Source organism: Lygodium microphyllum, chromosome 3 (assembly GCF_053477565.2).
Source record: "Lygodium microphyllum isolate KBCC chromosome 3, Lygodium_microphyllum_v1.1.10, whole genome shotgun sequence".
Taxonomy (NCBI): Eukaryota; Viridiplantae; Streptophyta; class Polypodiopsida; order Schizaeales; family Lygodiaceae; genus Lygodium; species Lygodium microphyllum.
The window spans coordinates 16,744,197-16,816,285 of record NC_141137.1 but is presented as its reverse complement, the minus strand read 5'-3'; the positions used below and the strand labels follow the sequence as shown (position 1 = coordinate 16,816,285).

The 72,089-nt window shown below is 40.7% G+C and overlaps 3 protein-coding genes across 3 annotated transcripts; 2 read left to right on the top strand and 1 right to left on the bottom strand.

The window, feature by feature from the left end:
- The first annotated feature begins 27,589 nt into the window (after positions 1–27,589).
- LOC148038093 (pentatricopeptide repeat-containing protein At5g27110-like) lies at positions 27,590–32,370 on the top strand. The gene is made up of 4 exons (XM_087668841.1): positions 27,590–28,255; positions 31,011–31,117; positions 31,653–31,727; positions 31,809–32,370. The coding sequence occupies exons 1-4, from the start codon at positions 27,868–27,870 to the stop codon at positions 31,962–31,964; spliced, it is 726 nt and encodes a 241-aa protein (XP_087524967.1). The 5' UTR covers positions 27,590–27,867; the 3' UTR covers positions 31,965–32,370.
- A 1,929-nt stretch (positions 32,371–34,299) lies between these two features.
- On the bottom strand, positions 34,300–36,479 carry LOC148038092 (uncharacterized). Its single transcript, XM_087675366.1, has 3 exons — positions 36,433–36,479; positions 35,731–35,803; positions 34,300–35,443 (listed from the first exon to the last, which is right to left on the bottom strand). The coding sequence occupies exon 3, from the start codon at positions 35,431–35,433 to the stop codon at positions 34,357–34,359; it is 1,077 nt and encodes a 358-aa protein (XP_087531492.1). The 5' UTR covers positions 35,434–35,443; positions 35,731–35,803; positions 36,433–36,479; the 3' UTR covers positions 34,300–34,356.
- A 534-nt stretch (positions 36,480–37,013) lies between these two features.
- LOC148038091 (U-box domain-containing protein 38-like) lies at positions 37,014–40,094 on the top strand. Its single transcript, XM_087668827.1, has one exon. The coding sequence runs from the start codon at positions 37,670–37,672 to the stop codon at positions 39,380–39,382; it is 1,713 nt and encodes a 570-aa protein (XP_087524953.1). The 5' UTR covers positions 37,014–37,669; the 3' UTR covers positions 39,383–40,094.
- Positions 40,095–72,089: the final 31,995 nt, after the last annotated feature.

Here is a 72,089-nt window from a genome sequence, read left to right as displayed (position 1 = left end):
AAGAAGTTTCAATAATTCAGCCTTCACCAAAGCAGAATAATTAGGATTCATATGCCTTTGTCTTTGCCTTACAGGTTTGGCATCAAGCTCTAGGTCAATGTGATGTTGGCATACTGTGGGATCAATCCCCTTTAGATCTTTGTACGACCAAGCAAACACGTCTAAGTTCTTATATAATAGATCTCGTAGGACCACTAGTTCTTCTGGAAGATTGAGACCCACTTTTAGGTGACATTCAGTACCGTCAGTATCCAGGAACGCTACTTGCCTTTCACCTTCCACTTTGCGGATAAATGTCCCACGGATTGCTTCTGGATAAAGGTCTGACTCTTTCAAGGAAGTAGTGTCCTCATCTGATGTTCCACTAGAACCAGTGTCCTCCTTCTGGACAGATGACTCATTTGTCATTTGAGATTTTGCTGGAAGGATATCAGAGCTTTGTTTGCTTCTATGTGAGTGGTGATTTCTTCTAAACTTAGGGATTCATCTTCAGAGGATGCGTCTAGGAATGTCACATAGCACGGACCTTCTATGAGTCGTGGCTCTGATGGCTCTAGCTTCTGTTGACAAGGGGCATCATTATCATCTTTTCTCCAAAATGAATGGTCAAGGCGACAGGAACCACTGATGAACTTAATTTTTATACCTTTGATCCATTGCTTATGTAGAGTTTGCATACTTTTCCATTGGTCAACCCAAATGGAACCATGGTCATTCCATCTAATACCCTGAGATCTTCGGGCTCTGAGGTCTCTATAGGGACATCAACAAGATCATCCACTATCAGAGGATCTTCTTCAACCGCACTTTCATAACCTGCTTCGTTTTCTTCCTCATCATGTCCATCCTCTTCCTCTGGAGGCTCTGTCTCTGCTTCTGTAGAGGCTCTGTAGGAGAAGAACAGATCTTCTGCCTCTGTGTCTGCTTCTGCTTCTGCCTCTGTCTCTGGCTCTGTCTCTGTTACTGTCCGGCGACTGCTATGTAACAGGGAGAAAGTACATCCATGCTTCTATTTCACTGTCAGAGGTGATTCCAAAAGTCAATTCTAGTTGAGGCATGAGGTATTCTCCCATAGACAAAGACTTTTCTTCCTTTGGTAGTTCGCTTACAGTGCCCACTGTTAGGGAATGTGCCTTTGTTTTCTTGGGAAAGATCTGTTTAATAGCCTCTTCATCTCGTGATGTACCATCTATTACCTTATTGGAGGAGTCAGTTATAACTTCGATGGATGTGGATCCATTGCCTTTTTGCAATCCATACAATTTCAACACCACTTTGTTGGGTCCTCTGCCTAGGGTTAGGGTTCCTTTGAACCAGTCCGTCCTGGCTCTCTTAAAAAAGCCAAGGTCTTCCCAACAGCAGAGGGTATGAGGTTCCATAAGAATTTGGTTTGACCACCAAATATGTTAGCCAAGGTCTTCCCAACAGCAGAGGGTATGAGGTCCCATAAGAATTTGTTTTGACCACCAAATATGTTAGCCAATAGTCTCTTCCTGGAAGGCTTGTTTCTACGTATGGGAGGATGCCCAATGGTTTAATTCTGCTTTGGTTTGCCAATCTGATAAGCCACTGTGTAGGTTGAATTCCTTGTAAGCCTAAGTCCTTCATTGTCACATCCGTCATTATGTTTACTGATGAACCTCCATCAACCAATCCATCTGAAATAAATCATCCTTCTATCCATACACTAATCTTTGGGGTTCCAGGATCTAGAAAGGCGTTAGCCACATCTACTTCCTTTACATGCTTTAGGGCCTTATTGGTCTTAATCGCTGTTGAAGGAGCAATCCTTAGTCCACGTCTTCTTGTCAAGATGCATTTGAATATCTTTTGATAGCTGGGAGACAGGATCAGCAACTGTCGGAATGTTAAGTTTGGTTTAAAAGTGTCTAGGTCTTTGACCAAGTCATAATCTTTGATAGGATCCACAGGCTTCTCCAGCTTGCTGGGGAATGGGGCTACACCCATTTTCATCTTTTCTTTTTCTTCTAGCAATGGGGCAGCATTGGCACTTCCTCTGTTTTCGGAGGTGCTTCTGTATCGTCTATCTCTTAGACCTCTGGTCATATTTTTGGGACTGTCTCTATGACTTCCTGTGGCACTACAGTGCTCTGTACTGCACAGTTCTATCCTGTGCTACTCTGTCCCTCTGTTGGAATGTTTAACTTCATAGTCTTGGCAGGGGAATTGTTTTCATTTTGAACAACTAGTTCCTTCTTCTTGGTGCGCGTAATAGAGAGGCAACTTCCAACTCTACCAAATTGGAAGCAGGCTTTTGTGCCTTCTGTTGCCTATTAGTGGCATTGGCCTTGACAAGGGCTAGACTTGGATAGTCCTTTGCAGTGTGGCCTTCTTCTTTGCATCGACTGCATAAGGGCTTGTAATCCACAGATCGTCTAGGGTTTGGACAATTCAGGGAGATATGACCATTTTCTCCACACATGTAGCATTCCACTTCTGATCTCAGACCATCGCCAGACTGTCGTTCTCTGTAACTTTGAGAGGGAAACCTCCTTGGACCAAAATTAGGAGCAAAATCCCTAGGCTTTGGTCCAATATCTTGTGTTGTCATTTTGGATTCTAGCAAGTTGAATCTTGCATTTTCATCCTTCTGTCTTCGCTCGTGCATCTCTTTCAGAGAGCAAATATCCTCTGTATGGTTCTTCCTCAAACAATAGGAACAAAAGGCTCTGATAATAGTTGGTTTTCGGGTACATTCAGTGGCTAAATGTCCCGCTTGATGATACTTTTCGCACCATGTATTAGAACACATCACATCTCTTCCAGCTCCCGCAGGAGTGGATATATTGGCGGTATTCACCTTCAACGTCTGTAGCTACTCTCTAATCACATCCATAAGCTCTTTCTTGATATTTGCAACTGAGTTGGATAAGTATTCCTTCAGATTTTCACCTCCTGAAGTACTTGAAGTAGGGTTTCGTGAAGCTTCCGTAATTACTGCATACACTGGTTGGGTCGATCCAGAGGGTCCTCTGTTCTGGATCTGATTCAGAGCTCCTGTTGAGACTTGGGGTTATTGACTCCAATTGGTAGGGTTCCACTATTGTTGAGTTGCTATTGGAGGAATTGTTTGAGGCCACTGTTGTCGTGGTTGAACCATCATTTGAGGCATTGTCATCTGTGGTGACCACAGTGGATTAGGTACATTATACTGCGGCACTGCTTACATCTAGGGATAGGAGTAGGGAACTGTCCCTGGGATTGCATTTGGTGGGTATACCATTCCTGGCATGGGAGGAGGTAAGACTCCTCTTCCTGGAGTCATTGACAACCTTGCTTCAACTTTGTCATATAATCTTGCACATTCCACTGCAGCTTGTAGATTGACTCGTCTTCTCAATTCCACGAACTTGCAAACTTCTGATTGTAGGCCTCTAAGGAACACTCCTTTCTGAATGCCTTTGTCCAAATGATGGTTAGTCTATCTCTTCAGGATGGATTCCATTCAATAGACATAAGCTTCTACTCTTTCTCCAGAGGACTGACTTAGGTTCATGAACTCCTCTCGCATCCGCTCTTTAAAACCTTTACACCTGAATTTAGTGAGGAATGCCAATTTCAGGTCGTCCCATGTGCCAAAAGTTCTTGTTGCTTGTCTCTTATACCACTGAAACGCCGTGCCCTTGAAAGTGGCAGGGAATATTGCTAACCAATGCTTAGGGGTTTTGGCATTGATAGCCACACATGCTACCATAAACTCTGCTTACATGAAGATTAGGGTCTTCATTGTACTCTCCCTTAAAAATTGGCAATGGGACTACATTTGCTAGCCCGTCATTAATATTTCCAGGATGAATCTGACTAGGAAGGGGACCTTGAGTCACCATGGGAACTTCTGTAAAGAGTGCTTTTAGGGCGTCAAAGGAGGCTTCTGCTGCGAGCTCATTCTCAGCCTTGATTCTTGCCTTCTCTCTTCTCACGTACCTCTGGACTCGTTCTAATGCTTGCCTCTTGATTGTGTCATTCATCAGGGGCTTGGCTTCAACCAATTGTTCAGGTTTCAACAGAAAAGAATTAGAGAGGGCTTCAATCTCTGGAGGATTCTCTAGCCAACATTTCCTCTACTTCCTTCTTTTCAACATCTTTGAATTCAGCTTTCAAACCACTACAGAGGGGGAGATATTCCGTTCTGAAAGTATCAATACTCATTCTTCTTAGGATCATTGTTGTGCCATGATTATAATAATGCCAGCTTCTGATGGTTTCAACAGTGTATGTTATGAAAAACACTCTATCTACCAACTTTCAGTGGGTTGCTAATTGGACAAATAGAAGATTGTCAGAACACCAAGCATCCCACGTGTCTTGCTGTTGAGCATCCATGAACAACTTCCAACTCTTTTCCTTCTTATTTTCGTGAACCTCCACAGATCATGACTCCTGAAGCTTCTTCACAATCTCCCACTTGATGATGTCTAGAAACTTCTCAATGAAAATCAAATCTTCCATGGATAGTCATTCTCTCTGCTTATGCTCTTTAGTTTATTTCCACCAAACAATTTGCCACCAAGATGCAAGTTTTTGTTGCTTCAACAAGAAGAGGAAACAATCCATCGCATAGAGCTTGCATCATGATGGTAATATGTTTCCGCCAATGTGGGATGAACTTCTTGTGGAAAGTGGCTTTGATAATAACAATCTCCAACTCTTCAGTGGAAGAAGGAACTTTGCAAACATCCATTGAATTCTTCTCTTCTTAGCAATGCCATTTCCTTCATTTTCAGCCTCTTCTGATGCTTGTTGATGGCAAGTTTCCCTGGCTGCGTACCAAAAACATGGAGCCCCAAGAGAAACACCAAGGAAAAGGGGATTCTACTATAAGAAAATCTATCTTGTAACATCAACAAGCTTTTATTTCATTCTTTTGATGACCAAAATAAAGAAAACAACAAATCTTCATGTAGCATCATAGTAGATATCTCCCACGGATTTGATAGAATCAACCATAATCTTCAACATCTTCATAGAATCCAACAATAGAACAAAGAATATAAAAGAATACACCATTTTTGAATGGAAATCAATTACATAGTATTCATCTTCAATGTCTTCATAGTTTTCTCTCTCAATCTCTCATAGAAAGATACACCGTTTTCATAGGATTGGCTATCTCTGGCTCTTCGCAACACTTTATCTTTGCCTTTCTTGTAGTAGCAAGGTGGAGGTTGATTCTAACAGAAGCTTCTTCTTCTCACAGCTTGAGATGCCAAGAGGATATTGCTGAGTTGCTAGGAGGTTTGCTATGTCTGCATACTAGGGAGTAACTGTTTTGATTAGAAATAAGGAAGCATCATGAAGGTCTGGATCATCCTGTTCCTCTTCTGTAGTTTGAGGGATCCATGACAGATGATCGGCTAAGACATGGGAACGGCTAGGCTTAGTGATCACTTCAAAATCGAACTCATGGAACATGAGCAACCATCTCATCAGTCGTCCTTTAACATGTGCTTTATTCATCAGGATGGATATGGCTTCATGATCCACGTAGAACTTGAAATGCATTGACAATAGATAGTATCGAAACTTCTCTAGTGCAAACACCATTGCTAAGCACTCAAGCTCTGTCACTGTGTAGTTCCGCTCTCAGTCAGTTACTTTTTGACTTGCATAATAGATTGGTTGATCTAATTTAGAGGGGCCCTTTTCACATAGGACAACACCTAGCCCTTCTATTGATGCATCTGTGTGCACATGAAACTCCTTCGTCCAGTCAGGAGGCTGTAAGATAGGTGCTTGGATGAGGCACTTTTTTAGGGTATTAAAGGCTTCTTTGCAATCATCAATCCAAAGGAAATCCACATCTTTCCTTAGGAGCTTGTGTAGAGGGGCTACCTTGGTTGCAAAATGTGCAATAAATCTTTTTTTAGTAGCCCACATGGCCAAGAAATCCTCTCAATTTCTTGAGGTTTATTGGTGCTGTCAAGGCGGCAATCTTCTCAATCCTCACCAAGTCTGTTGCAATCCCTTTTGCAGAGACAATATGGCCCAGAAGCACTCCGGCTGAGACAAAGACACATTTGTCAGGGTTGAGAGAAATCCCATACTCTCGGCATCTGTCAAAACATTGCTCTAGGTGTCCCCAATGCTCAGGATTAAGCTATAGACACAGAAGTCATCGAGATACACCTCAATGAAATCATGCAGATGATTCTAGAAGGCAGCCATCATTAGTCGTTAGAAGGTGGCAGAAGCATTACAGAGCCCAAACGACATCACTCTATAGGCATAGGTTCCCCATTCTGTTGTGAGGGTTGTTTTGGATTGGTCCTCTTCTGCGATTTGGACTTGATTATATCCGCTGAATCCATCCAAGAGGGAATAGAGCTCATGACCTACCACTGTGTCCAACGGTTGGTCTATGAAAGGGATAGGGAAATGATCAGTCTTCATCTTTGAGTTTAGCTTACGAAAATCCACACATATTCGAAGTTTTCCATTCTTCTTGGGTACAACCACAATGGGCGAAACCCATTCACTGTTAGCCACAGGATAAATGAACTCTGCTTCAAAGAGCTTCAATAATTCGACCTTCACCAAAGTAGAATAATTGGGATTTATATGCCTTTTTCTTTGCCTTACAGGTTTGGAATTAGGCTCTAGGTCAATGTGATGTTGACATACTGTAGGGTCAATCCCCTTTAGATCTTTGTACGACCAAGCAAACACGTCTACATTCTCTTTAGTAGGTCTCGAAGGACCACTAGTTCTTCTTCTGGAAGATTTAGGCCCACTTTCAGGTGACGTTCAGTACCGTCAGTATCCAAGAACGTCACTTGGCTTTCACCTTCCACTTTGTGGATAAATGTTCCACGGATTGCTTCTGGATAGAGGTCTGACTCCTTCAAGGGAGTAGTGTCATCATCTGATGTTCCATTAGAACTAGTGTCTTCCTTCTGAATAGATGATTCATTTGTCTGTTGAGACTGCTGGAAGGGTATTGCTTCTATGTGAGTGGTGATTTCTTCTAGACTTAGGGATTCATCTTCAGAGGATGCATCCAGGAATTTCACATTAGCACGTACCTTCTATGAGCTATGGCTTTGATGGCTCTGGCTTTTGTTGACAAGGGGCATCATTATCATCTTTTCTCCAAAATGAATGGTCAAGGCGACAGGAACCACTGGTGAACTTAATTTTTATACCTTTGATCAATTGCTTATGTAGAGTTTGCATACTTTTCCATTGGTTAACCCAAATGGAACCATGGTCATTCCATCCAATACCCTGAGATCTTTGGCCTCTAAGGTCACTATAGGGACATCAACAAGATCATTCGCAATCAGAAAAACTTCTTTATCTGCACTTTCATAACCTGCTTCATTTTCTTCCTCATCATGTCCATCCTCTTCCTCTAGAGGCTCTATCTCTGCTTCTGTAGAGGCTATGTAGGAGAAGAACAGGTCCTTTGCCTCTGTGCCTACTTCTGCTTCTACCTCTGTCTCTGGCTCTGTCTTTGCTTCTGTCTCTGCTTCTGACTCTGCGACTGCCATGTAACAGGGAGAACAATACATCCATGCTTCTATCTTGCTATCAAAGGTGATTTCAGAAGTCAATTTGGGTTGAGGCAGGAGGTATTCTCCCATGGACAAAGAATTTGCTTCCTTCGGTAGTTGGCTTACAGTGCCCACTGTTAGGGACTATGCCTTTGTTTTCTTGGAAAAGATATGTTTAACAGCCTCTTCGTCTCCTGATGTACCATCTGTTACTTCATTGGAGGAGTCTGTTATGACTTCGATGGATGTGGATCTATTGCCTTTTTGCGATCCATACAATTTCAACACCACTTTATTGGGTTCTCTTTCAAGGGTTAGGGTTCCTTTGAACTAGTCCGTCTTGGCTCTTACTTTGAAAAGCCAAGGTCTTCCCAAGAACAGAGGGTATGAGGTCCCATAAGAATTTGGTTTGACCACTGAATATGTCAGCCAATAGTCTCTTCCTTCAAGGGTTGTTTTTACATATGGGAGGATGTCCAACGGTTTAATTTTGCTTTGGTCTGCCAATCTGATAAGCCACTAGTTAGGTTGCATTTCTTGCAAACCTAGATCCTTCATTGTCTCATCCGTCATTATGTTTACTGATGAGCCTCCATCAATCAATGCATCTGAAACAAAGCATCCTTCTATCCATACACTAATCTCTAGAGTTCCAAGATCTAGGAAGGCGTTAGCCACATCTACTTCCTTCGCAAGATTTGAGGCTTTGTTGGACTTTGTTGTTGTTGGGGGAGCAATCCTTAGACCATGTCTTCTTGTCAAGATGCTTCTGAATCTTTTTCGGCAACTGGGAGATAGCATCATCAACTGTCGAAAGGTTAGGTTTGATTTAAAGGTGTCTAGGTCTTTGACCAAATCATACTCTTTGATAGGATCCACAGGCTTTTCCAATTGACTGGGAAATGGGGCCACACCCACTTTTATCTTCCCTTTTTCTTCTAGGAGTGGCAACATATGCACTTCTCTTCATAAGGAGGGACTTTCACGTTCTCTATTTCCTGGACCCTTGGTCCTGTCTCTGCTTTTGTCTCTGTAACTCTCTGTGGCACTATAGTGTTCTGTATTCATTTTGGATTGCATTGTCCTGTTTTTCCCAAGGGAGGTTGAACTTCATAGTCTTGGCAGAATGAATGTTCTCTTTTGGAACTACGGGTTCTCCTTTCTTTGCTTGTGTTATTGCAGCCACTTCCAATTCCACCAAATTGGAAGCAGGTTATTTGGTCTTCTGTTGGGTATCATAAGTAGATTTCACAGGGGATTGGACTTGGATAATCTTTTGCATTATGGCCTTCTCCTTGGTCTTCTGTTGGGTATCAGAAGTAGATTTCACAGGGGATTGGACTTGGATAATCTTTTGCATTATGGCCTTCTCCTTTGCATCGATTGTGTAAGGGATTGTAATCCACAGATCTTCTAGGGTTTGGACAATTTGGGGAGATATGACCCTTTTCTCCACATCTATAACATTCCACCTCAGATCTCTGACCATTGCCAGACTGTCGGCCTCTGTAACTTTGAGAGGAGAACCTCCTTGGATTGAAATTAGGACCAAACTCCCTGGGCTTTGGTTCAATGCCTTGTGTTGTCATTTTGGATTCTAGCAAGTTGAATATTACGTTTTTATCTTTCTGTCTTTGTTCTGCATCTCTTTCAGAGAGTAGATATCCTCTGTATGGTTCTTTCTCAAATAGTATGAACAGAAGGCTCCATGAATGGTTGGTTTTCAGGTATATTCAATGGCTAAATGTCCCACTTGATGGCACTTTCCACACCATGTATTAGAGCGTATCACATCTCTCCCACCTCCCATAGGAGTGGATATATTGGTGGTATTCACCTTCAGCGTCTATAGCTACTCTGTAATCACATCCATAAGCTCTTTCTTGATACTTGCGACTGAGTTGAATAAGTAGTCCTTCAGATTTTCACTTCCAGGAGTACTTGTAGTAGGGTTTTGGGAAGCTTCTATAATTTCTCCATATACAGGATTGATCTAGAGGGTTCTCTGTTCTGGTTCTGATTCAGAGCTCCTGTTGAGACTTGGGGTTGTTGATTCCAGTTGTTAGGGTTCCACTGTTGTTGAGTCACCATTGGAGGAACTGTTTGAGGCCCATGTTGTTGTGGTTGTACCATTATTTGAGGCATTGTTATTTGCGGCCACTGTGGATTAGGTGCATTGTACTGCGGCACAGTTTGCATCTAGGAATAGGGGTACAGAACTGTCCCTGGGATTGCATTTGGGGGGTATGCCATTCCTGGCATGAGATGAGGTAAGACTCCTCTTCCTGGAGTCCTTGATAGCCTTGCTTCAACTTCATCATACAATCTTGCACCTTCCACTGCAGCTTGCAAATTGACTGGTCTTCTCAATTCCATGAACTTATAAACTTTTGGTTGTAGGCCTCTGAGGAACACTCCTTTCTGGATGCCTTCATCCAAATGATGGTTAGTCAATCTCTTCAGGATGGATTCCATTCGTGAGACATAAGCTTCTACTCTTTCTCTAGAGGACTGACTTAGGTTCATGAACTCCTCTCGTACCCGCTCTTCAAAACCTTCACACCTGAATTTAGTGAGGAAGGCCAACTTCAGGTCGTCCCATGTGCCAAAAGTTCATGCTGCCTGTCTTTCATACCATTGAAACGCCGCGCCTTTGAAAGTGGCACGGAAGATTGCTAACCAATGCTCAGGGGTTCTGGCATTGTTAGCCACACATGTTACCATAAACTCTACTACATGAAGATCGGGGTCTTCATTGTACTCTCCCTTAAAAATTGGCAATGGGACTACATTTGCTGGCATGTCATCAATATTTCCAGGACGAATTTGACTAGGAAGGAGACCTTGAGTCACCATGGGGACTTCTATAAAGAGTGCTTTTAAGGCATCAAAGGAGGCTTCTACTGCAAGCTCATTCTCAGCCTTGATTCTTGCCTTCTCTCTTTTCACGTAGCTCTGGAATTGTTCTAGCGCTTGCCTCTTGATTGCATCATTCATCACGGGGTTGGCTCCAACCAATTGGTATGTACTCAACAAAATAGAGTCAGAGAGGGACTTCAGTCTCTGGAGGATTCTCTTGCTAACATCTCTTCTACTTCCTTCTTTTCAACATCTCTAAATTCAGCTTTCAAACCACTACAGAGAGGGAGATATTTTGTTCTAAAAGTATCAAAACTCATTCTTCTTTAGATTATTGTTGTGCCATCATCATAATAATGCCAGCTTCTGAGTGTTTCAACAGTGTATGTTGTGAAAAACACTCTGTCTACCAACTTCCAGTGGGTTGCTAATTGGACAAATAGAAGATTGTCAGAACACCAAGCATCTCACATATCTTGCTGTTGAGCATCCACGAACAAATTCGAACTCTTTTCTTTCTTGTTTTTGTGAACCTCCACAGACCACGACTCCTGAAGCTTCTTCACGATCTCCCACTTGATGATGTCTGGAAACTTCTCAATGAATGCCAAATCTTCCATGGATGGTCATTCTCTCTATTTTTGCTCTTCAATTTGTTTCCAAACAATTTGCCACCAAGATGCACGTCTTTGTTGCTTCAACAGGAAGAGGAAATAGTCCACCACATAGATCTTGCATCATGATGGTAATATGTTTTCGCCATTGTGGGATGAACTTCTTGTAGAAAGTGACTTTGACAATAAGAATCTCTAACTCTTCAGTGGAAGAAGGAAATTTGCAAGCATCCATTGAATTTTCCTCTTCTTGGCAATGCCATTTCCTTCATTTTCAGCCTCTTCTGATGCTTGTTGATGGGAAGTTTCCCTGGCTATGCACCAAAACATGGAGCCCCAAGAGGAAAACCAAGGAAAATGGGTTTCTAATGCAAGAAAATCTATCTTATAACATCAACAAGCTTTTGTTTCATTCTTTAGAGAACCATTACAAGGAAAATAACAAATCTTCACACAGTATCATAGTAGATATCTCCCATGGATTTGATAGAATCAACCATAATCTTTAACATCTTCATAAAATCCATCAATAGATTAAGGAACATAAAAGAATACACCACTTTTGAATGGAAATCAATCACATAGTATTCATCTTCAATGTCTTCATAGTTCTCTCTCTATCTCTCATAGTATATACATTGTTTTTAGGCATAGAAGTGAGTTTCTCTCACTTCTCTCTCTCACATACTCTTACTCTCTCAATAATAAATCATAGCCTCACTAAAATACTCAAGAATGGCATTCAATTCTCCTCTCTTGGTCGTGGATACACCTCCCAAAAGGTATGTCTGATGCGAAGAGGCACCAGAGATATCATAGTGTCCTATGAGATCTGGCTTCTGTCACTGTTCTTCTGTAATCTCCTATGAATCTCCATTAGCTACTTCTTCACTTCAATTAGCTTGAATAGAGCTTCCATTCATCCTTTCCTAAAACAAAAACACTTCCCAAAACATCCATAAATCCAACATAACATTCAACACAAACAAAGATAACAGACCACAGAGCAACAGGACAACAGAAGAACAGAACTACAGAGCCTTACAGAAGATCAATAGAGACCATAAAAACCAAACCAAAACCAATTCAATCTTTCATAAAACTTTCAACACAAGCTCAACCATCTCTCAAAACATTCATTCAATCATCTCAACTACCAAAACAGAAACAAAACAGAAGAAAATAGACCTTACATAACCAAACAGAAAAAATTACAGAACCCTATAGAACAACATATCCTCATCAAAAACCATCATAAACCCTTCAAACATACTGAAACCATTCCAAACACTTCAAAAAATCTTCAAATTCAAACAATCCATCACCAAAAACAACCATTGAGCAACAAAAACAACAAAAAACAGCCCAAAAAACATATCATTTCAGCACTCAACAGTTTCTTCCTCCCACCAACTAAGAGGGTGCATGCTCTTAGCCACCAAGATATGGGGTGCATACCATGTCCCACCTTGACATGAGGTGAGTATTCATGTTTCAGCTTACATTTATGATTCTCAGCCTTCCATGACAATACTATTTCATGCTTAGCTACCTTGGCTATGGCTTCCTTGCAAACATGGTGTACTTCTTGTATTTCTTTGCAAGTATGGTGTAATTCATAAATTTCCAGTTATTTGACTTACTGTGAAAACTAGTATATTACATTGGTATCAGAGCATAGACTTTGATCCATGGGAATAGTCATTTTCATGGAGAATTTAGTTACAGGGAGAGGCAATAGGTAACCGGAGTACCAATACTTGGTCACAGGGTTTGGTACAGTTCAAACCATAACTTGTGGAAGTGATCTTCAGCAATTTGGGACTAAGTTGGTGGAATTTGAAGGAGTCTGAAGGAAAAATGGCGGGCTCAAGGTCATTTTAGTAGGTTGTGGTCCATTTGGAAGTCATTTTGGAGACCTCTTGGACAAAAGGATAACTTACAGTGACTAAATGAGGTTAAAGAAGAGTTACTTTTGAGAAGCAGACTTTCTCTCTCCTCTTCTCAAGCTTTTCTTCAAGAATCCATGGCTTCTATTGCTTCAATCTTCTTTCAATGGTCATTACTCACACTGATGAGACACTAGGGCTTGATTCTTTATGCCACAAGCTTCATGTAGAGCAATCTATTGCTTACCTTAAGAAATCTTGATTATTCAGGACAAGAGGAGCAGTTTGCGCAACTTGCGCTGATTTTCAACCTCTTCTACTCCACAAAAAATTCAGCCATTAAGCTTGGCTATTGCTATTGCAAGCTTCGATAGGGATTACTCAAGCATTTCAACAAGTATTCAGTTCTATTTCCACTCTCTTGATCATTCTTGACCTTCCAAACCCTGGCTATGGTGGCAGATTCATGACAACAGTGAGTCTTCTTTGAAATTTCTTCAACAGATCAGAAGGTTTTTGTTCTAGCAAGCATCCTTGAGCTTCTTCAGCACTCATTGAACCAACATTGAAGACTTCTTGCAAGATTAGAGCACCTTTACTCTTGAAATGAGTCAAAACAGGGTAGCCACTTGAATTCTCAGAATTTTTGATCTTTGAAGCATGTTATCATGGGGCTTTTGGTTCTTGAGGCATCCTAAAACTTTTATGCATGGGATTATATCAAGAATTCATGGTCTTGTATCAATATTGCAAGAATAGGGCCTCGTCTTGGCATTGCAAGTGTATGGGCAGCATATGCAAGCTTATGTGCTACAATGGAAGAGTTATCCATCAAGGATTGAAGTCTTCTACCCCTTTTGATGCTTATTATTGATTCCCTTTCAAATCTCCAACCATATTTAGGCTACAAGGATCACTTCTATCAAGATTTTGGATATTGGAGCTTTCTTAAAGAGAAATTGGAGTCTATGAGCTACATATTCATCATGGGGATTGTAATTTGAGGATATTCTTGTCTACATCAAGCGAGAGTTCAAGAATTTCAAGTCTCATACGCGTATTGGAGCTTCCATAATCATCTACTTCAACAATGCAAGAGGTATTGCTTAATTTTACTCTTAATCCCTTTATAATCCAATTGTTTAAGCCATCCATTTGTTGAAAAGGGATAATTAAGAGTAATCCCATTTTAGAATTACCATTTGATTGCATATAGACCCAACTTAGGGCTGAGTGATGATATGATGAATTCTTTTCATCTTACCTAATAAAAATCAGTAGCCAATTGTTGCTAATTCCTTCCATTTGTTGGAAAAATTGTGCTAATCCTAACCTTGAATTGCTTGATGCGATTGAACGTAATATGGCTGAAAATAAGAATCAATCGGTAAGTGTAATAGAAGTGTAAAGTAATGAGTCATTGTTGTAGGTATTTCTTACCCATATCGATTTCAATTTAGTCATATTCCATTTTGTTCTTGCATATCATGAAATGGCAAGATTTTGATTCAGCCATGCATATCATGCTTTGATTGATAGAATACTGGCTCTGCCATGTATATTTTGACCGAGGAAAAAGATCGAAGCCGAATGAGATAGCGAGACAAAAGAGAGGTGACCCTCCCTTGCTATTTAAGACTCAATAGGGGTGCACACGTTGGCCTGGAAGGAATTTTGCACACCTTTTGTAGTTTCAAAGACCATTTAGGTGCCCGTCCTACTGTTTTATCCCTCACCACAGGTGGTGGACCACAGAAGACCACTTGGGAAAGAGTGGATGAAGATTTGAAGACTAGGGGTACCAAACAGGGCAGTTTGTGACATCCTTGGGTAGATATATAGGTCTTTCCAACAGGTACCTATTAGTTGCAGGTGTTTATTGGATACTTATAGGTGCCTTATAGCCCATCATAGGTCTATTAATTACTTTGGAGGTCTACAAGTAATACAAGACTCATTTCAAGGTGAAACAGGGCTTCTACAGCGTGTTAACAGATTGTAGGAATTCATTGGACAGGTACACAGTTTCTATTACAGAAAATTCTATCATGATCTGATTTGGGATCTTCATAGCTTGATTTGAAGAGGGGAAAAGCTTAGTACTTGGAAATTGGGAGCAAAAGTTATGGCCAATTTTTTGACAGGAGGTCTAGTGGACTGCACCTAGACAAGCTGACAAAGGTGCATTGTTTGAGTTCATTTTACCCATATACCCTATTGCAAGCTGAGATCTTGATAAATCTAGAGTATCCCTGATATATAAGCTTTGTTTGGATCAATAAACCATTGGCATTGGTGCATACTAAGCAAGTTATTGATAATTTTCTTCCCCATAGTCATTTCAATAACACCTATCCTTTAATGGCCAAACACAAGAGAATAGATCAAGTCATGGAGACCAATATCAGAGAATACATCAACGATCAAAACAACACTAATGAAGCCCTCAATCATGACCAAAAAGATGATGATATAAGCATTGGTAATGCTCATAAAGTGCATGATTGGGTAATGATGGAAATCTCTTGTCTCACGAACCTTTTGAAGATCACGTGCTTTCAAGAGAGATATGCTTGCTGAACATTGGGATGCATGATCAATATGAGAAACTTTTTGGGGAAGATTGAGAACACATCCAAAAAAGTAGATAAAGGACTTCAACGCTGGTCAAGTTCATGAAGAGTGGATTTGAGGATGTAGTAGCAGCTATCAAGGATTTGAAGACTCAAACCACATCTTTTACACTAAATGAACCCACTATTCATATTGAAAATACTTCAGCCTAGCCCTCCAATATGAAAGGAAAGAGGATTGATCAGCCTATTATGTCAACCTTTGAGAAAGTAGAGTCATCCACATTGAGTAGTACTCATTACCAGCCACCAATATCATCAAAGTACCATGCTCGTCCTCAATTCAATCCAAGACGTGAGGCTACTTATGAAGAAGAGGAGGACATAAAAGAAAAAGAGAATGAAGAGTTTCATGGATGTGACTCCTTCTACAAATATTTTCCCTCTCAACCTACCATTAACCAAAAAGAATTGGATTTTCATGATAAGAGTGGAAGATTTTATGAAAGAAGGTCATTTCATGATATCACCAACAAAGACAAGCCATTTCATGGTTAGCCCACAAATGGACAGCATCATTCTTTTGGATTGGGACAATTGAATCATGATGGTAATACTTCTAGACCAAATTATTTTGGAAGAGATTCAATGAATAGAGATTCTTGGAGACAATCATCTCTTGGGCAGCACTCCAACAATTTTCAGCCAACCTGTAATGAAAGGGAGTACAAAGAAAAGATTACCATTTCCAACTTCATGGGGGATAACGCATCTCCAATGGAGTGGGAAGAATGGGTTAAAAAATTAGAGATGTACTTCACACTTTTTCCTCGCCATGATGAAGCCAATATATATTTTGTAGCACTCCATCTTGAAGGCTACGCGCAAACATGGTGGAGATATATGCAAAGAGTTGGTCACAATTTTGCTTCTTGGGAGGATTTTAAGACATTGCCTTCATTTTGACGACCATTGTACACTTTACTATAACCCTTTTGTATGGCCCAAATACAACACAAGCTGCCTTGCCACAATTTGTTTTTCTCTGTAATCGTCGCTATTAGTGTCGTAAATTTACTTGCATGCGTCACTATTATCATCGTAGTTTGCATCGCAAAACATCACTAGATGCAAATAGCGATGGTTCTATGGCATCACTAATACCAATGTGTTTAGCGACGACTTTTGCAATGGTAATACTAGTTCTTAGTGTGATGTCATACTGACAAAAATAGCAATTTATATTAGGAAAAAATACCAATGCTTATAATGATGGTTGCGGCAAACAAAAATGGGTAGTAGGGATTTGCAACCTTTCCACCCATCTAGCCACATTGGATTGGTAACCAAAATTTTCATTCAATATGATTGACTGCTCTAATTATCATTTTCTAAAAGACAAATAGAACATTACGAGATTATCCAACACATTAGAAACTCTTAAAAAAAACAAATGGAAGACACATTGATGAAGCATCGTAAATAGAGTGCATATCCTCTAAAAAGACAAATACAATCATGATGTGGATCAATGTCCAGAATAACCATGAAGCTATAAGCTATATACAATGTGAATGCTGCAAGTTGTATTGATAATAAGGCCACAATGTATATATACAATGCAGATGTTGTTGAATATAAATGTACAATATACATCATTGCTAGCATGTATATGATGATCACCCAAAAAGAAACAATGCCTAGTTTGCACATGCTAGAGAGGAGAGGATAGAGAAAAAACAAAGGGGAACCACCTACAACTACTGCTAATCACCATCCAAGAGCTCATTGCAAACCAATGATTGCTCAAAGCAAGTCTCTAACTCAATGTAAATAATAATTTAAAGTTAGATGCAGCATGATGGCAACTAGTTTCCAAAACTTTAGGGAGAGTGATCTCATACTTGTCCATCTCATGCATAGAGCTTACCAATGAGGGTGTTCAAGTCATGCTTTTCTCCATACTTCTTTTCTAGTTTTTAGGTTCGACAGCTTGCAATGGAATGCTCCACCAAATCACATAAAGAAGCATTATTAGAACCATGTTAATACTTTAAGAAACACAAAAAAGTGTAAATCTTCAATCATAAAAGTACTGCACTTAGAAATCCTCCAAATAGGTGCCTCAACGGCCCCACTATTGAGATGATGTACCAAACCAGCCCTCTAACCACACCCTCCATATCCCTCTACTACTGCCATCTCTACGAGGAGAAAGTGGCCTCATCTTTGATCCTTCTCCAATCCTCTTTGTTTAAAAACTCTAGCTTCCCCCTATCCTCTTTCAACACTCTTCATGTGTCAAATTTCATATGGTTCGTGTACTCCCACATCTGCTTAGTCATCCACCTAATGGAGAATCAATTTGCATGTACTAGAATAGAGAACTCACGATGTAGACTATCAAGGACATACCACTTGGAGTTCTACATGCAACATGACCATCTCTAGTATCCTCATCTGCTAAACAAGAGTAGCCCCATGGCACCCACCTAACATGCAACCTACCAAATCTAGGTTTATATTGCAAAATATTCGTATGAGTACTCTAGATGAGAGTTGTACTAATAGAAGTGGCATCTATAGAAGACTGAATAAAATTAGGCATCCTGGGGGACCGAGTTTTAATGGACATGACAAATAAGAGAAACCATGGTATACTAGATTGATGAGAAGAGTTCATGGCATCTGTGTCTCCATAGCACTTGCCTCCTCCACCCTCATTAGAGCCACCATGGTATACTAGATTGATGAGAAGGGGTGGGTCATGGCATCTATATCTCCACAACACTTGCCTCCACCACCCTCATTAGAGCTAGCTACACCAAATCCACTCTTTGCTAGGAATACCAATGCGGCTAGAGTTGTAGCACCCATGTCTTACAACAACGACCTTCTCCACTCACATCTGCCTCCTCCACTCACATCAACACTTCCACTACCATAAGAAGTATTAGAGCAATGATGGGTCATGGCATATGTGCCTCTATAACACCCATTGGAGCCACCCATATCGAAATGAGAAGTACCATATCCACCGTCTTCTCCTCCCCTCCTGGAGCAAGGAGAGTGCCATACCACCTTGGGAAACACCCCTGCTAGAGTAAGGAGTAATGCCATATCCACTTTGAGTAACACCCCCACTAGAGCGAGGAGTACCATAGTCACCCTTTGTCATCACCGGCCTCAACTATTGTGTCTATTAGAGGCTGATGCATCCAAGCATACAAATGCAAAACAAAATGATGTAGAACACAACAAAGATAACTCAACCCTATCTCTAAATCTAGCCATCTACTTTGGAGAAATCAAGGCAAAAATCTCCTCAAGCTCCACATATGAGTACTTTCAACTCATGATATCCATGATTACAATAAAATGATCTCCATATATTTTTAATAATTATTTGATCCAATATGTGGGAGATCAATACATGCAATACTAAGTATATATAGAGCGAGAGTGCCATATCCACCTTGAGAAGCACCCTCACTAGAGCTAGTAGTACCATAGCCAACCTCTGTCATTAGAAACCTCAATTGTATGTTGCATCTATTGGAGATTGGTGCATCCAAGCATACAGATGCAAAACAAAATGATGTAGGACATGACAAGATACCTCCACTCTATCTCTAAATCTAGTCATCTCCTCTGGAGACATCAAGGCGAAAATCTCGTTAAGCTCCATATCTGAGTATGGTTAGCTCATGTTATCAGTGATAGTAATACAATGATTCTCATAGATTTTTAAAAAATTAGTTGATCCACTGTGTGGGAGATCAATACATGCATATATATATATAGCCTAGTGTTAAAGACAAAAACATATAAGTATCAATGTTAGTGATGATGAAAAGTGACTTGAATGATGAGCTTATCTCAAACACAAACTCATCTAAGGCACCAAGCTTGGCATACACTAAAACATTTATACAAAGGTCTCTACAAAATGAGGAGTCCATGATTAATTCTCAAAGAACTCCTATAAGCCGCCCTCTACTTGTTGCACCAAACCTCTCAAGTCTGCATCCTCCACTTGTTGCAAGCCCTCACCTCCTCCCTCCCTGGCACATTTCTTCCTTCATACACTTAAGCTCTCCAAGGCACCACAGGAATAACCTACCACCAATGGGATTATTGTGGATTAGGCTAGAAGATCACTTGCATGGGAAAGTCAAGAACCAATCATCATTAAATGATCATCATCACAACCTTCAACACCATAGAAAAAATGACTCTCACTTGATCATAGTGTCTCACTAAAACAAATGTGTCTCAAAGTCATTACACTTCTTCACTAAATTTATCTCAAAGAATCTAGATGACCCTCGCCAAACAGTAGCCCTTGCTCCTTCCAAACAACTCTGAAACACTACACATCTAACAAGATCATGGAAAATATATGATAGTCCATTGAAATCACACTTTTTGCGAGGTGCCAAAGTATACCATCTCTGTGTGTACATCGTTTGAATCCATGGCTCTTCATCTACTTTTCTACTCAAACTTTGTCTCATGACACCACAATCCAATGTCAAACATAGTTTGTTCGATATGCTTTGTCCAAAAATGGTGCCCATGCAACCAATTGCACTATAAGCCTTATATTGATTCAAGACTTAGTATATTACTATTTAGAGGCCAAGACCAAGAAAGTGGAAAAGCATGCTTATCTTTTGGCTATGTTTCCTTGAGGAATCCTACTCATCCTTTGTGCTTTTCTCACTCTCATGTTACACTTTTGCTAGTTCTTCATGGAGCCACCTCATAGGTATGATCCATGATAGTTCTTCAAGGCCCTCAGGGTATTGGATAGGTCATTGACATGTACTAGATTAAAACTTGGACCTCGTAGCCTCTTATTAAATTTGAAAAACCTAGTACCTAGTGAGCCACTTCTCCATGAATGTGTGATGCAACATGCAAAAATGATTTATCTTTTGTTCCATGCTTCCATCCATCCTCTTCTTTATCCCATTTCCAACTGGCACATCCCCACTTAGTCAATTGCCTTCTTTAAGAGTCCGTAGCACCCATGTCCAATATCATGAGCTACTAAAAAATATGCAAAAGTACCTCTAACACTAACCAACCCACACCCATGCTACCCTTGGAATGAGCTCACTATCACACAAAGCCCTTCAAATTCTTCATGAATTGCTCAAAAAAGAACATCCACCAATTGTGCACTAGTTCTGCAACCTCCACTTCATGCAGGTATGATACGAATCTATATTGTGGGCATGCTTATGAATAAGTGCTTTTGAAAAAGCCAAGCTATCTTTGTTGCCCCTTGCCTTGCCAATTGAATTGAGAATGTCATTATCTCTTTTTGTGAGATTCTCTACACCAATTCTAGCAAGTTGTAAATGGTTGGGTAGAAAGCCATGTTGGAGTGTTGTAGTTAACAAGGACTACTGGCCATCCATTATAAGAGGTCGACTCCTATCCAATTAGATTCACACTATCCATGGCAAGAATAGACTGCAAGTCTCTCAACTTTTTAGAAATTCCAAAAATATTGAATAGATGTGATGCCATGCCTTTGATTTTGCCGATATAAGATGGATACTATTTGTGGATCTATTTTGCATGTGTCATTTTTTCAAGCTTGCCATGCTCATACTCTAAAAAATGTGATGGATGTGCAACATGACTGAAAGTGTTTGAGAACTTTATGAGATATTGTTTCAGCTTGTAAGACTTGTAATATATGTTAGTGCTGCATTTTGGACATGTGATCATGGACTCATATTTCTCCCCTGAAAGAGCACAAAACCTTTTGAGCATGCATGTATATAGTTGTAGCCCATGTTTAGTTTCCCGAACACTTGGCACGCATCATTGTGAGACTCATGCATTATGTTTATGGCAAGCAAGATGTTGTATCTCAATGTTCAAAAAACTACACGTGTGTGAGACAAGCATACCATCCATGACCAAAGAGCTTATTATAAAACAATAAGGAAAATGTATTGAATACCTAAATAACTCTATTACACTTGTGTCACTCCATTTGTACTTTGCCTACAAATTCAAAACTGCAAGAAGCCTCTTCAAGCAAGACACCTAGAATTCATCATACAATAGCACAGAGGCCTCCTTTTCAATGGCTATAAGGAGGAATTTTCCATTTCTAGCAAGTTCTAAGGTGGGTCCAAGTGGCCCCCAACTTAGGATCCAAGTTCTAAGGTGGGTCCAAGTGGCCCCCAACTTTATCTGCTCTACAGAAGGCCCATTAGAGGAATCACCTCCCATGAGAGATGAGAACCTTATGGGATATTGTTTCACCTTGTAAGACTTGTAATATACATTAGTCCCTACATTTTGGACATGTGATCATGGACTCATATTTCTCCCTTGAAAGAGCACAAAACCTTTTGGGCATGCATGCATATAGTTGTAGCCCATGTTTAGTTTCCCCAACACTTGCCTTGCATCATTGTGAGACTCATGCATTATGTTTCTGGCAAGCAAGATGTTGTATCTCAATGTTCAAAAAACTACACGTGTGTGAGACAAGCATACCATCCATGACCAAAGAGCTTATTATAAAACAATAAGGAAAATGTATTGAATACCTAAATAACTCTATTACACTTGTGTCACTCCATTTGTACTTTGCCTACAAATTCAAGACTACAAGAAGCCTCTTCAAGCAAGACACCTAGAATTCGTCATACAATAGCATGGAGGCCTCCTTTTTCAATGGATCTAAGGAGGAAATTTCCATTGCTAGCAAGTTCTAAGGTGGGTCCAAGTGGTCCCCAACTTAGGCTCCAAGCTCCAGGGTGGGTCCAAGTGGTCCCCAACTTTATCTACTATAGAAGGCCCACTAGAGGAATCACCTCCCATGAGAGATGAGATTGGTGGTCAAGTACCCCTTGCATGGTATGCCTACGGGTTCTTCTCTCTAGATGCAGCAAATTTACTAATTGTGATGGATCATATTCACCTGGAAAATCTATTAAGATGGACAGAGCATTGGCATACCTAAATTATTTCATAGATTCCAAGAGATAACATCTTCAATGCAAAGCTTGTGGGAAAGATGTAGAATTCCACTAATTCAATGTCTATAATTGCTATGCCAATGATTTATGGCTAGAACTTTCCATGACGTTGCATGTAATCAATGAATAATTGACTTTTCTATTGAATTTCTTAGTTGCATTACATGCATGGATGTCACACTAATTAAGATATGTCTCTTGATCCATCGAGTATTGACAAGCCTCATGGCTACCTGTTTTGACTAGTGTTCAAATAAGGTGCATGTAGTAGCAAACATTCAATTGGTGTTTGATCCTTAAGATAAGGATCAATTTCCATTAAAGATAAGGTATTTGATGCTTGAGACTACTTTAGCAAGGTCTTAAGTCTCATGGGCATGAGATCTTAAGGTCTTGAGCTCAATACACACAAGGCTCAATTTTTAATTTGAGCCCCAAGAAATACAATCATTATAATGCTATATTTGATGACCATGACTTTTGATACCTTATCTTTTATAGAAGGTCATTTTCACAATGGCCATGCTATATTTTTGTCTTTTTATAAAGTATAGTTTTTAGGTTGGAACCTTATGTCTTGAGCATCATGCTAGCTAGCTCTTCCTAAACCTAAACCTATTCCTCTAGGTGTGTGTCAATCAAGGGCCAAAAATCATGCATTATGTCTCCATTCACAATTAACCATTTGAGTTCTCTCTCTCTCTCTCTCTCTCTCTCTCTCTCTCTCTCTCTCTCTCTCTCTCTCTCTCTCTCTCTCTCTCTCTCTCTCTCTCTCTCTCTCTCTCTCTCTCTCTCTCTCTCTCTCTCTCTCTCTCTCTCTCTCTCTCTCTCTCTCTCATACATAAAAATTGCACAAAGAAATAAAGAAGGGAGAAAGGGGGCACTTGTATTAAAGCTTATTCTACCCACACTCCTAGCTCCTCCTTCACACTCTCGACTCCTTCTTTTACACTCCTAACTCCAAGATATGTTGTCTCTGCCTTCTCCTCCTCCTCTCTCTCCACCTTTTTTGTGGCCAAAAAATGATACAAAGCTGTAGGTACTTTTTTCTCAATATACCATGATCACTACCCCATAGTCATCATCGCTATATGTGTGATGCTAACAACGACACCATGAAAATCGTTAGGGGTAAAGATTGTTGGTATTCTTGTAATGTGTGCCCTAGTATGGCACATGGCATTTACCAACATCAATGTTTACTTTTAACATCAAGGTAGGTTGCCTTTTATAATTGGATTATTTATCCCTACATCTAGCAAAATAGATATTGAAAAATCAACACCATTGTGGAGATTGGCCTACTTTGGCTCCCTTTGCCATTGAGAAGAAAAGGCCTTGCAAATTATGATCAAGATTTAGATTTAAAAAGTAGATAAAGGGCGTGTTTAATAAGGCATTTAGGGACCTCTATCTTCTACGAGGAGATAGTAGTACCACATCACATTACTGGAACAACATTTGATAACTAGTAACTCTATAGGCTCTATAGATGTCACACAATCAACAACTTACCCTAAATGATTATTATCTCTAATTAATAGCCCAAAAGTTAAGCTCTTTGATTAAAAAGTATCTACATGTAGAATTTGACTTGCCTTTTTTAAATGTGAACTTGCACATTGAATTTTTGAAAGAGTTAGAACTTTCCTTTCTCTTAAGGTAAGATTTCCACTTTTCTAAAAGAAAGCAACTTCCTCTTTGGTATTAATTTATCAAAGTGATTTTACAAGTGATGTTATTCAACTAAATATTATTGCACCTTTTTTATAGATTTAATTTAAGTGGTGAAAAGTTCTTCATGGTCATCAACAAGATTTTCTAGAATGCTCGCCCTTATGGAGGTTTGATTGATCATGGATAAGGAGCTTCTCTTAGTCTTTTAGCATTATCCACCCTCGTGTAGGTTTGAACAAGGAGCTACTTTATTTTAAAACTATCTTAGGTTGAGGGTAGTTGACACTTTAGAGTGGACCCATTCTACATAGGGTAGAATGAGAACAAAGCTACAACCCTCTTTAAAACCATGTTTACAACCAATATAACAATGCATATCAACTAATCCAATCTTTAGATTAATTGCAAATTTATGTGAGGGATTTTTTAAACTTGTCAATGTATGAGTGTGAGCAAGGGCATCAATTAATCTTTGCCCTAAATATCCACATGTAATGCCATAATAAATAGTATGTAGACTTTCTCCAAACAAGTGGGTGGATCTTTCCAACATTTTTGCATCATCTTATTACAAAAAGTATAGTAATCTGACACGTATGTCTTGGGTGATTGTTTGTAGATCTTTCAAACATAGAGATATTCGAGAGATATCTAATCAAAACCCAACCTTACTCATTGCACAAGGGAGCCGTGACATTATGGATGACCCACAAACCTCCTTGTACCCACACACCCTCCAAACCAATGGGCTAAAACTCATGTGGCAAACAATTTTTCCAATTGGGCATGGACATCTAAGATTAATACTTCTTCACACCAAACATACAAATTTTTTGATTGGTTGCACAAGCACTTTGTGCACTCTATGTTTGTCACTTGGTAAGGTGGGTAAACAAGAGCAAGCATCCAATCCCTAAAGAATACTTTGGCTAGTTAATAGTTTGCAAAGTGGTCATCCATCACTTGGCATGTAACCAGTCTAAGTGGATGGATGGAACTATGAGGCACATAAGCATAGATCAAACTACATGTATTTGCAATTTTTACAAGTCATTGTGTGTTAAACTAACAATACCAATGTTAATTTTAATTTTTGAAAGCTGTTTTCAACTTTTTATAATTTATTTTACATTAACTCAAATTTTTATGGGCACCACCACTAATTTGCTTTTAATTTTGCTTGGATGGTTATTGATTTAAGTGTGTTGTTGTGGGGGTAATCCTAAATTTTTCTACAATGCACAATTGTATTATCAATGATAGACAAAAAAGAGAACAACACCACAAGAGATGCTTTTAGGAGCTAGTGCTCTCTCATACTTATAAAACTATTATTGCTCCTTAAGTCTCTTGTATACCAAATTGTGGGTATCGAGACCTTTTTATGCCTTAGGTCACAATTCTCTCAACATCAAAAGTTATTTATTTTGCCAATTAGGCCATTTTTTCTTTGTTTCCATATCCATCCTAGTAGGACAACATCTTACCAAGTTTTATAAAGGTTCCATCCATTCAAAGTTCATTTATTTAAATCACCTTGGTCTCTCAAAAGGATTGTCTTTTGATACGTCATTTGAGAACCTTGCTTTACAAATCTTACCTCGAGCAAGTCTCCAAACAACCCTCACTTCTTTGCATTACCAAAATACATGTGACACAATCTCTTCTTCTCTTTTGCAAAATACACAAAGAGATATTTTTTATTTTTGAAGGCCCAATTGGTGGGCATACTATGTATGTGCATGGTGGTCACATGTTCGATACTCAATTGGGTAGCTTGAGAGCATGGGTCGGGGGGATATATCACCAATGCATGAGCTTGACCTGTCAAGGGTGCAAGACAAGTTCATCCTACTAAATAAAAATGAAGCAATAATTGCATTGACTTGCCAATGGTGATAAGCTTGTTTATTATGTTTCTCACTCCTATATTTTCTCTAATAATTTCATGAGGTATAAATGGTTTGCTCCATATCATGTGAGCAATCATTGTCACTGTGTTAGGTTAAGTTTCTAGTAGGGGATAGCTCTCCACATAGCCCGAATCCTCCTCTAAGCTCTTTATTTTGATCTAGCACTACTTCCAAATGTGGAAAGCCTTTTGGATATGGTTTGAAGTATTCAAGTGAAAAGCCTATTTTTGCACTTTCACAATGCGGTATCCATGGGGGAAGCTAGAAATTTGGCAATATTAACATCATATGTTATTGATTATGTCAACCAATCCTCTCTTTTCTTGTCAAGCACTTGTCGCATCCATCTACTTTGTTTGCCATTCAATCAATAAGCCTGTGAGATTCGATCCAAATTCACCATTGCCAACTCCTTTTTATCCCATATGTCCAACCACCTAATTATTCCTTTAGTTGCCAACTTGTTTACCATCCCATGGGGTCTTCCTCCATTGGCTTGAAAGAGGGTTTCAATGTGTAGTCTCTAAGCCTATCTTGGGCACCCATCCATGAGCAATTTCCCTACATTCTCTTCCATGACATGACCATGGTTGCTTGCGCCACCTAGGAAGTAGTAATCTCAAGACTCTCTACCTTGAGAGTAGCACATCTGTCTAATCTAGATTCTTACAAACCATAATTTTCCCTTTTAACTTTAGCTAGTTAGGATTTAAAGAACATCATCAAGGTTGCTTATGATGTGTACACTTGAATAGAGTGAACAAAAGCATTTCTAACTCTGCTTTAGTTAGGGGATGCCTAGCTTTTCTTCATCCTTTCTTGTTGTGGTAGGTGTCCAACTGGATCTCCATCCCTTATTGTTTATTGCTTTCATAGAAAGGCTCCAAACTCTCTCTCTCTCTCTCTCTCTCTCTCTCTCTCTCTCTCTCTCTCTCTCTCTCTCTCTCTCTTTTGCCACATAGGAGTGCTAAAGCACCATTGCCAACCAAGTAGACGAGAGTTAGCATTAGAAGTAGGTCGATTGCACACTAGGAAAAAGCTCCTACTCGTCCTCAAACTAGTCCAAGGTTCGTACTCGAGCATGTGTGTAACCAGGAATACTCTCAAGGCTACTAACCTTCCTGCCAAGTTGAAGCCTAAGAGGGATGCCACCATTAGATTTCAAGTTGACATTACAAATTACTCTCAAGACGAGAGTTGGCATTAGAAGTAGGCATTAGAAGTATGTTGGTTACACACCGAGAAAAAGTTCCCACTCGTCCTCAAACTAGTCCAAGGTTCGCGTCCAAGCATGTGTGTAACCAGGAATACTCTCAAGACTACTAACCTTCGTGCCAAGCTGAAGCCTAAGAGGGATGTCACCATTAGATTTCAAGTTGAAATTATAAATTACTCTCAAGACTACTAACCTCCAAGCGAAAGCTGGAGCCTAAGGCCCGGTTCACACTTGCACGGTGGACAAAAGGGTGAAAAATCCCCTTTTCCACCCAGCCACAAGGATTTCCAAAGAGTTGTCCGCCCTCTCATTCACATGAGTGGTGGACAAGGAAAGGAGCGAAACGAGCATTTTGCTCCACTGAACGGAGCGTTTCGCTCCTTTCCTTGTCCACCACTCCGTTCAGTGGAGCGTTTCGCTCCGTTCAGTGGAGCAAAATCTGCATAAACCTGTAATCGGCTTCGTGATCTCTGATCTCTGAGTACTCTCGCATCACAATTCGGCACATGTGCAGCCTACGACTATGAATCCTTCTCACATGTTAGCTGGCTTGAGCTTCGACAGGTTTCCTGTGCCATGGCAATGAATCGTCCCGGCTTATGAATAAGAATGGTTCCTACACTTCAGTCGATGCGTGCTGCCGCCTTCTGCAGGCCTGTGCCAAATCAAAAGACCTCTACAAAGGTAGGCGAATCTATTGGTCGATCTGTACAAACGATGTCGCGCTCTCTGATTCTCTGGCAAGCCGCCTCATCCGAATGTTTGCCGCATGCGGAAGATTACCTGAGGCTAGTGAGGTCTTCACCAAAGCCCCCAAAGTGAACACATTTGTCTGGCATGCTGTTATCTCTGCCCACACTAACTCGGACCACAACCACGAGGCCGTCAAGCTCTATTCTCAAATGCAGCAGTTCAATGTCGTGCCGGACGACTATCTCTTTGTCGCTGCCCTCAAAGCATGTGCCAAGGCAAGGCTCCTTACTTCTGGTAAACTCATCCACACTGACATTGTTAATAACTGTCTCGAGTCTGACATCTATGTCAGGAGTACCCTTATTGACATGTATGCTAAGTGTGGGAATCTTGAGGATGCCCACACCTTGTTCAATAACCATCAGATTCGCGACATAGTGACATGGAATGCCATGATTGCTGGATATGCAAATGTGGGGTATCTCCATGAGGTTCTAGTTCTTTTGGGCACAATGCAAAAGGAGGATTTGAAGGCTGATAATGTCACCCTCTTTAGCATTCTCAAGGCATGTTCTAGGACATCAGCCTCAGATACGGGAAGACAACTAAATGCTTACATTCTTGAAGCTGCATTAGAGTCAGATCTTTCCCTGAACAACAGTCTCATTGATATGTATACAAAATGTGGAGAACTCAAGGACACTGAATATTTGTTTGGAAAGTTGCCAGTGAGAAGTGTTGTAACATGGAATGCAGTTATCGCAGGTTATGTTCAGCAAGGGCTTTCTGTAGAGTGCATTCAACTTTTTCAACGGATGCACCAAGAAGGAAGAACACCAGACAAAGTGACATGCATTTGCACTTTGAAAGATGTTGCCAGTTTAGCAGCTCTAGATGTTGGTAGGCTGATTCATGCCTACATTATTGAAACTATTCTTGAGTCTAATGTTGTAATTGCAAACTCTCTATTAGACATGTACACAAAGTCTAAGTCTCTCAAAGATGCGGGCAGTTTATTTGGCTGGTTGCTGAGGCGGGATGCAGTGACATGGACTGTAATGATTGCTGCATATGCTCAACATGGGTATAGCCAAGAGGCACTTCAGCTTTTCCAAGACATGAAACAGGAGGGAATGGTTTTAGACAACATTACTGTTGCTGGTGTACTCAAGGCATGTTGTCTATATCAGGGCAGAATGATGCATGTTGGCATCCTTTGCAGCCACTGCAGGTTTGATCTTCTTATTGGGAATGCCCTTATTGACATGCTTGCTAAGTGTGAGAGTCTCATTGAAGCAAGAAGAGCATTTGATCAATATGGATATGTGCAATATGGATTCAATGGCCAGGAGGCTTTGACACTTTTTGAGCAGATGCAGCAGTCTAGAGTGACACCTAATGCTGTTACGTGTGCTAGCATCTTAAAGGCTTGCTGTCGCTCAGGTGCTCTGCATCAGGGCAAGCTTATTCACACATGTGTTGTTGAGAGTGGCTTGCATACTGACCAAGTGATTGGAAGTGCCCTTATAAATCTTTATGCTGAATGTGGAAGCTTGGAGGATGCTCATGGAGTGTTTGAAACATTGTTCAAGCATGATGTTGTCACATGCAGTGCAATGATTGCAGGATATTCGTTTCATAAGAATTACATTTTAGCGCTGCGGTACTTTAAGCAGATGAGACAAGAAGGCTTGAACCCAGACAGTGTTGTCCTTGTCTCCCTACTTTCTGTGTGTAGCCATTTGGGTTTGATTGAGGAAGCTTATCAGTGCTTCTGTTCAATGGAAAATGAGTTTGGGTTCAGGCCAAACCTTGAGCATTATAATTGCATGATTGACCTTCTTGGTTGTTCAGGTCGCTTGCATGAAGCTGAAAAACTGCTTCAAAGCATGAGATTCCAGGAGAATATGGTAGGCTAGAGATCTTTGCTAGGTAGCTGCAAAATATATGGTGATGTAGAAGTAGGAAGACGCTGCTTTGATGCTATCAGCTTACGAGATGCAGGAAATGCTTCTGCTATAGTTTTGATGTCAAATATTTATGCTGATGCTGGCATGTGGAAAGAAGTGGACAAATTAAAACAGCTTCGTAAACAGACACAAGCCTGGAGGAAGCCAGGACATGCCTTCATTGAGATTGATGATTTACTTTTAGTAGTTTCCATTTATGTATTGAACATTTGGCAAGGTTCACGAGGCAAGCTTCAGACTCATTTGACACTTCTGCCACTTTTATTCATATTTGCCACTTTTAGAATGTGTGACATGTCCTTGCTCTAGATTGATATTTGATATGAGGTTCCTTTTAAACATTGTATCAACTGCCATTGTTTTGATGATGTTAATAGTAATGAATTGTAATGTGATTTTAAAATGACCTATATTCTGGAAGATTTGGCATTGTTTATATGTTCATATTGTACAAATTTTTAGATGTTTCCTTAAAATTAATACTGTAGGAAACTCGTTTCCGATCTTGCTGTTTCCAAAACTTCTGGCTACTATGGCTGGAGATGGGAGAGGAAACAAGGTGACTGTGAGAGGATGAGGAGCAAGGCCCTCTTGCAGACTTGGGACTTGGGCATGTTTTTCCATATTGCACCTCAGATGGTTTGGCATTAAAGCCCACCAGATTGGTTGTTCACACAACCATTCTTTTTGTGATGTACTTAGCCACTCTTTGCAGAGTTCCTTGTGCTTTGTACTTTGCCTGAAGGGGGTTTCCTCCGAGGTGCTATTGATCGAATTTCTTTTCTTAAAAAAAGAGATTCAGATAGAGGGCCCCTCAATGGCAGCTAGAGAGGACAGAAAGTGAAGAATGCAGAGTATTTGTATGTTTTACAGGCTTCTTAAACTCATGCATTGTTCAGGTCTCAAATTTTGGTTTTTCATATTGATTGTAGTGTAGATCATGTATAGACCAGATTTGTCTTTTTGTGAGACATAGGTTGTGGGCATTCTTCCTTATATTTCTCCACATATAGTTTGTCTTTTTTTGTGTAAAATAATTGGATGATTGATGGTTTATAAGTTGAAATGCCTTGCTCCAGATGTATTTCAAGGTCTTTTCTCCATAAGAACATGGAAGGGAACGTTACCTCGAATTCACTGTTACTGCTTCATGCGAGTTCATGAAACTGTGAAGGACGTTATCAAGGTTCGTTTCTTACATTTAACAGAAATGTTTGCTTTTTACCCATTATCTCAGAGTTATACCTCAATAAACTTCTCTATTGAGTCTCAACAAAGGCCCGGCTGGAGTGGCATAAATTCTTACTCTCTTGAAGAGTTCATTAAGCAATTCTGAGATGATATCCTGCTGACAAACATCATGCTCTTAGCCATGTTTCTGAAAGGTATTGCCTTTCCAAAATGGCTACTTGCAGGCATTTGCAGACAAAAGCAAGTGCCCAAGTACCTCAACTATTAAAGCTGCAAATTACAGCAAATATTGTTCAGGAACGGAGTCATACCACTAAGGACTTCTAAAGTGCATGGAGAGATCCTGTTAGAAACACTTGAATTGAGAAATCCTGTTAGAAACAAATCAACAAAACATTCTGAGTAGCAGAATCAGCATACAAAATTTTGCATAATGCAACTGCAGTCAGGAAGCAGTTAACAGGTTGTAAAGGAAAGTCTAATTAAGTGGCAGCATATAGGCGTGAATGTCAACATTTCATGTTTTACAGCGTGCAGAAAAGGCGTTAAATGGACATATTGAGCATCCTGATGTTTGGGAAGTTAGGGATGTTGCTCCCAACAAGGCAAGTTAGTATCCATTATTCTGATAAATAATTTCATACTTTCAGATGGCAATTTTTAATGACTCGTATGCACATGAACAGAGAATGCTATACTTAAGCTTTGATTTACCACATAAAGTTGGCTTCAGAAGTTGCACTGAGGCAAACTCTGATGTGAAAGTCGCATTGTCGGATCCAAGAACAGGTGATGCAGCAGTACCTGATGCAGTACCAAAGAGGGCACGAACAGGCAGCTAGACTATATACCAGTTCTTGTAGAACTTTCTCCTCTTGTATGCTATACACCAGTTCCAAAGAGATTCTCCAGTGTCCTTATCCTCAAACTGGAGGTGACCTTTGTGCCTAGATGAGGAATGCCATAAATAGAATGAAAATTCAAACCCCAATTTGTGTCCTTATCAGTTTGGTAGGAGAGGCATGGCAGCCACACCACGAATTTAACATTGTAGACTTGTTACCAATTGTCATGGATTCCTGTAGTGAATGGCAGCACCCTAAACTTAAAGTCATCTAAAACCATGAAAATGCTAAGAGAAAGCTACCACCCTAAACTAAAAGTCGTCTAAACTAAAGTCATCTAAAACCAAGACATGCCAGCATCATCATAAATATTTGACTTCAAAACTATAGCAGAAGCATTTCCTGCATCATTGTGGCTATCAAATTAAAACAGCACCATATATTCTACATCACCATATATTCTGGCTATCAAATTAAAACAGCATCAAAGCTGATAGCAGCACAAGCAAATGCAGGAGTCCCATATAACAAAAGTGTTATTGTGTTATGGACTATATACCCTTCAAAATAGAAGGGGGACATTACTACACTGCAAAATTTGCTACTGATATACCATTAATTTTGATCAGAATAACAGAGTACACAGAAAAGAACAGAAATGAACATGTAACAGAGTATTATAAATTTCAGAGAATATTTTTAAAAATTGCTAAGCAGATTTGTACAAAGTTGAATCTGAATCTGTAGATTTATATTGTAGATTACTCGTCTTCACCTAGATGCTCATCTTCACTATCACCAAAAACCATTTGGATGTTTCTACGACAATGCTCCTTATACATTACTCGAGCCAAATTGTCCCTGCGTTCAGTACCTCTACCCATATTGTTGGTCTCTACATCATCCGCTTCAATTTGTGCTCGATTGACCACCTCTGCTTCTGACATTGGTAGAATTGCACGAACTTCAAATAAGGTGGATGTTGATGTCCTTGTGGTCCCTACCTCAAGGTTTACTGATTGCCTGAGGGTTGTTTCAGCATCCCTTACCCAATCCATGTCAAAGGTGTCACCATGTAGTATGCAAATATTATGCAACAAAAGACATGCAGTGACAATGTCAGGAACATTAAGCAGATCCATGTCTATGCGTTTTAGGAGAATCCGAAACCTTGCCTTCAGCATTCCAAAAGCCCTCTCAACGGCCATCCGTGTACTGGACTGGATGAAATTCCAATAATACTTCATCTTAGACAAGCCTTCCTTGCTTTCTTTAAAAGGAACTAGCATGTATGGTTTTGCTGTGTATGCACAATCACCTACTAAGCAATACTTGCCAAGGTCACCTTTGTTGCATCGGATCCCAAGTGCACTCTTGCCAAAGTTCACAGAGTCATGTATGGACCCGCACCAACCTACATCATAGTCCCAAGCAGTGCAATCAGGTGCAACTATCAATTGTAACAAAATAGAGTGAAAACCTTTTCTGTTATAGTAGTCTGCTGCATTGTCCTTAGGTGCTATGATGGGGATATGTGTTCCATCAATGGCACCAATCACAAAGGGAATGCCTCTGATAGCTTCAAATTGTTCGGAAAGCTTTTGCATTCGAAACGGTGTTAGCCAACGTATATATGTATCCTTCAATCCTGATGCTACCAATGCTGCACAAAATTGTAGCACTATGTGACATGCTGTACCTTTCCCACATCCATAGAGATCTGCAAGAACTTCGAGCGGAGTTCCACTTGCCAACCTATGCAAAGCTATGCAAATACGGGTTTAAAGTGGTATGGCTTGTCTCATGCGAGTGTTTTGCCTCCCAAACACAGCAGACAACTTTTTACAAAGATAGTGGAATGTATCCCTGCTAACACGAAGGCGTTTCTTGAACATTTGGGCTGTGTATGATCCCATTAAAGTGGCTTGATAAAAATTTTGGGCGCGTGGATAAGCCCAACATCGTCGAGTAAGGTGACCTCGACAATGATTTAGGGTCTTTGCCTTCATCATCTTGGCAACAACTTTTGCCTCATAAAGCCATGCCTTTGCAATATCATCAACTTCCTCCGATATACAATCTAGCATGGCTAGCATCATAACAGATATCACCCAAGCACAATACAAAGCCATCTCTCTACTACATGCCATAGACTCTGCATATACAAAATCTAATCAAAACTTGCTAATCCTAAAAGACAAATTTGAAGATACACATATGCTAATCCTAAAAGACAAATTTGAAACACATTTTAAGTTAGTATACTTTTGAAACCAACATATGCATTTTTGAAGACACATATAGAGACATTTTACAGTGTTGAGATTGGAACACCAACATGAGATTAAAATTAATCTTCAAACTCCCATTACAACTCAACATTACTACACTAAGTAGGCTTCTTAGCTAGCTCTAGAAATGCCACCATGCTACCATGCATGGCTTGAAATATATCAAGTTTGCGGGATTCTATTGCATCTCGTCGCTCAGATGAATCTTTTAGTTGTGAGATCAGCTCTCGTCCAGTGTTAACCATTCCAGATAGATAGTCATCAACGGCAGGCTTGCGACGTGTGCGATTAGATCCCAATATCTTTTGTGCATTTTCTATAGATGTACTACCTTCAACATTCCCTGGGGATGCTTCTCCCTCTACATTCAAGTTTTCTTGGGTGGAAGAAGCATGGCTGATGCATGTGACATGAGCTCGGCCATGCATGTACTCATCCACTACATCATACCACTTACATGTTATCTTCCTATCATTGCCCGAGATTGTGTTATGTGCTTTATCTTGCTTGTATTGTTGATACACACGGGTCCACTTCTTCCTGCAAGACTCACTGTCCTTATCGAAATCAGAATACATGGAAGCCAACTGTGTGGCAATTTTTCCCCAAAGATCAACACCTTGTTTTTGAGGCTTGTTGAACTGGTCATTCATACTACCACGAGCATGAACTAGCTGCTCAACCCAAAAATCCTTCCAAAAGTTGTTCTTTTTTTCTTCTCCATTCTCCTCATTGTCTATGTCATTGGTCATGGCTTTCTTTCCCTTAGTCTTGCTCTTCTTAGGGAGAGGAAGGGTAAGTGACACATTATTGGGTGCCACTACACGCTTCTTTGTTCCTCGAGAGTTTGGAGGTCGTTGAGGTAATTGCACACTTGCCTCGTGATGGTCCAGATTCTGACCTTGGGTAGAGAAGGGTTGAACCCCTTGCATATTGGTAGCTTGAGGTGTTGTGTAATGCAAGTGTTCAAAATAGGAGCTGTCATTAAGCATAGCACTAAACCCATGTGGAGGCATTCCGAATTGCATACCCATTTGTGGAAGATGCTGCAAATAATACGATGTGTTTGGGAGCAAACCTGAAGGACTTGAGATTTGGCTATCCAAAGAGATTTGTGGCTGTGATTCCATGACAATGTCATCTTGAGAGTCTTGCGTATATTGGCGGAAAGCCATTGCTGCAAGCCTACAAAATAAGACAATCATTTGATTACAGACAGACATTCACAAATATATAGAGAAAAGAATAGCAAAATTGTACCTAACTTTGTTTTTTTATTTTATCCTGCTCCACACACTTTCTACCACATGTGTGAAGGCTACAACAAATGAAAATTGAGTTCTGATGTACACCAATGAATGCTGCAAATTAAATAATGTTTTGCTACAAAATTGAGTTCTAATATCCGTCTACAAATCAAGGCTCAGTACTAAAAGCAGTACTTTTACAAATTTCTTTTCTTTTGAACGTACCCGAGTGATCCCTTTGGCTAAGCAATGATGCCAAGTGACGCGAGATGAGCAGGTGCTTCGACGTAATAGAGGCCTGATAAAAGCTCGCATGATAGCAAAAAACGAAAATTAGGCCAATTTCAACACAAATCCAATGTCTAGACTTGATTTATTGATCCAATGCATAGAGAGACACAGATACACCCAATTTTTTAGTTCAATGCAGATTGCATGCCTCTTTGGGAGTGGAGAGAGAGAGATGCACCGATTCAGATAGATAATGCACCTAATTGAGAGAGAGAGAAATCAAGCAAATTCTGGTCAAATTGTGCACACATTGAGAGAGAGAGAGAGAGAGAGATGCATCCAACTATTACGGAAAAAAAAAGAGACGAATACGATTTCCATTGGGGAGAGGGAGAGATGCACCCGACACCTGGGGAGAGAGGGAGAGATGCACCCGACATCATTGTGCCACAGAGAGAGAGAGTACCTCTAGATTGAAGCTCGAGAGTTTTGCGATCGAAGCAGCACGTATATATAGCGGGGAGAGAGAGAGAGAGAGTCAGAGATGCACCCAACTATTACGAAAAGAAAAGAGACAAACACGATTTTCAATGAAGATTACATGCCACTGGGGAGAGAGGGAGAGATTCACCTGACATCTCTGTGCCACACAGAGAGAGAGAGAGAGAGAGAGAGAGAGAGAGAGAGAGAGAGTACCTGTAGATTGAAGCTCGAGAGTTTGATGATGTGATCGAAGAAGCACATATATATAGCGGAGAGAGAGAGAGCTCAAGAACTGCAATGGCAGTCTTGAAGCTTTTGCTTCATAGGCAAGATGGAAGGCGCCAAAGAGAAGACATGGCGCGAAGGAGATATATCCATGCTGGCCAGGCCGGAAGAGAAGAGCAAACACTTGACCGTGACGTGTCAAAAAGAGCCCCTACTTTTTTTGGGCTTCCACCATGTGTGTGAACGTTCACTTGTCGATGCTGAAATTTGATTGGTCAACTTCGTTTGGGACGCCCCTTTGTCTGCCGTGTCTGAACCCACCCTAAGAGGGATGCCACCATTAGATTTCAAGTTGACATTATAAATTACTCTCAAGACTCCTAAGCACGAGACCGCAACTTATGTTTGCTATATAAATTCATCGTGTCAACTCTGAACGACAGGTCGAGGACAGCGATTTTTAAGAGAATCTGGTCCGTCGAGGCGTTGGTGGCTCGGATTGCATCTCTCGGGACGACGTGAAGGCAAATATTATTGTCTAGACTCTAGACTCTCTCCGAGTACTCTGACCTCTCTCTCTCTCTCTCGCGCGCGCGGAAGCGCGCTTGCGCTTGTTGCTTCGTCGTCGCCCCCTCTCCTTCCCTCGTTTCTCGTCTGTCTTTCTCGCTTCTGGCCTTGCTCATCAAGCCTAGAAGTTCTCTGAGCTTCTCCTCCCAATTGTGGTTTTTCCCCAAACCCCAGCTAACCGCGTTTTTCTTCATCGCCTCCGGACAAGCTTTATCCTTACGCGTTGGGCTCGATTGGCTGAGCCTTATGCATCAAGATTTGATCACCACATCTCTGCATTCGCAGTTTTGTGGGATGTCTGATCACCAATGGAATTTGCTAATACGCGTCAGATGCGCATGGATGAGCTTCTTGTGCTGATAGGCAGACAGGGGAGTGAGAATTGTGCAAGCGTCTATAGCTAGCATCCATCCATCAAATTTGAGAATTTGCACGCGAGTCGATTTGTGGCAGGCATCGGCAGCCCTTTTCCTCCTCCTCGGCATTGTTTCGTCCTCATCATCATCATCAATTCAGGTGGTTGTCTCAATGTTGGCATCGTGGTCGTCCTCATCATCAATTAGCTGGCCCATTGTTCGCATCATTATCATCAATATCGGGCATCGTCGTCGTCTACAGTAGATTGTTGCCCGCAGAAGATCGATCTCTCAGGCTGCTCATGGATTGGCCTGCAGAGTTCATGTGCCCGATCTCCAAATCCGTCATGGCTGACCCAGTCGTCGTTGCCTCCGGTCAAACCTACGAGCGCAGATGCATCGAAGCCTGGTTCCAACTGGGGCAAACCAAATGCCTGAAGGAGGGAATCCCTTTGGAAGGCAACTTCATAATCCCCAATGTGGCCGTTCGGAATGCTATCCACAACATGGCAAAAGCTCACGGTATATATTCACTGCCTACCCCTCCTAGTCCCGAGGAGGCCTGTATGTTAGCCAAACGAATCATATCCCAATCCCAGGTGGAAAAGGAAGGAGGTGCAGGCCCAGCTGTACGGTTACCAGTTCAGCGCCCTAAATCACAGACACAGGTGTTGAGAAATAAAGGACCTGTAGAGGGAATGGAAGGGGGAGAGGAAGAGGAGGGTGGACACTCTGTGTCCAATAGTGTCAGAATGCCCGATAGCTTCAATAGATCATCATACAGGGACTCACCATACAGAGGGGCAACAGATTCAGTAGTTGACAACTTCAGTCGGTTTAAGATATACGGTGAACAGAAAGACACTGGCATGAGAGGTGGTGTCCAAAGTAGGCGGACCTCCTCTGCTCTCCCCCTGCAACACCATTCTGCAAAAGATGAAGCTCCAATAGATGCCATTAGTAGAAGAAAAGAGGTCCCCCTTCCATTCGAAACAAAGCCTTCCTCCTACTCATCAACAGAAACACCATCTCCGCCTCTCTCATCGACACTGGAGCCTTCTTCAACTGATATCCTTATTCAGAAGCTGCATAGCTCTGAGGTTAGTGAGCAAGAAGGTGCAACACTCGAGCTCCGCCAGCTCACACGCCTTTCAGTGGAGAATCGCCTGGCCTTTTGCCGGCCCGACCTCATCCAAGCCCTCATCCCTCTCAGCCGATCGCAAAATTCCACTATCCAGATTAATGCCGTGGCTTCTCTTGTCAACCTTTCCCTGGAGAAGCCCAATAAGGTCATAATCGTCCGAGCTGGAGCTATTCCATGCATAGTTCATGCCCTCACCCGTGGCTGTCCTGAAGCTCAAGAGCATGCTGCAGGTGCAGTCTTCAGCCTTGCTCTCAGTGACGAAAACAAGCATCCCATTGGGGTGTTAGGAGCCATTCAACCTCTCGTCCATATTCTACAATCTGGCCCTCCTGGGCCTCAGCTAGATGCAGCCCTGGCGCTCTACCATCTCTCCCTATACAAGAACAACAGGGAAAAGCTGGTTAAGGTAGGTGCAGTTCCTATTCTCCTTAGTCTTGCTCAATCTGAAGAAAGGCGTGACCTGGGAAGCAGAGCCCTCTTTATCCTCAGCAACATTGCAGCAATCCCTGATGGAACTACCGCTCTTCTTGAGCTAGATGCTGTTGGGCCACTGGTGAAGCTTCTGGCTGTGCAAACAAGCAGAAATGCAAGAGACATCCCGGAACAGGCTGCGGCAGTCCTCTTACTTCTGTCGAAGGGCAATTTCAGGTTCAAGTCTATGGCTCTGCAGACAGGAGCAAGGGAGCTGTTAACTATTCTAGTGGACAAGGGGACACCCCGAGCTCGAGAGAAAGCGCTAGCATTGCTGGCCATCATCAAGGAGAGTCCTGAGGCAGATGATTCCGGTGCAGACTCGATCCTGGCCAGGCAGTATGTGAGAAGAGTCGTTGGAAACGTGGATCGTGCTCAAATGAACTCCTCGGCTTTTTGATTGAGCATTATTGATGTGTTATGTATTTTTCGTATTGGCACACACATGATGAACATGGGCGGCAGGAAGAGTTGCCATGAATAGCTTGAGCTGATGCTGCATTTTCAGCAGCAGCAATGCTCAAAGCCGATCCCTACTCTCTATCCTCAGGTCACTCCGCATAGGATTCATTGCAAACCGCGATAGTTGCATCAGAAGGAGCGGGCCCGACAAGACATGAACAAACCAAGTTGTTGAAGCCCTTGCATCGGGAATACCACATTGTTTTCATGTAAGGTTAGTCTTGTGCATGCCCTACAGACTCATGTATCATGTCTTTACATGCGATCCCTAGCTCGATCAGTAAGGTTATTCTTGTTCAAGCCCTTCCATCGTTTTCACGTAAGGTTAGTCTTGTGCATGCTCTACAGACTCATGTATCATATCTTTACATGGGATTCCTAGCTCGATGAGTCGTGTATATTGTGTTTCCGTTTACTTTGATTCTCCGTGCTCATGCTGGGCGTTACCGGCCCATGCATTCCCAATAATCTAGATGACTTGTGTTTGCTTTGATAGATGTGAACCTGTTTGATGTACCCTGGTTTGTACCTTCTCAATGTTAATATGCTGATAGGAATCGATTGAAGCAGCAATTTGACATTCAAAAGAGTAAGATGTCCATTTGTTGTAACGAGTGCTTCATTGATAAAATGTATGTGATTATTACCCAATGTTGTGCTCATATAGACATTCTCAATTGTAGCACGGTTATTTAAGTTAGTGGAGAACAAGAATTGGGCTACTACCTCTAAAAATGGTGGTACTTCATGAACTTGGTGAAGTTCAAAGACTTGGCAATCATTGATTGGTAGAAATTATGTTCTTTCTCCTAAAGACCTCTCTCTCTCAGTCTCTCTCTCTCTCTCTTTTTCTCGTGAAGATAATTGACTCTCTCTCTCTCTCTCTCTACATCTCTCTCTTCTTTATATGGTTCTCTCTCACCTCAAACACACCCTCTCTCCTTGTTAGCATAGGTGCGGTCCCAGCCTACTAGTCAAAGTAGGGGTGGCCTCCGTATCTTTACTCCTATTTTTACTCACCTAGGTCCAAAGACTTAGGCATGGCATGAGCTCTTAGCAACCCTAAGAGCCACACCATGAGCAAGTCAATTTACTTGCGCATTGGTGAGCAAGATGTTGGGGATGTAATTCCACATGCAAGTCAATTGACATGCACATTGATGGCAAGATGTTTGGGATATGAGGCCATGTGCAAGTGGAAGTTGAAGAGTGGATCCCATTGCCACAAGACTATGAAGGTATTGGGAGGAGAAAACACATGGGGGAGGAAAGAGAAAACATTGCATGTGTTAAAGGAGGTGAGATGAAGGACGGGATGATGCAAGATGAAGGAGGAGCCAATCAATAAATGGCATCCACAAAGATATACCACACCATTATGAAGTACCCTCATTTTTAGAGGGTACTTCATGGACTTGGTGAAGTCCCTTTCCTCATAGGGTATAAGCTCAAAAGGATTGGATACGTGTAGGTCAAAACCTAATTATGGGGACTTGCACAGCGTGTCCCAACTCTAAGGCAAGATATTTCCAAATGTTGAAAATTGCAAGATTTGGAGTCTAGACCATGTAGTTACATAACGAATACCTTGCATATGCCTTTTGGCATGCCAATAGTTGCTTAGCAAATATATGTTATGTGTGAAAACTCTACACCTTCAAAATGAGCCTAGACCCCTATTATTTAAACAAGGTTGGATTTGGTTGTTGTAAGAATGTGTTGTTTCTTCAAATACATATTGTCCTCTTACCTTGTTGGTTAACTTTGTAACATTCGATGACATGAGGTTTTTTTATGTGATACTTTTCGAGGTTGGCAAGACATTGCTTGTTCTATTCATTACTTATCCTTCTAATATGAGAAAGGTAGTTGCAAGGTCTTGGTCATTCTCAGATAAACATCATGTACAAATGCAATCCCATTTTAATATTCAAGCTACTATTGCATGTATGAAGTCAAAACTCTGCAATAATACATTGAACGATATTTCTTTGATGATGAGTCTAGATGCCTACATGATATTTCCATCCCAACAAGGCCTACTTGCAGTAATAAAGATTGATAGTCTTTAGTAGCAATCCATGGAAAGGCCTATAAAATCTATGCACCATAGAATACTTTTGTTTAAGCTTATTGCAAAAAAAATTTGATTGGTTAATATACACTCCATTTCACAACTTGGGGTTTTACTATTAAGCCATGTAGTAGCATTTGCTTCCAAAGGGGCTATCATAGAGAAGAAATATTGACATCTTTTCGTTTCATACAATGTACATTTGCATGTGTTTAGATTCTCCTTGCCCTCTTTAACACACATGATGCTTATGAAGTTCCAATTAAAAGTTGCAACTTTGATATAGGTCTAAAGTTATAAGCATTTAATGTTAGCATAACCGATATGTGACACATATTAACATATTAAGGGATGGAAGAGGATATTTCATTGGAATATACCTTAAGGGATGCATGGCGCAAGGTTTGAAGCCACACGCAAATAATTAAACTCACACTAAAACCATTGTGCCACGACCCTATTGGCAAAGAGGACATTTCATTACATAAGAGTTAATGGTTGAATATTCAAGGAAAAATATTTAGTCGTCTTTGTATTTATTTAAGATCTTTGCTTGCTTCTTAGTCGAGATTGTTAATATTTGAATATTTAATAATCCGTGGAGGGTTTGTTCAAGGTTTCACCTTGCCTATGCAATGTGAGGCATCATAAACCCTTTGCATATTACATATAGGTTATTAAATATTCATTGAGAAGTTTTAGCATTCTTAATGCTTTTACTTAGGAGGGCTAAGTTACATCCTTAAGAATTTCAAGCTTGGTTGTCTCCGGTTACAAATCAACAAGGTTATCGTAATGGTAGAATAATAAGAGCACTTGACTTGATTAGCTTATATCTCAAATGGAAGCATCAAAGGTCAGCTCATGTTTAGAAGTCTATATCCATTGTGGTAAGTACCATGAATACACCTTTTATCTTCTTGATGTGATGATAGTAGAACTACAAGAACCCTTGCAACATCATAAATTGTTGAATGTGGTATCTCCTTTCCCTCTTGAAGTTGACCATGCGTGATCCTTATGATGGGGGTGGTGGGTTGGTCGATGAAGCCAAGGACAAGCTACATGACGAGGGTGCTAGTGTTGCCCCAAGCTCATGGTGTAATTTGAGGGTTGCCAATGGGTGCTAGATGTTGCCGAACACAAGGGTGGTCCTATAGATGACTAGTTTAAGGGCCTTATTAGAGGAGTAACCCTAGCCTTAAGAGCTATAATCGATGATTTTAATGATGATTATAATATTTTATGTCTATGGTTGCAATGTGCATCATTGCATGGGCATTCTCTCCTTGGTGCAAGTAGGGACTACAATAGGAATTTAGGGATGTAGGCACCCACATCTTTGAAGGCATTGCAAGTGGACTCCCAAGTTATTGAAGCACCCTCTTGTGGACCTTCACATACCATCACTTTCAATGCCACTGTTGAGAAGTCATCCATATAGTCACTCAGGGGCAACAACAATATTGAGCTCCCCATTGATAGGTAATTGCAGACCCATTAACAACAATTGGGTAGAAGAAAGCGATAACATCACAGAGAAGAAAGCCAATTGCATAATAGAGAATGGTGTAATAAATGAGCCTAGAAGAACAAACAAACATGTTTTGGTTGAAAATTTCAGCAATGCAAAATTTTGCAAGTTCCAAGAGAAAAACAACTAAAAAGGCGACCCTTGATATGGGCCATAGAATGGAGGTATTTTAATGACTAACCTCTTTAATTGCATCTTAACAATCAAATTTGGAGGGTTTATTACTCTAAAATCTCTTCTAATTAGCAACTTAATAATTTTCTTTACGATAGTTATTTTTTGAAATATTTTTGCCCCTAATGTATTGCTTAAAAGCTCATTGTTGGCTGATGTTACAACTCTTGATGTGGCTGGATTAAGTAAGTAATGCTCATTATGGCTCGATTAAACTATCAATATTGCTTGGTTGATTTTAGTATGCTAAAATGTCTAACAATACCTCTTCAAGTAACACAAGCTTAAATGCACATAAATATAAACTTGCTATTCAAATAGATTGAGTTTATTCATCTTGGAGTAGTATATATCATCATCATTGTTTGACAAGGATAAACCTAACAAGTTATGACTGGAAGGAAAGAAGAATATTGATTTGTGGGTGGATGGAAATATCTATCCTGATGGCTCTTCAATAGATAAGCCTCCTCATTTTCTCAATATTCACGACTTCTAAGATATGTTGGAGATGGTTGTGGGAATGCTGGGGTATTGCATACGATTATATTTTGAAGGAAGGTGAGCCTTGAAGTGGAAGCACGAATAGAAGCAAGAGCTATGGTGGAAGGAGCAAGAGCAAGAGCAAGAGCAAGAGCAAGAGCAAGAGCAAGAGCAAGAGCAAGAGAGAGAGATAGAGAGAGAGAGAGAGAGAGAGAGAGAGAGAGAGAGAGAGAGAGTCCAAATGTAGGAACTTCAATAGTCACAATGTGTGATTAGCCTTCTCTTTATTCAAATCTCATTGAAAGAATTAAGAATGAAGTACTAGTGATGGGTGCCACCGCCTGTGGTGTGCAGGCATGAGCACTGTCATTGTAGTAATACATGGGCAGCTAGGTAGAGGCGCCTTTATCCCTAACAATCTCCCACCTAAAGGCAAATTTGCCTCAATGAAGAGTGAAAAGAAAAAAGAAAAAAAATGCACTACAACATACACATAGATACAACAAGATGAGGAAAGATGTCATCTCATCTAATGTCCATCAACCTACTAAGGAAGGCAAAGCACTCTGTAGAGAGGCTTTTCGTAAGAAAGTCTATAGGATTTTGGTTGCTTGAGATCTTGACAAGGTCAACAAACATGTTCTCAATGACCTCACGAATGAAGTGATACCTCACCTTAATGTGTTTCATCTTCGCATGGAATACCAGATTTTTGGCTAACCGAATAGCACTCATAAAATCCGAATGTAATGTAGGGATAGCATCTACAATACTAAGGTCAGCAACCAAACAACCCAACCAAATGGTCTCCTTACAAGCCTTAGTGGTAGCACCATACTCGGCCTCTGTAGTAGAAAGGGCAATGCATTTCTGCACCTTGGACATCCATGAAACAACACCTCTAGCAAAAATGAACACATAGCCACAAGTGGACTTCCTACTATGTGCATATCCTGCATAGTTAGAGTTAGTGTATTCCACGACTCATGTATCTTGACTGCCATAACATATACACATATCAACAATGCCCTTCAGGTACCTCATGATACCATTCATGGCATCCCAATGCCTCTTACCAAGTGTAGCCTCTTACCAAGTGTAGCAATATAACATGCCACAATACCAATTGTAAATGCAATATCTGGACAGGTAGCTATCATGACATACATAAGACTGCCCACTACAGATGCATAGGGAATCTTGGCCATCTCGGCTCTTTGCTCATCTGTCTGTGGACAATCAGCCTATGATACCTTTACATGAGAAGGCAATGGATAGCCAGTAGGCTTCACATATTGCATATGGAAGTGCTTAAGGACTTTATGGATATACTCATTTTGTGACGACAGATAGAGTAGTCCTTGAGACCTGTTACGTGTAATGTGCATACCAAGCATATGAGAGATATGTCCTAGATCTTTTATCTCAAAGCTCTTCTTGAGCTGAGCCTTAAGAGCATCTAGCTCATCATGAGCTTTCCCTGCTAAAGCATGCCATCCACATAGAGTACCAAAATCAGTAATGAACCATCACATGCTTTCTTCTATGCAAGCATGAATCCATAGCACTACGATTGCAGCCCTGTGATTACATGAATGCATCAAATTTGTGGTACTAGATCCCTAGGTGCTTGCTTCAAGCCATAAAGACTCTTCCTCAATCTACACACTAGGTGCTTTCTACCAAGCTATGCAAAGCCCTTAGGCTGCTCCATGTGTATCTCATCACGCAAGTCCCCATGTAAGAAAGACATCTTGACATCCAACAAGTCCAAGTCAAGCTGTGCAGCCAAAGACAAGACTAAGTCTAGGGTGGTAATCTTAACCATAGGAGAGAAGACCTCATCAAAGTCAACACCATGCTCATGCTTAAAACCCTTTGCTACCAATCTGGCCTTGTATACTGGCGAGGGGTGTCCAAGGGTACTTTTCAACTTGTACATCCACTTGCAAGGCAAAGTCCTCTTGCCACTAGGCAAGGAAACCAAATCCCACATATGATTCTTATATAATGAGTGAATCTCAGACTCCATAGCCCTCTCCCAGGAGTGACTATCAACCTTGCACATAGCCTCATCATCATAGGTGAGAGGCTCTCTAGCATCTGTAACCAAGACATAATTTATGGAGAGCTCATAACAGTCACGAGGTCATCAATCTCTAGTAGAACACCTCAATGCAAGTTGTACTACCTATCCAACATCCTCTCTAACATCCTGGCCATGAGCATCAACTGCTTTCTACTGCACGTTGTCCAGCTGGTTGTACAGGAGCAGGCATGGCTTCTCCCAAAAAATAACCCTATGTATCTCAATAACTTTCTCAGGCTGCTTGTGCATTTTGTCCTCATGGAACACAACATCGTGGCTGCGGATCACTTTTTGCACATGTAGATCCCAAAGACAATATCCCATGTCACTTGCATCTCCATAGCCAAGGAAAATGCATTTCACACTTTTAGGATCCAACTTATTGTGTTTGTCCTTGGGCACATGACAAAATGCCTCACATCCAAATACATGCAAATAAGAGGGAGGTTTTCCTGTCCATATCTCCTCGATCATCACCTAAGCGCACAAAACTAGATACACTGTGATAGGTATGAAACCACTCACGGTTGGGGGTCACATAAAAAGATGCACCCAAATTTGAGCCTCGGTCTGTTGAGAGGTTGATGTCACATGAAGAAGCTTCTAAGTGCATGCATAGATTGAGTCTCGGTCTGTTGAGAGGCATAACATGAAGAAGCTTCTAAGATGTGGTCACCATCGAACTCCTCAAGCTGCATGACATTTTATCTCCTCAATCTTGAGGCTAGATTTTGCAGGTATAATATTACAATCATTGGATTTCCCCTGCACTTTCTCTTTTTCCTTTTCTTTGCACTTGTCATCATGCATCTTATGGCACTACGGCCGTCATGTGTCCTACTTTCCCACAATAATGGGATGTAAGATTAGACTTACGTCCACGGGACTTGCTACATCCACCTAACTTAGAGCAGGGCTTCTAAGAGTTCTTCCCATGATGATCATTATCTTTCTTGCCACTTTTGCCACCTCTAATGGATAAAGCATGTGAACTGCAGGAATTATAATTGTTTTTTCTATTAAAATTTCAGCTAAAAGAGCACTCTCTACCATTGAGAAATATACAAATGATGTATGCTCCAGGAAGAGCTGTACTGAATCCCATATGCACAGTGAGAAGAGTGGAACAACCAAACTTCTATAAAGCATTGCACTTGACTATCACTTTCATATGGAATGAATACAATGTCATGATGCTTTGTACTTTCAGTTAAGTGTCTTGACTTTGTTAGTCCTACACAAGATTGTGTTTATGAGTCCAAGCTGCCATCTTGGAACCTAATTCAATTGTGTAATAGTTTCTCTCTACTTGTCTATATCATCATGAGTTTGGTCCTCATCTTCCATCTGCCATAGCATCTGCCATGCTCTAGATCCACGATTCTAACATGGTATTAGAGCCCAGTCGCGCATGGCATCACTCCCTTTCTATGATCTCTCAGTCCCTCTTAAACCTCAAGTTAGCTCAATGAGCTTATCTCTCAACTCATCTTCACTTGCTCCATCTTGGCAACCATAGCGAGGTCTGCACCTATCTCCCTTCAAGCTTCTATAACTTTCTCTATAGGGCATATCTCTCCAATATCCCTTCTAAAGATTTATTCCTTGACTCCCAAGGCTTCTTTGCATCACATAAGAATCTGATGTTGCCCTATCTGCAGCTCAGCATTGTCACTTCTGTCAATTACTACCATAAACTCAATTTGTGGCCTGCAGGACATACCCTTCATGGAGGACTTGGATCTCTCTCTAGAGGCAATATCTTCACAAAATTCCTTCTAAGAATATCCTTCTAACATCAAGGTGCTCCCTTCTATAGACTCAAAGCATGTCATTACTCATCATTCAATGCACTATTACCATGACTCCCCTCTTTCTCTTAAATCTTCCAAGGGCAAAGCCAAGAGATAGGTGAAAGCTACAAGCGGTAAGGACACTACTAAGGTAACTACAAAAAGCCTTTTACTACCTCTATAAAGAAAGGTAAGGACACATCCAAGTCAACCACCCAAAAGACTTATGTTGCCTCTAGAAAGAAAGGTATACTGAAGCTTTCTCCTTTGAATTTTGATCCCTCTCCTCTGAAACCCCAATAGAAGAGGATGCTCACAAAATTCAAATTCTTTTAGCAACAAAAAAATAGCCTATAGTGAGGAAATTAGTGATGACGAATGAAAGTGATGAAGATGTATCCGTGCCAAAGAAGGAGAAAAGTCCAAAGGAAGGAGAAATTGAAGATAAAAAAGTAGACTAGCCTTGTATTTATTTCTTTCTACATTTGCACCATAGTTACATTGCCTTTGTACATTTGTACTTCAATTTTGTAACTCACATATAATTGAATTTTTCTATCTTGCTCACATGAGTTCTCTGTAATATTTATGATTATCTATTGAAGAATATATTTGGAAATAAATGAGATGGAACAAGTTTCAAATTTTTATATATATTCACAATTCAAAACTCAAAATACTAGGAGGAAAACACCTCATAGAAGAGAAAGAGCATTCAGCTCTTCTTCCGCTTGTAGTGCCATTGAACCCAAGGTGTCACTTACATCCTTTAGACTCTAGTTTGAAGTCACATTAACCTCTTTTGCTTCTTGTCCAATTACTCACATTTCCAATTTTATTGGAATACAATTAACATCAAAATCTAAAGGAACCCAAGTACCATACCTAAGTTCTCCTATAATCAAAACCCATAACAATAGATTGTCGAGAGATGTTGTAAGATATAGCTAAAGACTCAGGACATGCATTGCACCATATAAAATCACCCTTGTGATCACATTCCTTAAGTTTCCAGGATAGTCCTAAAACATTGTTAAAATCCTCCATTGAAATTTTTCTACTTAGCCATGAAACCTTTGTCCTCTGTTAATCTACTGATTTAAAATAAGCTACAAAGATGTGCAAGGATACAAACCATGACAAGGGTACTCTTCTAGATATCCTTCCAGGAGTCATGGTCTTTTGGATGTCTTTCGCTATTCTAAGTTTGAAGCTCTTTATCGTTACTTCAGTAGGAGTCTCCCGATTCAAGGATATAAGGCTTGGCAATGGCCTTACGGTTTGATCCACATAGATAATGTCTGCAGTTTTTTTATAAATTTCATAGAATGTGCTACTAAGGCTCTCCATGGGCTGCCATTGAGAACTTGTCAATGGAAATATATCTAATACCAATAATCCATTGTTTACTTAGTGTTTTAATGAAAATATATATTTGCATACAAGATTCAACTCAAAATCAAACTTACAGGGGCTTTGTTGACGAAAAAGTTCATTTGAAGGCAAGTACATTTTTCCTTCACCATGTAAACATGTTACACTCCTAGCAAACCACCGCTGAGCTATGATTTTGAAACCAAGAATACGTCCCTTCCAATGATACTTGAAATCCTCTCATTTTGTTTTCTTTACCTTGTAAGAGCTCCTGCAAGATGGCAAGATGGTAACCCAATGGTTTATACTAAACATTTTGGGCTCCCATTTTCCATTTGCACTTTTGTTGAAGAGAGCGCAAGAGTTAATAGAATGAGAAGGATGCCTTGTGGAAGCCAAGAAAAAAGGGAGTGTATCCAATATACAAAAAAGAACACTCATAGCGAAAAGGTCAATGAACCCAAAATGAGTGTCAACAAGGCTAATGAAAATACACTCGGTGCCAATAAGAATATTCAAATGCATCTCAAAAGTTATAAAACCAATAGTATTGATTGCAACCCATTTTTATCTAATATTTTATAAGCTTTTATTAGCTTTATGAGCTATGGAACTATCAAAAGATGTCAAATCTTATAAATTTTGGCTAAAAAAGAGGAGAAATCCACAAGATGGCCTCTGCTATCTCCAAAGTAGAGGAGACAAGAATACCATATTTTTGCTCATGTGGAAAACTTTCATTGGCTCTTTCCTTAATCCAATGATTAACAAAAGTGCCATTTTTCCCTTAATAACCTACATTGGAAAATTTATCATAAGTAAGAAATTGTAATATCTCAACTTTTACGTGTGAATAGGGGTCTAAAAATCAGCTTTTTTTTGAAGTAATAATAAAATAAAACTTTTAAAATGTAGGAAGAAGCATAGATCAACATTGTCGTTTCTCATCATCATTGAGCTTATCATCAACATCTTCGTAGTCATGATCTTAAAACGAATGGTCTCCATCATCACAAACATCACCAAGGTTAATGCTGACATGACGAGAGAATGAAGAGGTGACGCACCCATAACTACAACAATCAATCATCACAAAGAGAGAGAAAGAAGAGATCGGGACAAATAGAGAGGAAGGGCGAGTAAACAAGACATGATAGTCAATATTTGCATGGGGGTGGGGGTGGGGTGGGGGCGATGCATAGGCTATATATTAGCCTCCCCCTATATAATTAATATTTTCCAGTCATTATGGTATCTCCCATATATAACGGTAATGGGACAGAAGAAGTTCATATAATATGCCATCAACCACATTTAATTCCATACATACAAATAACAATTGGAGACAAAAAATAAAGTTAACATAATATGCCGTCAGCTAGCTTTAATTTCACACATACAAATAACAATTGGAGAAACAAAATGGAGTATATGATTTTTTTAAAAGAATAACATTCCATGAGCAAGACAAAACTTTGTATTCCAATAGTGCATGTCACAATAGGAGGAGGAAGGAAAGTTGCTTGCATCTATGCAACAATAACTAGTAAGAATCACAATCATTGATGTGTATTATAGGTGCCTATGGCCAAACTTAGTTGTCATCCATGGGTTTAGGAAAGTTTTCATTTCTAGTAGGGGCTAGTTGAGTGTGGTCATCCTTATCCTTTATATAGTAGAGAGTTTAGATAGAATGGGTTATGAATGTATCTTGTGTTTGATAAGAGAATACATGGGTAGTTGCTAGAGATAGTATGGAGCTCATACATATGATGTTTGAGGTGCCTAACAAATAGGATCGATTGTTTATACATGAGAAAAACAATCAACGATGTAGGGAATACAAGCATATGTTGCAATGGGTTGTATGCTATCTATAGTATATCTGATAGCATCATTATTTTACATGTAAATGTATCTTGCATCCCATTGAGAGTGCATGGATAGTTTATTGTAGGCTTCTCTAGGGTTTAGCATATATGGTATATGGCTTATTGGGTATGTAGGCAGATCATATAAGAATGATGGACACCCATATTAGTACATTCATAAACTTGAGTAAACTGTGAATCCCCAATGAAACATTCATAAACTCGAGTAAACTGTGAATCCCCATATTGGTACATTCATAAAATTGAGTAAATTGTAATCCCCAATGAAACATGGGATTCATGGTGTATACAACTAGGACACGTGCATAGTATGCATGCATGTCAAAGCATTTATGTGTGACTAACATCCTAAAATTCAAGCAACATTGAGTCCTAGTGCATCGTAGGATTCATGTATCTACACACAATAGTGACATGTGCATAGTATGCATATATGTCTACATGTCAAACAAAAAGGCAATCAAGGGCATACAACAAAACTGAATATTAGCCATAATGCGTAATTATCATGGAAAGTATACCAAGGCTGTAGGCAAAATCACCTCCCACCATCATGTATGTGTGCATTCCAGACACGACTGACAAATGGTTATGTATTCATGTACAATATGATTGCATAATCAATAATGATACATAGAAACTGCCTAAGATGCTCGACACAATTGTCTTCATCTATTCTACATGTGTAAAGTATGCTTCTTGTGTGCATATGATTATCAAACAATTATACATTCAAAGGCATAAAGTAAGGACATGCTACATAGCTCATGACTACAAATGACTAATCATTGTACTTGAATAGTTATCTTCAATAGGGCTACATGTATGTCCATACAATTATCAACATGATATGAATTCATATGCATATCATGAAATAGCTTGGGACTATAGCCAAGTAACCATTATGCCTAAATAAGTGCCTTTAGTAGAGCCACTTGTGGTAGGATGTGACAAATTTAAGGTAGGGAGAAGATAGCCATAGCAATAAAAAATTATCCTACAACAATTGTTACAAAATTCTTTAAAAGCAAAGGGAGGTAGATAGGGACCCAAAGGTATCCGATCTTGGACATTCAATGTGTAACCATGTCTCCTTCTCAACTAAATCTTTAAAGCTTTTCGAGTGAGTGAACATCTCACTTTTCTAATGCATAAAATAAACCCATACTTTTTGAGTGTGATCATGAATAAAAGAGACATAATACTTACAATCACTCATAGTTGCAACCTTTATAAGACCTCACACATCAGTTTGTATCAACTTAAGTGGCTTCTTACATGCTTTTCATGTGAAATGCATGTCTTCTCTACCTTCCAAATTGTCATGCTACACATATTGCATGCATCCCATCAACTTTGAACTTTGGTAAGCCATCCACAATTTATTTTGACTACATATTTTTCAAACGCCACACATTTACATGAGTGATTTACTTATGACAAATTTCAACGTCATCCACAACACTGGCCTTGTCAGAAATTTCTTGAGCATGATACACCATAGCTATTATGGTTAGCTAGGCCTCTGCTATAAATAGTCTCATCTTCATATATTCGATTGGACCACCTTGCCTAGCAGCACAAGGCTACATCATAGGCAGTGGAGAGTGATGAAGCAAGAAAGCGAAGAATCAAGGTCCTCTTTCATGATTTTAAAGAAAGTGAGGGTGGATGGAATCTAAGAAAGACACAGAAATCCCTCTCTTTTTTTGAAAAATATTTGAATATTGATGATTTAATGAAGAGCCTTTAAGAGTACCTTAGAAAAGTGTATGGAGACTTGAAGGTTCCACTTTATGAGTATTTTCCAATGTGATTATTCATGGTGCCAAGGAGGGTAATTCAATGGTTTATAAGGGTAGATATTGACCCTATTGAAGTGCTACCTAAGAAAAATTATTATTTACTTTAAGATGGGATTGATAAATCGCATAATCTATGTAAACCTACCATGGATCATTTGATGTTTCCCTTAACATTGATTATGCATTTATTGGGAGTGAATATTTTAATATTGGATAACTAAAACATGGTGCAAATGTGGTTAGGTGTGAATAAGGCTATATCAAACTATGCATAATTTAAGGTTAGGTGTGAACAAGGCTATATCAAACTATGCATAATTTAAGGTTTTCAAAAACCTCATCAATTAATAAGGAAGGGGTGCCTTAGGGATCTTATGGTATAATTCTAGAGATTTTTTCACATCAACTATTGATCTAATAAGTACAAGGACTTGTTAGGTCAATGAACAAGGTGCAAATGCACTTAGGGTGATTCATAGTGTGTACTAGGCTATATCAAAGAGCTAGTAGGATTAACTTCAGGCATTCAAAAATTCATCCTTAAGTGTTTTAGAAGGGAGTTAGGGATTCTACGTTATAATTATTGAGATTATTACTAAGCAAAATTTAGAAAAATAAAGAAATCAATATATGGTCTACAATAGGAGGAGAACATGTACTCATTTGGGGAGATTATTGGGTTTATAAAAAGACAGTTGGACAATATTTTCCTTCAAGACTTTATGCATACAACCCCATGATATAAGGAGATGGAGCAAGGAGAAACCAATCCTTTTTTTAGTGTCAATATAAACTCTTTGGTTCCTATTGTATGCTTTGCAATCCATCAACATGTGTGTGTGTGTGTGTGTGTGTGTGTGTGTGTGTGTGTGTGTGTGTGTGTGTGTGTGTGTGTGTGTGTGTGTGTGTGTGTGTGTGTGTGTGTGTGTGTGTGTGTGTGTGTGTGTGTGTGTGTGTGTGTGTGTGTGTGTGTGTGTGTGTGTGTGTGTGTGAGAGTGTGAGAGCAAAAAGCATTTCAAATAAACTAAACATTCAAAGTATTATACATTCAACACATCATCACTTGAATGTCCAACAACTAGTTATGAGGTATACATTGCAAAAAAAAATCATGTTAGGAACTTGCAAAAAAAAGCATTTAATAATATACTAATTTACCTTTGTGGAGTCCATTTAGCGTCTCTTGTTGAAGGTATTTGTTGCACATTGAGTAATCTCCTTGGTGGGTGTTACACCCTCGGAAGTCCAAGATGGAAAATTCAAAAAATTAGAAATGGAAGAAAGTCCCAAGGCGAGAAAAATGGAAGAGGAAGGCACATTCAGAAAATAATTTGAAGACATGAAGTGCAGGAAAAAGCCTCGAATGTAAAAGGAAGCACACAATAATAAGCGCACCATAATATGCTAGCAAGAAAAGTGCCAATGGCATTGTAATTCATTTTGTAAAAGAGTGATGGGCTCTCTCTTGTGCAAATTATAAAGAATGAGGGGTGTAGGTTGAGGCCTATGCTAATAAGAAGGAGAAGAAAAGAGAGTAGAGGAAGGGATAAAGGCCGGACCAAAAAGGAGGAAGGCCACCCAAGTAAGGGATAAGGGCATGTATAAATCTCAAGAAATGAAGAAAAAAGTTCATTCTTGTGTGTGGAAAAACTTGCTCTCTTCTTATTTCTTGCTCTTACTTCCTTTTTGTGCATGAGAGAGGGAGTGTGAGAGGGAGAGAGAGTGTGTAGGAGGGAGTGAGAGACCGTGGAGAAGCTCTTCTTCTCCTCTCTTCATCATCATCTTATTCTCTTTCCCCTTCTTGCATGCATGGCTATGGAGCTTGAAGCTTGGAGCTTGGAGATGGATTTTGCTTGAGGTCGCACCTTGAATCATGGAGCCATCGACGAATTCATGGGAGGAGATACTCGATTGGATTCTAAGGTAAGCTCACTACATTGGTGTGTGGAAGAATATGCACAACTATGTGAGAGGTAGCTATAGCTCTTGGTTTGAAACACTTGAAGCAATAAGCAGTTTGTGGGTCTTGATGGTTTGCCCATGAGGGCGAAGACATTTTGGTTCCATTGTTGGGACAACAGATTCAAGCTTGAGTGCTTGCGTGTTTCAAATCGATTGACAAAGTAAGAGTTCATGTCTGAAACGACACTTGGTTTTAGGTAAGAAGCAAGGAGTGAGAGGTTATTCAATCTCTTTTATGGGTTAATTTAGGTTTAGGAAGCTTTTTGTGCATAAGTTAGAGTAGGAATTGTGTAGTTTGATTAGATTTGAGGTATTAAGATGTGGGAAATAAGGAAAAGATAGCTCTTTGGATAACCAAGGACTAGGGGGAATAGGGGAAGAAAGAAAACAGATTTTTTATGTCTAGGCAGGAAAACAGCGTGTGAGGGGAGAAAGAGATAACAAAAAAGGTGAAAAAAGGGAAACAGAGAGCTCACTGCATTCAACGAGATTGAGAGAGAGCTTGTGAGAGAGAGACATGTAGTGATAGGTCCATAAGCAGCAACATCTATGATCCTTGCCATTGGCACCTTCAACCTTCCAGGTATGTTTTGAACCCTTATTGTGCTGATTGTTGCATTGGTCTGGGATTCTGGGTGCATTAAAATATGAGCATTAAGCCATAAGAAAGGATTTTTATGTCATTTGGTGGGTTTTTGGGTGCCGCTTGGATGGCATTTGTCATAGGACTCAAATCGTTGAGTTGCGGCTCAGATGTCTAAGTCACTTAAGGCAAACCCATTCAGATGTCTGACCACTCAGCCTTGGATGGCCAAACTTGGGGCCTCGAATGGCCACTTAGATGCTCGAATGGACAGCCCTCGTGCAAGTGCGATGGTCACTCAAATGGCCAGATAATTTGAGGAGTCAGCTCGGATGGCCGAATCTGTAACTCAGATGGCGGAGTCTGGGACTCGGACAAGTTGTTCAGAACCCTATTTTGACTTATTTTTTACCACGTTGGGACGTGTTAGAGCTTGTTGCTAGTTGGCCAACAACTAGGATGAGGTCCAGACCAGTAGGTGAAGCCATAGAATAGTTTGCACTTGAAAACCTTGACCTAGTAGTTCAAGGGGGGTTTGAAAGGATTGATCATCATCTGCTATGTGGATAGAGATGCAAGCTAACCCACTCAATTGAACGGCCATTAGACCACCTGGCAGACTCGTAGAGGACCCGATTTCAACTGTTAGAAGTAATCAAAACCCCCTCTTGGACATAGTTAACTTCATCAAATGTCACACTCGGCATTGTAGGCATTTAAGCACATGTGAAAATTGGAAATCCTGATTTCACATAGTGCACATCGAGTTGCATTGCTAGTGTATAAGTGTTGCACATTTGCAAATGGTTGGATTAACAAGGAACGCACAGAGGGGACGAAGTTAAAAATGAACCCACTAGTATAGGAGTACAACCCTAAGAGTAAGACAAGTGACCCAAGACAATGGGAACAAAGACCTAGAGGAGACACACCCATCAAGCCACTGAAGGAAGGAAAAGCTCACCAAGATTAGGAATACAACTTTAGCCAGCTTAGTTGACCTCATAGATGCATTAGTGGGTCAGGAGGAGGCAACTACTATGGTAGGCACAAGCTCAAATGAGAACAATCTCGACCTCAACCTTGACCTTAACATGGCAAAGTACCTGGATGACATTCGGTGACTTGTTACATATTACGACCAACAAACAAGAATAGCGCACCATGGAAGACGAATAGCCGATGTCATAGTCGACCTTGAGGAGGAGATGAAATTGGTAAGGATAGCATTGCATCACATTACAAATTATAGATAGGAGCAAAGGGCTCAGAGATTGCGTTAGGAGAGAGAGATCACTGAGATTCATTGTATCCTAGCCATCTCAGGTAGGAACAAAATGGGAGGCAACGCTAATAGAGAAAGCCTTAGAAGCTGACCTTACAGTGAGTGAGTTGCTCACGAAAAGATTGCTAGAAAATACTAGCACTCAGCAAAGTGGGACAGCCTTGGTGGCATCATTGCTAGTCAGTTATCCCAAATGCTAGGAGCCAAACGAAAATACCCATGGTCACAAAGCAACTTAATATATACCATGCAAGAAATGACACCTAGAACTTCATCGAGCAGTTTGAGTAGGTGTGTGAGGCTAACAACCTCATGGACCCCACTCAACAAGCATTAGGAGACAAGGGATGGACTTGGTTCACCAATCTAGACAACATTGAACATAATAACTTCACTTAATTGTTGAAGAATCTCTTCATCAAAGAGATTGTTAGAGGCAAGATACTTCGATAACCTCATTGTTGAGCTGAGGAATGTCAGCCAAAAAGACAAAGAGGACGTACGAGACTACATCACACATGTGAGAAGTCTCTACAAGAGGATACTTGCAGTAGAGTGACCTAATGAGAGAGCAGTCTCTACCATATTCATTAATAGGATCTGTAACAAAGAGCTCTATAAGGCCCTTGCAAGAAACTCGAATATGCAAAGGGATGTGCTCGCAAGAGTCTTTAAGGAGACCATACTGGTAGATGACTTTCTCAGGGAAAGAATCTCTCAGGCTATGCAGTAAGGTAGCAATGCATTTAGGAACACTGAGAGAGCCATAGCAACTAGCAAGCAGGTAGCTCCAGTAAACACTTGCCCTATGGAGGAAACCACTTGCGTGCAGTGCGTGCCCTATGGAGGAAACCACTTGCCGAATGTCTTGATCCTAGATCAAGGCCTTGTGCCAATTGCAAAAGATTCGGGCATGACACCATGTCAAGACAATTGCCTTAGGAGCAACCTTATACTCAAACATATTACCCAGGAGAGAGTTAGGCAACCATAATTGGGGAGCCCCTTTGGCACTCCATGCACCCCTAGCTAATGATTCAAAGTGAGTTGCCTCAAGGATAGCGCCTCAAGGATAGACATCAACCCAACGGGAATCCCTAAATTGCCAGGACCTATCGTGGCCCATCCACCAAGTGACACTCCAGTGCACTTTGTGGAACTACTAGAGGAAGATTCTTACTTGAACCCTTATGTCTCTTAAGAGGGTAATTCCATATTGATGGACTATAGACCTACACTAGTCATGACCTTGGGAGGCAAAGGAAGAGGTAGAGGCTTAAAAGGAGCTCAAAAACTAGGAACCCATAGCATGTTGGACATCTGGTCATCTAGGACATATATCATCCCACTACCTTAAAAAGGAGCAAGAAAATAGAGAAAGGGCCAATGTGAGATGCCTCAAATGCAGAGTCACACGCTTGTTTGCCGATTGCTCTAGGCAACAACCCTCCACTAGCTTGACAATCGTACCATCTGCATTGCTCGAACTCTTTTTTGTTGAGTCATCAGACAATGATGCCACACCTATCCCCATAACTTTCATGACACAAGCTCAAACAAAGCATACCAGTATCTCATTACCTAGACCTAGCAACCTAGATGCATCCTCTATAGGGAAAAGAGTCGATGACGAAGGAAAAAGAAGACCAAGGCAAAAACAATGCTCAAGACTAACAGTGAGAGGAGAAGTAGGTCATTGATACTGAAGCAAAAACATCTACTTCTAAGACGATGAGAGTACTTTGAACCCAACCAGTAGCTAAAGGTTGCAGATAAGGTCAAGGAATGGATAAAGAAGTGCAAGCTCACCTTGAAGATGCCAAACCTATCATTGAGAATGAGATTAACAAACTCTCAACCTTGAGCCCACCAATCTCTCCCACATATTTGAGAGCAAGAGAGACAACACCACCATATGAGCAACTGCATGGGAAAAATGAGGGGGCTACGACTACGTAAAGGGATCAAGAGTATTGGTAGGGAGCCGTGAAGCTAGAAGGAAAAAAGGAATGGAAAATTGCTAACCACACTAACTCCTATGATATTGTCATTGGAAGAATTGCTTAGGCAAATCTGTGCACTTTGGCAAGAATTGAAATGATGGGTAGAACACAATAATGAACATTAAACCAAAAGACTTTCTAGACCACGATGCTATGACACATATACCAAGCCTAACACTAAATCCAATATCCAAGTCTCCACATGTGAATGCCATTTGGGAGGGCATTGAGATGCATGCAGTCTTACCTGTCATTGCCTTAGGAGATACTATACAAAAGGGGATAGTGGACACAGGAGTGGGGTTAATGTACTTAGTCATGTAGTATTGCAAGCTTGGGGAAAGCAACCAGTGGAAACTACACGGTTCAATGTCACTCTAGAGAATGGGATGAAGATTAGACCTTTCGCAGTCCTGAAGGATTGGCCTCTAAAGATACCGAGAATCCAATTCTCTATGAACTTCATAGTTATGAAGGGAGTGGACTATGATATCCTACTAGGTAAACCTTGGATGAGGATTTCTGCTAGAGTGATAAAGGACTGGGGTAATGGCTTGATATTCTTGGAAAATAGATCAAAAGTAGTCCAAGTAGAGATGGACACTTGGAAAACCTCATTAGTGGACTTAGATGCTATCTCTACGCTACTAAAGGGGGACTCAATGCCTATAAGTGATTATGGACCTCTAATGAGGTACATTCCTTGCCCTATAGATGAGCATGATTGGACACATGTATTGGCAACCATTGATCTCTGATTCTTGGAGGATGAGGGTGAATACATGGAAGTTGTAGACTTAGCTAGCTACCCTAACATTGCCATCACTTCTAACCTACCCACAATGCCTTTGTGCATGATGGCCAAGAGTCTCAACAGAGCCAACCAATGCCAATCACCTATCGCGTCCCAACAAACAAATTGGAACTCCACGAAATCCTTGAATACCTATCAAGTGAGCTCATGGGTAATCCAACCACTAATTTAAAGTCCCCCCCAAGGACCTTATGGAAAGCAAAGAGTGGCAATGGACAAAGGCACATGATCTAAACTTATCATATAATTGGACTCTCATGACCAACATGGTAGAACTCAAAATTAGGGACCCTACAAAAAGTGATAGATAGTTCCAGTATAAGGATTCTGACGATGAGTATGAAGACTATTGTTCCATCAGTGAGGAGAGAAAAGAGGAAGTAGGGACCATACAATACGACATAGATGAAATAGTGATTAAGCAAATCGGAGTAGACACAAAACCCCAAGAAGTCAACATGTTTTGAGTGAATAAAGGAGTAGCCAAGATAGATTGCAATTGAGCTTGGCTAGAATGCCTCGAGATAGTAGATTATGAGTAGTCATCCTTGCACCACACCATTATTTGGAGTAGAGTCAGCTTCAAAGTTGCGAGCAAGGGAGACAACCTCTTCTAGTGCGGATGATGAGCACAATTCCAAGTTAGAGGTGAGGTCTAATAGTGACCCCGAGGAATACCTCGCACGACCACCTGGGACCCTATGCACTAAGGGGGACCTTCCACTCCACCTAAGGCGCAGGAGGCTAGAGGAGGAGAAAAAGAAATAGTCAAAGTTGTCAAAAGCTGAATGGCAGAAGAAACCCAAGGACTTTCCCAAGAACTTCACAAAGTACAAAAATGGTGATTGAATAGTGGTGCTAATAGGATCCAAATGGAAAGCACAAGCAAGTAAACCCATCAAGGGACTAGCCAAGGTTAAGAAGGTCAACTTGATGAGAAAGGAGGACAAGCCTTGACCCATGTAGATAGCAGATGGCCTAAACAAGGAGAAAGAGAACGATCTCATGACTCTCTCAAGGGAGTTTGCTAATGTGTTTGCATGGTCCTTAGACAAGCTGAAGGAAATAGATCCAAGCATAGTGACTCACAACATTCCTATGGAAGCCGAAGTGGTACTAGTCAAGCAACAACCATATATGATCAATCCTAAGCATATTCACACAGTAAATGAAGAGATTCATAAGCTATTGAGGGAAAGATTCATTTATAGATCACACAAATTGAGTATCAGCCATAGCCATAGTCATGAAAAAGAATGGGAAGATTCGAGTGTGCATAAACTATAAGAAGGTCAATGTAGCCTTCAAGAGAGACAACTACCCACTATCATACACAGAGCACATGCTAGAGAAAGTGGCAAGAAAGGATTCTGCCTAAAGCTTTTTGGATGGCTTCTCAAGCTATAATCAAGTGCAAGTCCATTTGGACGATAGGCACAAGACGACATTCGCCATTGAATGGGGGATGTTTGCCTACATAGTCATGCCATTTGGACTAACCAATGCTTCTACCTTCCAACGCCTCATGTGTGCTACCTTCAAGGACATGCTCAAAATATGGTTAGGAGTCTTTATCCCACAATAGGGTAACTACATCCAATAAATATCAAGAGAGTATGCACATGTCACAATGAGTTTTATTGTCTCATTATGATGAGCTCAAGCTCAATTGCATAAACCAAATGCCCTGTAGTACATCCAAGTGCCAATGTGGCTTAGTACATAAAGTTGAGTAGCTTCCACTAAAACAAAAGTTTGCCAAATGAGCAAGCAAAGCTCAAAACATCATGCGAATGACATTTGAGTATCCAAGATACATGAAGCATAAGCGGGGAGCATAAAACCCAATAGATTCTTCAAGCTCATAATTTCTAATCAAGGAATGTAACCACAACCAATATCAATGTAATGGAGCTCAAATCTCACCTCAAAAGTATGCCATAGTATATCAAGAAGTATACATAACAATCAAAGTAGTGGTACATCCATTGAATATTCCGTAAAGCATCAACGAGCATTATGCATAAGCTTGTTACTAATTAATACTTGTTGCCCTATTATTATAGCACTAAAATAATAGTAAAATTCGAGCTATTGCATTCTCAAATCATTCCCAAAAACATAACCATACCATTCAAGTATTAAAATAGTATCCTCCAAGCATCAAATATGTAGTATGGAATTTATTATTTGCTGTCCAAACTAGATTCGTTCTATTCTATGTGAAACAAAGAACAAAAAAATACATATAATCAACTATGTGAGTACCTAGATTTGTAGCTCTCATGTCACTCTTCAATTCTAGCTATAGAATATCTAAATCTAATACCACATGCAAAAGTTATGGCCAAAATATGATAGTGTTGTTAAGCTATCATAATTGTCTACAACTTCTACAACATGTGTTATATCCACTCAAAAATGGATAAAATAGCTACTCCTTAGTTCAACAAGCACTCAACAAGGCTTAGCTAAGCTGCCTTGGGAAGCTCCTTGACAAGCATAGAGTAAGTTTGAACAAGTTGAAAGAAGGAAAGACTCAATGCATACCTTGAGAGAAAGAAACAATGGCTGCCATAAAACCTTGAGTTGAAGCTTTGAATCCAAGTTGAAGCAAAGGGTGAAGAAGCTCCTTAAGTGGTTGGCTATGATACCAGTTGACGAGAGTGAGCTAGGAGTGGAAGTGCATGAGCAGAAGCAAGAGCTATGGTGGAGAGAGAGAGAGAGAGAGAGAGAGGATGTGGGAACTCTAATGTTCACAATGTGTGACTGGCTTTCCCTTTATTCAAATGTCATTGAAAGAATAAAGAATGAAGTAATAGTGATAGGTGCTCACCACCTACAGTGCACAAGTATATGCATACTATCAGTGTAGTAATATATAGGTAGCTAGGCATATGCACCTTTACCCCTAACACACAGGCACAACTAGACTCACAATTATTCTTGTCCACATAAAGCATGGTTGACAATGAGAGCCTACACTATGATAATGAGTGATAATTGCATCATTACATGCAACATGAGTGCAAAGTGTGATGTTTGTGGCATACAAAGCACGTTGTTTAATTGACTTTTTGTGAGCAACCATGTGATAGTGTAGTTACTTCCCTTTGATCACAAAAATCCAAAGTGAATGAGGTATAGCCTCATGAGCTTTGCAATGATGCCAACCAATTAGTAGACCTAGCTAACAATACCATCCATGCCAGCTTTAGTATCTTATGTCAAGCAATGAGAGTTGTGGCATACTTGCTTCTAGATCTGAGATGTGATTTGACCCCCATATTACGTCCATAGGTGATGTGTATATGCAAAAAGACTACATAAGTAGAAAATTAAGAGGAATAAGGTGAGGAGCATAAGGGACGAGTTCTTCAGTAACAAAGTAGATCATAATCAATTGCCTCTATTTGTGTAGTATGGCAACTAATGTAAGAACTTGTTAGTTAATTTTAAAATAGGTTAGAGTTTCATAATTGCCATTTAATTGTGCCCATATAGAGCCAAAAAAGCAACATAATTTTGCATTACACCTTATCCATTAACATGCTTAGTTTTAGTTAGAGCTTACTATTTGTAATGTTCCAATTACTTAGTTTATTTTAATAAACAATGTACGTATACATTCCAAAAATTGATTTATGTTGACAAAATGGTAAAGATTGCACATTTTTAAAACTAGCTCTAACTATGAAGATAATTGATGAGGTATTATATGCCAGTTCATGGAAGGAAGGCTTGGGAAACCCTCCCAAGACAAGCTTATTAAAACTATGTTTGTAGTATAGAACAACAAAAAGATCTAGCCTAGTCACTACAAGATATAGGCCTTATACCGACGTTTAAAGCAACAAAAATGCAAATAACAAAATTTGCCCCCGTTGTCACAAAAAGCATCGTTATTGACGATGCCATAGAACAGTCGGTATCACCATTGCTATCAGCATCGGTATTGGCGTCGATATCAGCGCCGCAAAATCGCTATCAGCGTCGGTATCAGTGTCGCACTGTCGTCGATATTGGCGTCGGTATTGACGTCGATACCAGCATCAGTATTGGCATCGGTATTTGCGACGCTGATATCAATGCCAATACTGACGCTGATAGCGATGATTTTGCGACGCAAATAACGACGCCAATAACGACGCGAGCAATAAAATTTGCGATGCTAATAGCGATGGTAACAAGGAAAGAAAAATTTTGTGGCAAGGCAACCATACAAAATAGTTTCTGCACTGTGTACATTGTGCTTGCAAACAAAAACAATATACTGAAATCATAACACTGATACATTAAATAAATACATGATCTCATAATAAGTGATTGGTACAATCATGACAAGATATCACTAATACATAGAAAATGTCTACATAGATCAGGCGACTAAAAAATAAAGTGTGTGTGAGCTCTAGGGATCCAAGGGTGAGCTACATATCCTCGTCCCCCGAAAGCTCATCTCGTCGCAAAGGAGCATCAAACAGACTCTGCAGAAAAAGAAACAATACATCAGTCCACCATACAATAATGCATTCTAATTAAACATAGTAACTACGGACAAGAAAGATGAGTGACTTACAGGGCCGCCGTGTCTATACAATCGGTCGATCAATGAAGTGAGACCATGCCTCTCTGCATATCGAGTCTCAAGGCCAGTTGGATTGCGATTTGTAATGGAGTGCTGCAAAGAAAACAAAATGCTAACTGTTAGAAACATGATTGTCAGTACAAAGAATATTGCAAAAAAATAAACAAGTAAAACAAAATAAAGACTTACAAAGTCCTCCAAATATGTCATATGGCCGCCACTCCCAAGATGATGGATCACTCTGGCCTTGAGTCATGCCCTCGCTGCCTCGCACTGCTGACTCCAACGTCCTGGAGAATCTATAGCCTCCTCCCTCAGTCGGCGCCAGTCATCTGCGTCTAACCACTCGGGCTTTGCAACCCCACTCTTGATTGCCTTGCATGCGTTGGATCGTCTGTGTGACATGTATGCACGCACGCAATCCATCATCCAGCCCGTAGAGAATCTATCTACTGAGGCTGGAACCGGAAACTCCTCGTGCAAGGATGCTACTATGTAGTCCTTGCTCCCCTCCGGTATGTTCTTCTAATGATCCAAGACGTTGTGCCGAAAAACTTGTTGGCACAACTCTCTCATGCGAGCCATCACCCTCCTCCCCTCATCATTCATGATGATGGCTCCTGACCTACCATCGACTAGATATCCATATCCCCCTGGAGCCTGCCTAAGATGGGTCCTCTCCCATCTGCGTCCACGCTCCTGGGCATATCTAGGAGACCCCTGTGCATCCGATGTAGCGACCGGGGTAACATCTCTCGGAGTGGGGGTGCCACCTATTGACAGCTGAGCAGAAGCCGGAGTAACTGGAGTAGACGTCCCCACAAGTGTGACAAATTCCTGAGGTGACGCAACTCCAGCTGAATGATGAGACAGAGACATCGCGTCCGTGCCTCCACAACATCCACTTGAGCCTGAGCCACGCTCCCTGGAAGGGCCACGAGAGCGAGGAGTCGCACCTGTATTCCGTGTCGACCGCGGGCTCACTGCCTCTGTATCTCTGCACCATCCCCCTGACCCTGAAGCACTCCCTCCCTCCGGCCCAAGTCTGGAGCGTCGAGTTCGTCTGCTCGAAGCCGAAGCATTCGATCGAGCTGAAGTAGATCTAGCAGAGCGCCCTGACGAAGACCAAGACAGCTCCTGGTCTGTCATATCTCTGAATCTCGCAATTTGGTCTGGAGACATGCGTGTGAAGATATCATGTAACTCCTCATCACTCATCCCTCGACTCATCCTGAAAATGTCACCTGCACAGACAAAAAATAATGTTAGAATAATCAATTTAAATTATACAAAGCACAGTAGTATAAATCCTTTTTTTTTAAATCTCACTTAAAATGCATATCTTATGTATCCTTATAAGCGATTAGTCAATGAATTGAGTAAGTGGATGCTCCAAGTATGAAGTATCCTATGGTCCCATGTTAATCTATTGACATAATTCCGCATACACTGGAAGGTCGATAGACATGTCACCACAAAAGAATGAGTCCACCTTGTTCTCAAAGAATTCTTGGACTCCTGTATTTCCATCATTGTTAGACGATGCTAGCTCCAAGCTTTCGACGGCATCCACCCCTTGCAATATCGACCCCTCTATTTTCATATTATCTTCATCTATGCTCGAAACATCGCTTTGATCATATACTCTCGCACTTTGGGGAGTTGAAGGTATAATATACCACCATCGATTGCGATCGCGATCTGTAGCACAAACTGCCAGAAATGAGAAAGCATTATGAATCATGGCTACACTCCAAATCGCAAAATGCGTACGCCAATTACAATCCATTCGTAGTACAAATCTGACATATCTTATGCCAGTCATGGGATTTTAGCCCTGATAATTGGTCGTCTTTAGAAAATGCGAACCTGAGAGAACACATCATACCCATCGGAGTGCGGATATACTTGATTACTTGCTTCACAATGCGCTCTTCTTTAGTGGGCAAAACCCAAGGAGTGCGAGGAAGCTGCACGCGACCATTAGTACTCTACTGCGGCCAAAGCGCCTTCATCTTACCTACCTCCTTCAAATCCATTCATGCCCCTATAGTGTCTCTCTTTCCTGTGATATGGTCCCATAGCAAGCTGCCCACATTCTTGAAAATATGCATGGGATCCAACAAGTGGTTGACTTGTAAGTGGGTCCAATATGGCAACTCGTAGAAAACCGAGAACCATCGCATTCCGTTTGGATGTGATTCCACGTGGACCATTTTCAGCTCATACCAGCTTGCGGCGTTCATACATGTTGGAGGTCGTCCAAGGAAACCTTCCCCAAGTTCATGATCCTCTGGCAAGAAAGCAGCGTGTCCTTGATATACCATATTCTTCATGGTTCGTGACCTTCGGGGGCCCGCACAATGGACATGCATGATAACCTGAGGTAACCAGACCTATTCCAACACCACGACCCAGTGAATACTTGCTTGAATGAGATAAAATATAGATATTACCAACGAGAACAGAGGCCTGCTCACCTGAGCACTCTCTGAATCCTAGAAAGTCATGCATCGTCCACATAAGAATGGCTCGAATATTGGCTGAGAATATTGGCTGACCGCCGACCATCGCGCATTCTCATATCTTGCACGGTGACCCCCTCCTCCCACAAAATCTTAAGCTTATCAACTAATGGATGAAGATACACGTCCACATTTTTGACTTTGTAGCGGCCGGGGACGAGTAAGCTAAGAATGAGATGTCCTTTCTTCATAGAAAGCCATGGAGGGATATTGTAGTTGACAAGGACTACAAGCCACACACTGTAAGAAGTTGAGCGGAGACCGAATGGGTTCACGCCATCCATTGCAAGACTGAGCCGAAGATTCCTTGGCTCTCGGGCAAAGCCTGGGAAGGTAGAGTCAATGTGGCTCCATGCACGTGAATCCTCTGATATTTGTTGAACTCCATCCGTGGACCTATTCTGCGCATGCCACGTTGTCAAGCTTGCCATGCCAGACGTATGAAACATGTGGTTTATGCGGGGGATAAGCGGAAAGTGTTTGAGAACTTTTTGAGGGATGGTTTGTCCTTGCAAGTCCTGTCAATACCTATGAGCGCTACACTTTGGACATGTCTCCATAGTCTCTTATTCTCCTCGAAACAGTATGCAATCGTTGATACATGCATGGATGTTATTGTAGTCCATGCAAAGCTTTCGTAAAGCATGTCGTGCATCATCACGAGACTCAGGTATAGTAGTTGCAGGTGGTAATATATGACATTTCAATAACCTGAAAAAAATCATGAACACCTTGAAAAAGCACAAATGTTTGTAATAATAGTGCCGGAAAAAAATCAACGAAGCATATGTACAAGGTACCTGAACAACTCGGTCACACTCATATCGCTCCACCTGTATTTTGCTTGCACACTTAAGAGTGCAAGCAGTGTCTTCAGCCGAGATACTCGGCACCCATTATATAATGGTATGGATGCTTCCTCTCTAAGCGGATCAGAAGTCTCGATATCCATGGGAATCAATATATAAATCATTGCCTCCATCTCAGGATCCAAGATTGTAGGTAGGTCTGGAAGGTTGTCTGTCTCCTCTGGAATTGACGGTATAGATTGGCCTTGCAAATGGTGGATTGTCTCCTGCACTCCATCCATCGCACGCCCACGTACTCTTCTAATTGGCCGCAAAGGGTGCACTCCTCCTTGGGATGAGACATCACCTCCCTGGATAGAAAATTTGCCAGCGAGACCCAATCTTATTGTATATGGTATTCAATTAGCTTGCGAGTACAATGCATGATTGATATTAACTTCAAATTACCGTTTGCTGAAAATCCGCAATCGCCTGATCAATGATCTCAGATTGAAACTCGTCAAATCGTCGTACGTGTTCTATAGACAATCGGCATTTTCGTCTAATTGCCAGCTTGCATTGAGAGCAAGGACATGGGACACACTGATTAAGATACGCCTCGCGATCTTGAACAACAGGACCTTCTTCGTTTTCCATTTTTTCTACGTTACAACAAATAATTTGTTTTTGTTATCATTCGTTTCTTTTCTTAGATTGTTATCCTCTCCTTCCGTCTCTCTCTTTTTCTATGACCGAGCATATAGTATCATAGAACACTAGTATTTAGTACCTAGTACTCAGTACCTAGCACATAATATCATAGCATCTTAGTATCTAGTACTCTAGTATCATAGTGCCAAGTACCCAGTACTATGATACTATGTACCAAATGCTAGGGTACCCTCTCTTTCCCTATTAGGTTTAATGATTGTTATCTCTTTTTCTCTCTCCTCTCTCTCATATTTCTTTTTCTCTCTCCTCTCCATCTCTCATTTCCCTTTCTCTCTTTCTCCCTCTCTCATTTCCTCTCCCTCTCTCACCCTATCTCATTTCCTCTCCCTCTCTCATTTCCTCTCCCTCTCTTTCTCTATTAGGTTTAATGATTTTTTCCCTTTTTCTCTCTCCTCTCCCTATCTCATTTTTTCTCTCTCCTCTCTCTCTCTCTCTCTCTCATTTCCCTTTCTCTCTTTCTCCCCCTCTCTCATTTCCTCTCCCTTCCTCACCCTAACCCTCTCTTTTTCTCTTTCCCTATTAAGTTTAATGATTTTTCTCTTTTTCTCTCTCCTCTCCCTCTCTCATTTCCCTTTCTCTCTTTCTCCCCCTCTCTCATTTTCTCTCGCTCCCTCACCCTAACCCTCTCTTTCTCTCTTTCCCTATTAGGTTTAATGATTTTTTCTCTTTTTCTCTCTCCTCTCTCTCCTCTCTCTCATTCCTTTTTCTCTCTCCTCTCCCTCTCTCACTTTTTTCTCTCTCCTCTCCCTCTCTCATTTCCCTTTCTTTTTTCTCTCCCTCTCTCATTTCCTCTCCCTCCCTCACCTTGACCCTCTCTTTCTCTCTTTTTCCATTAGGTTTAATGATCTTTCTCTCTTTTTCTCTCTCCTCTCTCTCTCATTTTTTTCTCTCTCCTCTCCCTCTCTCATTTCCTTTTCTCTCTTCCTCTCCCTCTCTCATTTCCTCTCCCTCCCTCGCCCTCTCTTTTTCTCTTTCTCTCGTTCCTTATTAGGTTTAATGATTTTTCTCTCTCCTCTCTCTCTCTCATTTTTTTCTCTCTCCTCTCCCTCTCTCATTTACCTTTCTCTCTTTCTCTCCCTCTCTCATTTCATGTCCCTCCCTCACCCTGACCCTCTCTTTCTCTCTTTCTCTATTAGATTTAATGATTTTTTCTCTTTTTCTCTCTCCTCTCCCTCTCTTATTTTTCTCTCTCTCCTCTCCCTCTCTCATTTCCCTTTCTTTCTTTCTCTCCCTCTCTCATTTCCTCTCCTCCCTCACCCTGACCCTCTCTTTCTCTCTTTTAGCATTAGGTTTAATGATCTTTCTCTCTTTTTCTCTCTCCTCTCCCTCTCTCATTTCCTCTCCCTCCCTCGCCCTCACCCTCACCCACACCCTCTCTTTCTCTCTTTGCCTATTATGTTTAACATCTTATCTCTTTTTCTCTCTCCTTTCATTCTCTCTTTTTTTCCTCTGTCCTCTTCCTCTCTCATTTCCTTTTGCTCTCTTCCTCTCCTTCTCTCATTTCTTCTCCCTCCCTCTCCCTCTCTCATTTCCCTATTATGTTTTCGTCTCTCCCCCCCCTCTCCCTCTCTCATTTCCTCTCTCTCTTCCTCCCTCTCCCTCTCCCATTTCCTCCATCTCCCTCTCCCTCTCCCTCTCCCTCTCTCTCATTTCTTCTCCCTCTCTCATTATACACAAATTATACAAAAAAATAAATAAAAGAGAGAGAGAATACACTCTCCCTCCCTCTCGTTCTCTCATTTCATCCCCCTCCCTCTTCCATTTCCTCCCTATCCCTGTCCCTGTCCCTCTCCCTCTCCCTCTCTTTCTCTCTCTCGCCCTCCCTCTCCCTCTCCCTCTCTTTCTCTCTCATTTCCTCTCCCTCTCTCAATATATATACACAAATCATATAAGCAAAAGTAAAAGAGAGAGAGAATGCACTCTCCCTCCCTCTCCCTCTCTCATTTCCTCCCCATCCCTCTCCCTCTCCCTCTCCCTCTCTTTCTCTACCATTTCCTCTCCCTCCAATATACACAAATTAAACCCTAAACAAGCAAAAGAGAGAGAGAATAGACTCATCGTAAGATATGGCGAGGGTTTGGCGGCTCCTCTTCGCGACGGCGGCTCCTTCTCTCCTTTGCGAACGGCGGCAGCGGCAGCAAGCCTTCTTCCTCTCCCTTTCTCACCCTCTATGCAAAACGGTCGCTTTCTCTCTCGCTCTCCCTCTCGAAGTGCCTCACGAAAATGCGCGAAATGAAACACGCTCGGGTTTCGACCCTCTTTTTTTTTCCTGTGGGGCGTCGTTATTTGCGTCGCAAATGCGACCCAAATAGCGATGCCGCTATTCCTTCATCGGTACCCGCCGTTGCTATACCTCTCTTTCCTTGTAGTGAGTGGATAGTCACTTGGCAGTTAAGTGCACTTGGGCGATGAAACTGTCGGGATGGGTGACCTCTCGGGAAGCTTTTCCTATAAGCTAGTGGGAACTTCTCGTACATAGCTAACTGCCCCAACAAAGCCTTTGTAGCCTGTTTCCAAGTATGCCAAGGTCTATGCCTTGGTCGCTGCCTTGGTCGTGAGCCTTGGAGTGACACTCGCCTGACGACATGACACGTGGTGCCATAAATTCTTATCTTTATCTCCACGCTACGTTTCAAAAATAGAGCCCCTCTCTGACACCATCAATGATATCATCAAAAATATTAAAAGCAAGCATTCTCTCTTTATCCCCTTCCCCCTCGGATTACTATATAAACAGGGATAGAGCATCACGTCAAAAAAAAAACAATTGATGTAGAAGTCTCTTTGTTGTTGACGGGACGAAGCTCTACTGCAATCAGCTGAGCCTCTCTCTCTCCACACCTACGCGAAAGTGCCACTCAAATCCATCAAGCTTCTTCCATGGCTCCCAAGAGACGTCAAGATGTTGGGCGAGGTCATGATCTGAGAGCTCCCCAATGCAAGGAAGTAGTCGCTGCTAAAACACAAGCGGAAGTTACCTCCGAATCCATTTAACTTGAAGGATAGATTATTCCACAACAAACTAAGGTTGCGATCGTAACTCGTAATCACGATGGATGGCCAAACAAAGATAATCAAGTTTAGTACATAAGAATAGGATTACTTTTAAGCTATTAACTCTACAACTTCTTAATTTTTCTATTTTATGTTATTTCTTTTTTGCATCTACGATAAAATGCGGGATAAGTTAGTATTGTAGTCATAACCTGTAATCATGATGGATGGCCAAACAGAGATAATCAAGTTTAGTACATAAAAATAAGATTACTTTTAAGCTATTAACTCTACAACTTCTTAATTTTTCTATTTTATGTTATTGCTTTTTTGCATCTACAATAAAATGCAAGATAAGTTAGTAATGTTAGAAAATGCCATAGGATAAGTCTGTTACATAGATTACGATTAGTTAGAACATACTTAAACTTATTAAAACATGTTAGTATTATAATATTTTTTTTTAAAATAACACAAAAATTAATGAGGGAGATAGATTCTATTATAAAATCCGAGATACAGGCTCAACTTTCTTATATACTAAAAATATATATGGCAAAAATTATGTTGGCACAGAGGGAGAATAGATGAGAGAAAAGAAAGATGTAGAGAGAGAGATAGAGAAATTGGCAACACACTAGGGATTGGAAAATGGGCCAGTCCCCCCCTTGTGGAGTTATATTATTGACAAGGAGCAAGCTCCTCTGTTACACATAAGCCAATTCTTACTTGTAGATCTTGGAAACAATATCACGGTTCCTTGCATGGTATACAACCGGCTAACACTTGCACAACTTGGAAGTTGGCACCTTTTGATCCTTCTTGAGTCTCCTTCTCTCCTACACAATATATGTAGGGCTCTCCTCTTGGCGCTTGATTTTAGCAGAGCTTCCGTAGCACTTGCACCTTCTCTTCTCCTCTTAGAACTTGATTTCAGCAGATCTTGCGCAACACTTGCACCTTCTCTTCTTCTCTTGGAACGCGATTTCAGCAGAGCTTCCGCAGCACTTGATTTTAACATGGCTTCCGCAGCACTTGATTTCAGCAGAGCTTCTGCAACACTTGCACCTTCTCTTCTCCTCTTGGATACATGCAAAATGATACTTTCTTTACCTCTCCCTTACACCCAAGGAGAGCCTCCTCTTTTATAGAC

Coding starts and splice junctions, on each gene's coding strand:
- LOC148038092 (XM_087675366.1), bottom strand. CDS start 35,433: ATGGCTTTCCGCCAATATACGCAAGACTCTCAAGATGACATTGTCATG.
- LOC148038091 (XM_087668827.1), top strand. CDS start 37,670: ATGGATTGGCCTGCAGAGTTCATGTGCCCGATCTCCAAATCCGTCATG.
- LOC148038093 (XM_087668841.1), top strand. CDS start 27,868: ATGAATAAGAATGGTTCCTACACTTCAGTCGATGCGTGCTGCCGCCTT. Junction 31,118..31,652: donor CTGTGAAGGACGTTATCAAG/GTTCGTTTCTTA, acceptor CATGTTTTACAG/CGTGCAGAAAAGGCGTTAAA. Junction 31,728..31,808: donor GGGATGTTGCTCCCAACAAG/GCAAGTTAGTAT, acceptor GCACATGAACAG/AGAATGCTATACTTAAGCTT.